The sequence below is a fragment of the Pleurodeles waltl genome, chromosome 5 (assembly GCF_031143425.1).
Source record: "Pleurodeles waltl isolate 20211129_DDA chromosome 5, aPleWal1.hap1.20221129, whole genome shotgun sequence".
Classification (NCBI taxonomy): domain Eukaryota; kingdom Metazoa; phylum Chordata; class Amphibia; order Caudata; family Salamandridae; genus Pleurodeles; species Pleurodeles waltl.
In genome coordinates this window covers 139,244,474-139,316,562 of record NC_090444.1, presented here as the reverse complement: position 1 = coordinate 139,316,562, position 72,089 = coordinate 139,244,474, and positions in this window count along the sequence as shown.

The following is a 72,089-nucleotide window of genomic DNA, read 5'->3' as shown; positions in this document are numbered from 1 at the left end:
GGAAACCTACCAAACCTGTGCATTTCTGAAAACTAGAGACCTAGGGGAATCCAAGATGGGGTGACTTGCGGGGCTCGGACCAGGTTCTGTTACCCAGAATCATTTGCAAACCTCAAAATTTGGCTAAAAAAAACACATGTTCCTCACATTTCTGTGGCAGAAAGTTCTGGAATCTGAGAGGAGCCACAAATTTCCTTCCACCCAGCGTTCCCCCAAGTCTCCCGATAAAAATGATACCTCACTTGTGTGGGTAGGCCTAGCGCCCGCGACAGGAAACGCCCCAAAGCGTAACGTGGACACATCCAAATTTTTGGAAGAAAACAGAGGTGTTTTTTGCGAAGTGCCTACCTGTAGATTTTGGCCTCTAGCTCAGCCGGCACCTAGGGAAACCTACCAAACCTGTGCATTTCTGAAAACTAGAGACCTAGGGGAATCCAAGATGGGGTGACTTGCGGGGCTCGGACCAGGTTCTGTTACCCAGAATCCTTTGCAAACCTCAAAATTTGTCTAAAAAAACACATGTTCCTCACATTTCTGTGGCAGAAAGTTCTGGAATCTGAGAGGAGCCACAAATTTCCTTCCACGCAGCGTTCCCCCAAGTCTCCCGATAAAAATGATTCCTCACTTGTGTGGGTAGGCCTAGCGCCCGCGACAGGAAACGCCCCAAAGCGCAACATGGACACATCCAAATTTTTGGAAGAAAACAGAGGTGTTTTTTGCGAAGTGCCTACCTGTAGATTTTGGCCTCTAGCTCAGCCGGCACCTAGGGAAACCTACCAAACCTGTGCATTTCTGAAAACTAGAGACCTAGGGAAATCCAAGATGGGGTGACTTGCGGGGCTCGGACCAGGTTCTGTTACCCAGAATCCTTTGCAAACCCCAAAATTTGGCTAAAAATACACATGTTACTCACATTTCTGTGGCAGAAAGTTCTGGAATCTGAGAGGAGCCACAAATTTCCTTCCACCCAGCGTTCCCCCACGTCTCCCGATAAAAATGATACCTCACTTGTGTGGGTAGGCCTAGCGCCCGCGACAGGAAACGCCCCAAAGCGCAACGTGGACACATCCAAATTTTTGGAAGAAAACAGAGGTGTTTTTTGCGAAGTGCCTACCTGTAGATTTTGGCCTCTAGCTCAGCCGGCACCTAGGGAAACCTACCAAACCTGTGCATTTCTGAAAACTAGAGACCTAGGGGAATCCAAGATGGGGTGACTTGCGGGGCTCGGACCAGGTTCTGTTACCCAGAATCCTTTGCAAACCCCAAAATTTGGCTAAAAAAAACACATGTTCCTCACATTTCTGTGGCAGAAAGTTCTGGAATCTGAGAGGAGCCACAAATTTCCTTCCACCCAGCGTTCCCCCAAGTCTCCCGATAAAAATGATACCTCACTTGTGTGGGTAGGCCTAGCGCCCGCGACAGGAAACGCCCCAAAGCGCAACATGGACCCATCCAAATTTTTGGAAGAAAACAGAGGTGTTTTTTGCGAAGTGCCTACCTGTAGATTTTGGCCTCTAGCTCAGCCGGCACCTAGGGAAACCTACCAAACCTGTGCATTTCTGAAAACTAGAGACCTAGGGAAATCCAAGATGGGGTGACTTGCGGGGCTCGGACCAGGTTCTGTTACCCAGAATCCTTTACAAACCTCAAAATTTGGCTAAAAAAACACATGTTCCTCACATTTCTGTGGCAGAAAGTTCTGGAATCTGAGAGGAGCCACAAATTTCCTTCCACCCAGGGTTCCCCCAAGTCTCCCGATAAAAATGATACCTCACTTGTGTGGGTAGGCCTAGCGCCCGCGACAGGAAACGCCCCAAAGCGCAACGTGGACACATCCACATTTTTGGAAGAAAACAGAGGTGTTTTTTTGCGAAGTGCCTACCTGTAGATTTTGGCCTCTAGCACAGCCGGCACCTAGGGAAACCCACCAAACCTGTGCATTTCTGAAAACTAGAGACCTAGGGGAATCCAATATGGGGTGACTTGCGGGGCTCGGACCAGGTTCTGTTACCCAGAATCCTTTGCAAACCCCAAAATTTGGCTAAAAATACACATGTTACTCACATTTCTGTGGCAGAAAGTTCTGGAATCTGAGAGGAGCCACAAATTTCCTTCCACCCAGCGTTCCCCCAAGTCTCCCGATAAAAATGATACCTCACTTGTGTGGGTAGGCCTAAGCGCCCGCGACAGGAAACGCCCCAAAGCGCTCCCCCTGCGTGACATTTGCGCCAAAAAACAAATCCCCGGTGCCTAGTGGTTTCTGCCCCCTTGGGGGCAGATTGACCTAAAATCTGCCAATCTGCCCCCAAGGGGGGCGGAAATGGCCTAAATACAATTTGCCCCCCAGGGGAGCGACCCTTGCCTGATGGGTCGCTCCCCATCTCTAAAAAAACAAACAAACAAAAAAAAAAACAACAACAAAAAAATTTCCCCTGGCGCCTAGAGGTTTCTGCCCCCCCCCCCGGGAGCAGATCGCCCTAATAATAGGCCGATCTGCCCCCAGGGGGGGCAGAAATGGCCTAAAATAAATTTCTCTCCCCCCAACCTCCACCCCCCCCGGGAGAGACCCTTGCCTACGGTGTCGCTCCCCCTGCGTGACATTGGCGCCAAAAAACAAATCCCCGGTGCCTAGCGGTTTCTGCCCCCTTGGGGGCAGATTGACCTTTAATCGGCCAATCTGCCCCCAAGGGGGGCGGAAATGGCCTAAATACAATTTGCCCCCTAGGGGAGCGACCCTTGCCTGATGGGTGGCTCCCCATCTCTAAAAAAACAAACAAACAAACAAAAAAAAAAATCCCCTGGCACCTAGAGGTTTCTGCCCCCCCCGGGGGCAGATCAGCCTAATAATAGGCCGATCTGCCCCCAGGGGGGGCAGAAATGGCCTAAAATAAATTTGTCCCCCAACCCCCCCCCCCCTCGGTAGCGACCCTTGCCTACGGGGTCGCTCCCCCTGCGTGACATTGGCGCCAAAAAACAAATCCCCGGTGCCTAGTGGTTTCTGCCCCCTTGGGGGCAGATTGACCTAAACTCTGCCAATCTGCCCCCAGGGGGGCAGAAATGGTCTAAATACAATTTGCCCCCCCTGGGGAGCGACCCTTGCCTGATGGGTTGCTCCCCATCTCTAAAAAAACAAACAAAGAAAAAAACAAACAAACAAAAAAAAAATTCCCCTGGTGCCTAGAGGTTTCTGTCCCCCCCCCGGGGACAGATCGGCCTAATAATAGGCCGATCTGCCCCCGGGGGGGCAGAAATGGCCTAAAATAAATTCCCCCCCCCAACAACCCCCCCCCCACCCGGAAGCGACCCTTGCCTACGGGGTCGCTCCCCCTGCGTGACATTGGCGCCAAAAAACAAATCCCCGGTGCCTAGTGGTTTCTGCCCCCTTGGGGGCAGATTGACCTAAAATCAGCCAATCTGCCCCCAAGGGGGGCAGAAATGGCCTAAATACAATTTGCCCCCCAGGGGAGCGACCCTTGCCTGATGGGTCGCTCCCCATCTCTAAAAAAAGAAACAAACAAAAAAAAAAAAAGAAAAAAAAAAAAATTGCCCTGGCGCCTAGAGGTTTCTGCCCCCCCTGGGGGCATCTGCCCCCAGGGGGGGCAGAAATGGCCTAAAATAAATGTGCCCCCCCCAGGGAGCGACCCTTGCCTAAGGGGTCGCTCCCCTTGCGTGAAATTCACGCAAAGAAAAAGCTCCCTGGTGTCTAGTGGTTTCTGCCCCCCTTGGGGGCAGATTGGCCTCATCAAAATAGGCCAATCTGCCCCCAAGGGGGGCAGAAATGGCCTAAATATAATTTTCCCCCAAGGGGAGCGACCCTTGCCTAAGGGGTCGCTCCCCAACTAAAAAAAAAAATGAAACATAAAAAAAAAAAATAAAAAAAAAAATGGTCCCTGGTGCCTAGAGGTTTCTGCCCCCCCTGGGGGCAGAAAAGGCCTTCCTGAAAAAATGCCCCCCATGGGAGCGACCCTTGCCCAAGGGGTCGCTCCCTTATGTGAAGATTAGTAAAAAAAAAAAAAAATCCCTGGTGTCTAGTGGGGTTTCAAAAGCCGGATTGCAAGCAATCTGGCTTTTGAAACCCTCGGAGAGACTTCAAAGGGAAGGAAATACTTTTCCTTCCCTTTGAAGCCCCTCCGGGCCTCCCAAGTGATTGAAAGAGAAATGCTTTTGCATTTCTTTTTCAATCGCGCTGGAAGCAGAGCTTCCAGCGCGACGAGGGAGGCCCCTGTGACTAATCAGCATGCGCGCGCACGCTGATGTCACGGGGGGGTGGGGGGTTGTCGGGGGTGGAAGGGGAAGGTCTTCCCCTTCCATCCCCGACTTGGGGGGGGAAGGAGGGTGCACGAGGGGCGCGCTAGCGCGCCCCCAAGTTCCCCTGTGCCATGGACGAGATGATCTCGTCCAAGGCACAGGGGAACTGTAGCCTTGGACGAGATCATCTCGTCCAAGGCACAGAAGAGGTTAAAAACTAGTTTGCTAATCACTTCAGATACTGTTCTGAAAGTTTTTGGGTGGTCCATCAAGTGGGGGCTGAGAAAAAAGGGGGTCCCAAAGTGCATTTTCCCCTTGCAATTTCCCATAGGGACTTGGAACATGACTACTGCCCGAATTGCTGGACGGCATTACACCAAATTTGACAGAAAGCTAGTTCTTGGTCCACAAAGCGTGCTTTTTGTGATTCGGTGTAAATCCATTCAGTAGTTTTAGAGATAATAAATGAAAAACAAAATTGTATATTTAGGGATGCGGATCCTCAGTGGAACCAACAGTCCCTGTGCAGAGATCTGATTGGCTGCCAATACTTCAACCAGGAAGTGCTGGCAGCCATTTTGGGACTCAGCCAAGTTGCTAAAAAAAAGCCATAAAAATAAAGAAAAGGGGGCAGGGTCAGAATACCCTGACCCCCGAGCCCTGGTGCTGGGACCCCAGCAGGGGAAAAAACATTTTGTTCATTTTTTGGTGGAAACCGTGGTGGATCCACAGATCCAGCAATACATGAAAAAAACAAGCACAGGTTTCTGCCCTTGTTTTTTATCAGCCTCCGGCTGGGCCAGGTCCACTGGGCATACACTGTATAAAAACAGTGAGGAGGGGGGCACAGGCAGCCCCTCCTCTGGCTCCTTTGAATCCCAGGAACCACCATGTCCCTGAGGCTTTATGTAATTTTTCGAGGGGGTCCGCGCAGACCCCCTCCACATGCTCCTTGGAGACCTGGGAACCACCACCTCCCTGGGGTTTTTCAGAAAAATTGGGGTTTAGGGGGTTGCACAGACTCTCCCCCATCGCTGGTAATAGTCACCACCTCCCCAGGGCTTAAATAATTTATTGGAGGAGGGGCTCAAAGACCCCACTCCATAGCCCTATAGGGCCCCAGGTACCACCACCTCCCCAGGGCCAGAAAGGAAAATTAAGGGGGAGCCACCTACTCAGGGCTGGCCCATGAAAAGTGAAAGGAAAGGGGCTGCATGGCCCCCCACCTGGGTCCACTAATGGCCCTGGGGACCGCCACCCCCCAGGGCTGACTCCAAATCTCCCAAGGTTCCCACCCTTGGAAGATAGTAGTTTGATTTTGATTGGTTGGAGCTTTGACAGCTCCAGCGAAATGAGTCCACTACCAACAGGCAGGAATACCGCTCCCATTTGCTGTAAGCAGACTTTTCAACAGCGGGCAGGAAAACAGATGAACGAATTATCCAGACATGCAGGGGGCAGCAGTTTAACTGCTCCCTGCATGCAGGGAGCAATGCGAGCTGCTGCTGGAGGTGGGGGGCTGGGATGAGGTTGCGGGGCCCTTGAGGCTCTCCCTGTGGTCCCCATCCTGTCTTCTCCTGTTGAGAGCAGAACTCACTGTTCTCACTTTTAACCACTGCCAGTATGTAAAATGGCCTATAAGCCCCACCTATCTGATTTCGCCACATATATGTTAGTGGTATGAAACTTCTTCCTGCCCTTTTCCAGGATGAATAGATATTTTGCCAAAAGGACCCCCTGCACATTTTATACCGATTTTGGAGATGTGTACTTAATGTAGGCTTGGGAGGAGTTTAGAGAGTTCTGCTACGTGGAACTCTGCGACGTGCTGGAAAAACTCAGCAGTGCTACGCCGAGTTCCGCGGATGGCAGAGCTTGGGTAAGGCACGCTGTTCCAACTGATTTTCAGCACAGAAGTGTCTACCGCCATGAAAAATCAGTGCGAACGGCATCATGCAGAGCACCAGAGGGTGCCAACTTCTTTTTGCCGCTCAAATTGATTTTCTACTCAAGCAGCAGCTTCCTCAACGCGAGCGCCAGCTTTCTCATCGTGAGCGGTTGCGGCCTACCGCTCGCGTTTGGAAATCTTGCTCGCTCTCGCCAACTTAGCGATTTCTCGTGCTCAGGCTCACCAGCCCAAAGTTGGTGAATGAGAGAAAAAACTCCACTCTGCGTCACTTTGCGGAGTTTTTCGGAACTTCACCATCAGAGTGTAGTTCTTCACCCACCCCTAACTTAATGCAGGGGAATATAAGCATTTCTCTCTCACCAAACAAAGAAGCACTTACTACACATATTTAAGAGGAAATACCCTTGTGTGGAGGAGATACAACGCTTTGTAGTCTCATCTTCTTCTACACACAAGGATTCATGTTATTACACGTCTCTTTATGAAGATGCTTGAGGAGCAATCGCATTGCCAATATTACAGACATACAAGGTGTGGGGCTTGCCGAGGGGCACAAGTTATAGTTACCCAAGGGCTTGAGTTATAGTTACTTGAACTAACTCTAACTTAACATTTTAAAAAACCCTAGACATTCACTGAAAAAAAAAAGGTTACAGGGATGTTATAGTTAGGAAATAGAAATAAAACATCCACATTGCATTGCAGTGCTAATTACTCCACATATCACAACACTCATGACATCTTTGATAACATCATTGCCAATATTAATGTAATATTTGCAGTAGAATTTTTGAGGAGAAAACTGTGCATGGTGGGGGCATGCATTACACCTACTATAGGACATGAGTTAAAGTTGCATTACCTAACCTTAACTATAACTGCTGGTTTGTGCAAGTAAAATGCACCTAACTACAACATCCCGGTAACCTATATATATGTTAGACTTGGCATCCTTGGCGTGGTCTCCTCTAACTTTATGCCTCTGTTTCCCAGGTTGTTGATGTGTGCTGGACTCTGTTTTTGCTGTTTTTGTTACTCTGGGCACTTTACCACTGCTATCCAGTGCTAACGTTCAAGCGCTCCTATGCAAAGTGTATGTGTAATTGGATTTCCATGATTGGCATATTTGATTTACTGGTAACTCCCTAGTGCAGTGCACTAGAGGTGCCCAGGGCCTGTAAATCAAATGCTACTAGTTGGCCTGCAGCACTGGTTGTGCCACCCACATTAGTAGCTCTGTAAGCATGGCTTAGACCTGCCACTGCAGAGTCTGTGAGTGCAGTTTTAACTGCCAATTCGGCTTGGCAAGTGAACCCACTTGCCAGGCCTAAACCTTCCCTTTTCGTACATGAAAGATACCCCTAAGGTAGGCCCAAGGTAGCCCCATGGGCAGGGTGCCTTGAATGTTTAAGGTAGGACATATACTGATGTGGTGTATATGCCCTGATAGAAAACTACTGCCAAATCAAATTATCACTGTTGCTAGGCCTCTCTCCCTCAAAGGTTAACATGAGGGCTGCCTTTAAATATGCTTAAAGCGTAGTTTCCCTTTGGGAGCAGATACACATGTGGAGTTCGGGGTCTCTGAACTCACAATTTAAAAATACATCTTTTAGTGAAGATGGTTTTGAGATTGTGTGTTTGAAAATGCCACTTTTAGAAAGTAGGCATTTTCTTGTTTAAACCATTCTGTGACTCTGCCAGTTTGTGGATTCCCTGTCTGGGTTAGTTTGACAGTTGAGCTGTTTGCACCTCTCTCTAAACAGTGACGCAAAGGGAGCTGGGCTGTAGCCTGCATATCCTGATGAGCTATCTGTGCTAGGAGGGAGGGGAGCAGTGGTCACACACACCTGAAAGGGCTGTGCCTGCCCTCACACAATGCAGTGTCCAACTCCTGGTGTGTGTCTGGGGCCTGGCCAAGGCACTTTAAAGCAGGCGTACTTCAAAGGCAGAAAGGAGTATAAGAAGAGGACCAAAAACTCTTGAAAATTAGATCACTTCTGGAACCAAGAGGAACCTTTGCCAAGGAGAAGAGCTGACGAGCTAAGGAGAAGTGCTTTCCTGCCTGTGACTGTGCTTTGAGCAGCTATCCTACAGTTGCTGCTTCTGCCTAGAAAGGGTACAAATACTGGACTTTATTGTGCATTCCTGCTTGTGAAGAATCTCCAAAGGCTTGAACTGAGCTTGCCTCCTTTTGTTGAAGTCTCAGGGCCATCAAAGACATCCCCTACCAGCATCTGGACTCTCTACTGAGATTCCTGCCCTGCCAAGTGGTGCCCTATCTAGTTCCATGGCCCTCGAAAGGTGAAGCTGGCAGACAAAAACTGAAAATCCGTGCATAGGCCACCGTGCGGGGAAATTTTCGATGCACCTTCCGTGACACCACTGATAAACGATGCGCGCCGGCTTTGCAGTTGAAATCAACACTCCACCGGCATCGCGGCTGGAAGATCGATACAACGCGGCTGGAGAAACGACGTGCAACATCCACTAATGGAAGCTGATAATGATGCAAACCCCACGCAGCGCAGTCTTGTGATACTGTGTTACCGGATTTTCAACGCAAAATTAATGGGCGCAAAAAAACAATGCAAAGCCTGCCGGGACCCGAGGTGCCTGTCCGGATCAACGCATCACTCTCTTTCGGGAGAGGAGAAACGACACACGCTGACCCGACCGGAGGAGGAACGATGCACGGTCTTGCTTGCAAGTGAGAAATGAATGCATCGCTGGCCTTTTCTAATGCTCACTCGGTCGTGCAGTGTTATTTTGACTCTACCCAGGTACTTTTGCACGCTAACAATGTTCTCACTGTTTTCTAATGGACCATTCAGTCAATCTCTTTTTGTCAAGTCAGGAAAGTAGCTTCGACACTGCCACTCATCACTGTACCCAGATTCATATTCAGAGACATGGAAACAACAACTGCCTTGCTGCTAAGCTTTAGAGGAATCCTCTTGATTTCTTGCCAGCCAAGCAAAACTTGTTGTCCAATAAGTCTTTTTCTTTCTTCAAGACTGCCACGAATAACTACAGCAACTATTATTTGTGGCTGCTAGTATCCTATTCAGACTTATATAAACCATGTATTCTGCACTGCCTGGCACATTTTTGATTTCATACTAGTTGAGCATCAACTTACACTCAGTCTCTTCATAGCAGGATGCCCAATCCCCATTTGAACCACATCTGTTCGTCTGAGCAGACAATATTCTGGGGACTCATGAATGCTTGCACTCTTTGTTTAATGCCAGCTAGGCAACAATTTATCACCCATTCAGTGCCTTCCCCTTTAGAAGAAAGCCAAGTAGAAGCAGCATATGAGCTATGTCTATCGGTCCCTTGATGTTCAGCCATCAAAGTATTACATGACAGCCATTGTCACACAGCATCAGTGTGGCATCCATTATCATTTTCAATGTGAGCAACACTTGCCTTTCTATCTGCTATGTAAAGTTTAACTCTCAAACCATTACCTGCCCACTCAATCCTGTGGCATCCTTTGCTTAACACTCTGAAATATTGTCAGTACACTAAGAGGGAAAGAAATATATTATGGATTGATGCGAGTATTCCAGTGGTGGTGTGCACTTTTATCTGTAGACAAAATAATAATAGTAAACCTGATAAGGTGCAATGACTCCTCACTGGTTAAAAGTTGGAGGTTGTTGGGAGAGTTTGACTGGCATAAACTAGCAATGTGACTTACCTTCCACGACTTTCTTTACATGATACTATTTTCAAAAACAAATGGCAAAATAAAATATATCAAGCACTATCTGACCACTGATCTTCCCATATTGTAATACTTATTTTATATTGGGAGAATTCAGCATAGTCAGTATGTTTTCCATTGCTGTACACTGTTTAAAAGGTTCTTAAATTATGCTATACTCTCTCAACCTGCATCTGAAAATATTGGCCCTCATTATGACATTGGTGGTGACTGTTAAAGTGGCAGTAATACCGCCAATAGCCTGGCAGTAATTACCACCAAATTATGACTATGGCAGTGATACCTCCCATAGACAGCCAATGTACCACACCAACTGCCAGAGCGTTAACACCACTGACCACGGCGGTAGCCATCAACAGGCACGCGGAAGTCAAGGTACTGCCCACCATAATATGACATAGCAAACTTCCAGGATTTCCGGAGTGGTACCAAAGCCATCAAAAGCCTGGTAGAAACACAGTACAGAAAACGAAAGACTCAACATCAGGGACACAAAGTACTCCGCCGCCGCCACCATGGAACCCGAACTCCAAGTCTTCCCGATGGTCTACCACGCCATGGCTATCCTGGAACACCAACACCGAGGAAGATGATGACGGTGAGTACAGCCACCTAGCACACAAGGGAGGGGAGAGGAAAAGAAGAGTGACACACACACGCTCAACACACACCATTCACACACACACCATACACAGAGCCAGCTGTAGAGTAAAATGAATGTTACAGGACCCACGTGAAAATAATGCAAGGACAACAACAATTCTGATGACTGAACACTGTAATTTGCTACCAACAACCACCATAAAGAAACATGAAATGTAAATGCAGTGGTCAATGTCCAGATTGGGCCAATGTCCACTCCAAAGTACCAAAGGGCCACACAGCACAGGGCACAGTCCAAGGCCCAACTTGACTCCTGACATAATCTGGACTCCACTGTTAAGGGGCATCATGTTGGAAATGGGCAGGCACCTCAGGGGCAAGAAGGGGGTGGGGAGGGCACCTCATCTGAAGTGGGTAACGTGCCCAGTGGTTCTGGAGGGGACTCCTTGCCCAACATTCTCTGGAGGGAAGGGAAAGGCCACAGTCTCTGGAGTGGGTAACATGCCCACTGGTTCTGGAGGGGGCTACTTGCCGAACTGTCTCTGGAGGGGAGTGAAAGGCCACAGTCTCTGGAGTGGGTAACATGCCCACTGGATCTGGAGGGGGCTCCTTACCCAACTGTCTCTGGAGGGGAATGAAAGGCCACAGTCTCTGGAGTAGGTAACATTCCCACTGGTTCTGGAGGGGGCTTCTTGTCCAACTGTCTCTAGAGGGGAGTGAAAGGCCACAGTCTCTGGAGTGGGTAACATGCCTATTGGTTCTGGAGGGGCTCCTTGCCCAACAGTCTCTGGACGGTGGGCTTCATGCCCTCAGCTGGTGGAGGGGGCTCCTTGGGTGCGTCTGCTGGTAGAGAGGGCTCCTTGCCCTCTGCTGGTGGAGGGGGCTCCTTGGGTGCCTCTGGTGGTTGAGAGGGCTTCTTGCCCACTGCTGGTGGAGGGGGCTCCTTAGCTTTCTTTGGTAGTGGAGGGGGATTCTTGGCTTTCTTTGGTGGTTGAGGGGGCTCCATGTGTTCCCTCTTGTGACGGGCCCTCTTGGCCTTTGACGTGTGACTGGTGTCCTTGCCCCAAGGTCTAGAAGGTACCTCCACTGACCGCATCCTCTATCCCTTGGATTTCGCCACCCTAGTCTTCCCTTTCTGAGGCGGAGGTGTGCATTTACTAGGAGTGGCTGCTGTCACACTCAGGGGCGCCTTTGTGGCAGTAGCTGATTTTTTGGTGGGAGAAGTGGCAGACTGTTTGACTGAGGTGCTGAGCTGGGTCATTGGGACCCTGCTCTTTTGGGCAGAACGGGGGTGGAGGGGGAGGGAAGCGGGCAAGTTGGGCAAGGAAAAGCTTCTTAGGGACTTTGGGGTGGGATGTGAGAAGAGGGATGGCAGTGGAGGTAGAGGAAGTGGCTGTAGGAGGTGTACGTCTGCTGGACTTGGGTGCAGGTGCATGGACAGTGTGTGTGTGGGGGTGTCTGAGTAGGAGCGTTTGTGTCTCCAAGGAGGGGGGCCAGACAGGGTGGGAGAGTACAAACAGGATGTGTGGATGGATGTTGTGGAGGTGTCTGCAAGTGAGGTGTGTGTGTGAGCTGCATGATGTGGTGATGGTGGTTGTGGCTGTTAATACAGTGCATGCAGCTGTGAGTGCGGTTGTGACTGTGAGGAAGTAGGAGGAGGAGGAGGGGGAGACAGTGGAGGCAGTGGATGTTATTGTGTGTGCAACTGTCTGTTATTTGTGTGAGTTGTGGCTTGAAGTGTGCTGCCTGTGTTTTGGTGTGCCACTCTTGTGTGATGTTTTGTGTGCATGCTTGTCTGTATGTGTGCATGGGATGGGTTGGGTTTGAGCAGACTGGAACTGGGAAGTGGTAGCTGGAGGGGGGACGGTAGGACCAGGGACACTGGCTGCCTTCAGAGAGGAGGCCAGAGCCTGAAACGATCTCTGTAGGGCCACCAACCTACCATAGATACCCTCCAGGTAGGCATTGCATTGCTGCATCTAGATGCCATCTGGATGGCATTCACTATTGTTGACTTCCTTAGAGAGAAATAGATCTCAGGAGGTTAATAGCCTCCTCACTGAGGTCAGGAGGGCTGACTGGGGCAGGGCTGAGGTGCCTGGGGCAAAGGAGATGCCCACCCTCCTGGGTGAGCGGGCACGGGCAACTCGGTGAGGGGCTACTGGGAGGGCGGTGCTGGTACGCGGTTGGCGGCTGTACCTGTACCAATACCTTTGTGCAAGGCTAATGTTTGTTCCTCAATTCTTGCAGGTGATTCTGGCTACCAAAACCTATTGTGGCTCTTGACCCCTCTAAGGAATGCGAGGACAGGGGCTGAGAACAGGTATAATGATAGTCATGTGCGAACAAGGAGAATAAGTGAGAGGACCTTCGGCCTCCTGAAGGCCAGGTTCAGGTGCCTCCATCTGACAGGTGGATCCCTCTGGTACTCCCCTGAGACGGTCTGTCATATAGTTGTTGTATGCTGCATGTTGCACAACTTGGCCATCAGAGGACATGTGCCCTATCTGCAAGGGGAGGAGGGTGAAATGCTCCTGTGGAGGCAGTGGACCCTCAGGACAGTGAGGATGAGGAGGCAGAGGATGAAGATGTGGGCAACAGGACATCAGTCATACAGCAGTACTTCCAATAACACACATGTAAGACAGTGTAACTGAGCATTCCTCAGATTATTTATCTTTTCAGTGTGGTTGTAGCATGATGGCAGTCACTGCCTTACCATCTCAACTGACTGTCACGTATGGCTTCTCTTTTTGCAGATGTTGCTGTGGTTACAACTGTGTACTGATGTGATTACTACAGACAGCTACAGGCCGCTATTTGTATGCAATCACAAAGTTCAGGAAAATTGCACAAGATGAAACTGTTAATATTATTGCACATTTTCGGCACATAAAGCACTATCACTCAAGTTGTGTTCAGGAAAATTGCACAAGATGAAACTGTTAATATTATTGCACATTTTCAGCACATAAAGCACTATCACTCAAGTTGTGTTCAAGGGTGTTTATTGTAGTGAAAAAGCTAGAAGGAATAGTCCAATGGAATAGGGTGATGGTAGAGGTAAGCCCAGGATATTGGTCCAGTCTGTTTGTAGCAGAGGTCCAGTGTCTAAGGGGCCATAAGAGGGGGGGCAATGGCAGTTCAAAGTGGACAAGGTGACAGAGTAGAACACAGGGCCGCAAACACAGAGCTGTGTGCTCAATCGGAGCCTGATCTGATATCTGATATCCGTCGTCCCACTGGGATCCCCCCTCTTGAGCAGGTTCTATATATGCTCCATTTCCTGGCAACTGGCTCTTTCCAAGTGACAGTGGGTTTGGCAACAGGAATATCACAGCCAATGTTCTCAATAGTGTTAGCAAGGGTTTTGTATGCCTTGCTCAAACTGTACCGCCGCGCTCAGACGTGGCGTCTCTTTCTGTCCTCGCGGATGGAACGCACTACCATATTCTGAACGCCGTTCCCCGCGTTTTTTGACTACACATTCTGGGAAGCATATATTTCGCTCCCGGTTGCGCTACACTTACCTGTAGCCCTTTTTTCTTCTTTTTTTGTTGTTTGTGGGTTTGTCTGGTCTTTTTACCTGTCTCTATCCATGTTGTGTCCATCTTGTCTTCTTCGTGTTTTTGTCCCAGCATGCTCTGTTTTTCTTTTATACTACTTCCTTTTTCCTATACTGGTTTATGGGCTCTTCCCAATTCAAGATGGTGCTCTTTCCTTTTCCTGTGATGTCACTTACCTTTTCTCAGTATATAAGTCAGTCAGTCTTGTTCCACCTTGCGTTGCAAACACTTCCTTCTGGTTGTGCTGTTCGCTCCTGTTCTTTGTTCCGGCTTTTTGCCTTGGGAGATTTTTGTCTGTTCTTGTTCTTTGTTCCTGCTTTTTGCCTTGGGAGATTTTTGTCTATTTTCTTTTCCTCTTGTTTAGTCTTGTTTTTTCTTGTTTTTTCTTCAGGAGTTCCTGTTTGAGGATTTTCCCCAGTATTGGGGTTTTTCCCCTCTGGGACTCCTTCTGGAGGGTATGGTCTGCTTTGGCGTAGCCTGTCAAGGGGCACCGTGTTTACTAGAAGGGGTCGCCCTTATCTGGGAGTATCCAGAACCTGTAAAAGACTTGGGGGGTCATTCTGACCCATGACGGAAGCACCGCCAACAGGCTGGCGGTGCTTCCAAGCCCATTCTGACCACGGCGGTAAAGCAGCGGTCAGAAAACCGGGGCCAGCGGTTTCCCGCCGTTTTTGCCCCGGCTGGGCGAATCCGCCAGGGCAGCGCTGCCCTGGGGATTCTGACCCCCTTACCGCCAGCCTGTTTCTGGCGGTTTTCACCGCCAGGAAGAGGCTGGCGGTAAGGGGTGTCCTGGGGCTCCCTAACAGGGCCCCATGAAGCTTTTCACTGTCTGCCTAGCAGACAGTGAAAAGCGCGACGGGTGCAACTGCACCCGTCGCACCGCCGGCTCCATTCGGAGCCGGCTCCTGTGTTGCGGCCCCAATTCCCGCAGGGCCGGCCGGCGCTAACTTGGTTAGCGCCTGCCGGCCCAGGGGGAATGTCGGAATGAGGGAAGCGGTATTTTGGCCGCATGGCGGCCAAATGCCGGTTCCCGCCGCCCGCCAGGGTTAGAATCAGGCCCTTGGTGTATTCGCCAACCCGGTATCCAGAGGTGAGAAGTTCAGCGCAGTACGTAATAGATTGCAACGCCAAAAGATTCCGCATTGCGAGATTGCCATGGAAGATCCACAGGGAGGGGCGTCAGAAAATGCTCAAGCCATGTTGCAGCATGTTGTCCAACAACAAGCCCAAGAGTTACAAAAGTTACGGGCAGAGAACACTGTGCTACAACAGGTTTTGTCTTCCAGGTCAATGGACATACCACCCGTATCTGCCACTAGTCCTCGATATTCTGGAGATCCTCTAAAGATGAAGGAATTTTTGGACGCCCTGAAGGTTTTCTTTGCCTTTCGTCCACTCCAGTTTTCTTCGGATAAAGCTAAGGTGGGCTATCTGATCAGCGCCTTGTCTGGTCCAGCGCTTGCTTGGGCGACTCCTCTGGTTTCTGCAGAAGACCCAGTCCTGGCTAACTATTACGCTTTCCTGACTCTTTTCAAACAAATGTTTGAGAGACCTGGGGTAGAAGCCGCAGCTGAAGAAGCCTTATGTGACATTCAGCAGGGTAATCAGAATGTTCTGCAGTATATAACCCGCTTCAAACAGCTGGCAGCTGAAACCTCCTGGGTGGAACGCACCTTCATAACCCTTTTCCGCCGAGGCCTGCGTGAAGAAATTAAAGATGAGCTTGTACATTCTTCTCCAGCTTGTTCTTTGAAGGAATTAATGGATCAATCTATGAACATCGAATATGGACTTCGAGAGCGCAAGATGGAGAGACGTAGAACGCGATTCGCCATACTAGTCTGGTACCTTTCGTGCTAGCAGTCGGCGAACGGAAGATATTCCATCTGAAGCCCTTCCAACTCCCCCTGAAGAACCCATGCAGATAGATCTGGTTCGTTGGCCATTGACGGAGTCAGAAAGGGAGGAACAACGACGAAAGGTACTTTATCTGTACTGTGGTAAAGCTGGCCACCTGATCCGTAGTTGTCCGGTACGTCCCTCAAGACCTGCGGGAAACGCCAGCTCCCTTCCCCTGTAAGGAGGAAGGAGACGGGAGGAGCTGACGTACCATCAATATGTTCCTCCAAAGAAAGCATGTCCACCCTGTTTATCCTCTCGGTCAAGTTACAAAGTTCACAAGATCAAGAAGAACACCTTCTGGCTCTCCTTGATTGTGGAGCCAGTGGACTCTATTTGGATGAGACCTGGGCTATGAGTAAAGGAATTCCCAGCATTCTTAAAGAGACTCCTGAGCAGGTTCACACAGTGGATGGCTCTCCGTTAACCTCAGGACCTGTGGTGGCCTCAACTCTTACTCTTTGTTTGACATTTGGGGGGCATCAAGAACATGTTGCCTTTGATCTCATAGCCTCACCAAATCACATCATGATTTTGGGAATACCCTGGTTAGCCCGACACAACCCCTATATTAATTGGGAAACAAGAACTATATCCCTAACGTCTTCATTTTGTCAACAGAATTGTTATTCCACTACTTCTTATTGGACTCCCAAAAGGTCCTGTCAGTCAACTAAGGATAACACTAACTCTGTCAATATGATCCAGGGAGTTCCAGATTGTTATCAGGAATATATCAGGATTTTTCAGAAACCTAGTAATCCTATTTTGCCGTCTCATCGCAGTTATGACTGTGCTATTCCTTTAATTCCTGATGAAGTCGTCCCCTTTGGTCGAATGTATTCTCTGACTGACCAAGAAAAGAAGGTGCTAAAGGAATATTTAGACGAGAACTTGCACAACGGTTTGATTGCTCCTTCCACGTCCCCGGCTGGGGCTCCTCTCTTCTGCGTCCCGAAGAAGACCAAGGATCTGCGTCCCTGTGTTGACTTTCGTGAACTCAACAGAATAACGATTAAGGATCAATATCCGCTACCTTTAATCAGAGATATATTGGATGCCATTCAAGGAGCCAAGATGTTTACCAAATTAGACTTACGGGGTGCCTATCATCTCCTTCGGATCAAAGAAGGAGATGAATGGAAGACAGCTTTCCGTACCCCTTTTGGGCACTATGAGTACCGTGTTATGCCTTTTGGACTGACCAACGCCCCTTCTGTTTTTCAATGATTTATGGATTCGTTGTTCTCTGATGTACTCAACCAATATGTAGTAATTTATTTGGATGATATCTTGATATATTCCCGAGATCCTGAGCAACATATAAATCATGTCCTGCAAGTCCTGGAAAGACTCAAGAAAAAACAATTGTTTTGTAAACCTGAGCAGTGTGAGTTCCATAAATCTGAAGTAAAGTATTTGGGGTTCTGTATTAATCAAAACGGAATATCCATGGATCCTGACAAGGTCAGTGCCATATTAGATTGGCCTTCTCCAACGTCCATTAAGGAAACGCAATGTTTCCTTTGTTTATCAAACTTTTATTGTCAGTTTATTCAGAACTTTGCCCACCTACAAAGTTTCATAACACAAACAATTAAGAAAGAGAACCTGAAGAAGGGTTTCGTTTGGACCAAGGATGCTGAACGTGCATTTCAAGAATTGAAGACAGCCTTTACCCAAGCACCCGTGTTGCGTCATCCTGACAATACCAAGAAATTTATTGTTGAGACTGATGCCTCAGACAGAGCCATTGGGGCAGTTCTGCTACAAAAACATGGCAACGATGGACAGGAACATCCTATCTTTTATCTGTCTCATATCCTATCAGAGGCTGAATGCAATTAATCTGTACTAGAACGAGAACCACTCGCGCTCAAAGTAGCTTGTAAAGAATGGAGGCATTTTTTGATGGGTTCCAGAGAGCCTTTTGAAGCCAGGACTGATCATCGTAATCTCCAATGTCTTCGGAGTTTTCAGTGTCGCAATAGTCGTCAGGCTCGATGGGCTTTCTTCTTTAGCCAGTATGATTTCGTGATCACGTACATACCTGGTTCCCAGAATTTAGTGGCAGATGCCTTATCCCGCAGATATCCTGACATAGCCCAGAACTCCTCTCCACCTCTTATTGAGTCTAGCAGAATTATCAGAGCTACTCAATCTTTTCAAGAACGCGTTCAATCCGAGTACCAGTTTCTGTCTGCTTCAGAATGGGATAGAGTGACTCCTTTTTTGCAGAAGAAGGACAACTACTTCTATCATCAACATGCTGTTTTTCTACCTACCAAGAAAGTGCAGACAGAAGCTCTACAAATGTGCCATGATTCTCCTATAGCTGGTCATCGAGGTATCAGGAAGACCCAGGAGCTGCTTCAGCGATCTTTTTGGTGACCATCGCTTAAGACAGACACTGAAACCTATGTGTCAGCATGCCCAGTCTGTGCTCAGACTAAGACACCTCGAACTAAGATGGAAGGTTTATTAAGACCTTTACCGGTTCCTTCCGCTCCTTGGTGTACTCTATCCATGGATTTCATATGCTCTCTACCTACCTCCTCTGGTAACCAAGTAATCATGGTGACCGTAGATTCATTCACCAAGATGGCTCATTTCTCAGCCTTGAAGAAACTACCGACGGCCCCAGAAATGAGTCGCATTTTTCTGAGGGATATTTTTCGCCTCCATGGTCTTCCGCAAGAGGTCATTTCAGACAGAGAGCCTCAATATGCATCACGTTTCTGGAGGGCCTTTTGTGCCTTATTTAACATTGAGATTTCTTTATCCTCTGGTTTCCATCCACAAACTAATGGACAAATTGAAAGAGTGAATCAAGAACTTCAGCAGTATCTGAGATGTTACTGCAATGCCACACAAAGCAATTGGTCGGAGTATCTTGCTCTTGCCGAGTTCTCCTATAACAACACAATACATAGTGCGACCAAGACCACACCCTTTTATTGTACCTATGGATTGCATCCGAGGACTTTCACTACTGTTTCCCGAACATCCTCTTCTGTGCCTGCTGTCACTTCTTTTTCACGACAGATCCGTCAAATCCAGGGACTTCTTCACACAACTCTCCTAGCTTCGAAACAGGCAATGAAACGAAAGGCGGATCGTTATCGACACGTGCACCTTTGTAACAAGTGGGCCACAAGGTGTGGCTTTCTTCCAGATTCCTACCTTCCCGGTTTTCCACCAATAAGTTCAAGCCACGTTTTTATGGACCTTTTCGGATTTCACATGTCCTGAATCCTGTAGTTGTGCGTCTCCGCTTACCTCATACCTGGAGGGTTCATCCTGTTTTCCATGTGTCCCAGTTAAAACTCTTTGTTCCTGATCCATACCATCGCCAGTTCCAGCGTCCGCCTCCTCTTTCTATTAACGGACAGCCTGAGTATGAAGTCCAGGAAATCTGTGACTCCAGAATTTTTCGACCCAAACTACTGTTTTTGGTCCATTGGAAAGGATACCCTCTCAGTGACTGTTCTTGGGAGGATGCTTCCTCCGTCCATGCTCCCCGTTTGGTCCGCCTGTTTTTTTGACAGTCATCCTGACAAACCTGGTGCCTCGGGGAGGGGACCTACTGTAACGCCGCGCTCAGACGCGGCGTCTCTTTCTGTCCTCGCGGATGGAACGCGCTTCCGATATTCGGAGCGCCGTTCCCCGCGTTTTTTGACTACACATTCTGGGAAGCATATATTTCGCTCCCGGTTGCGCTACACTTACCTGTAGCCCTTTTTTCTTCTTTTTTGTTGTTGGTGGGTTTGTCTGGTCTTTTTACCTGTCTCTGTCCATGTTGTGTCCATCTTGTCTTCTTCATGTTTTTGTCCCAGCATGCTCTGTTTTTCTTTTATACTACTTCCTTTTTCCTATACTGGTCTATGGGCTCTTCCCAATTCAAGATGGTTTTCTTTCCTTTTCCTGTGATGTCACTTACCTTTTCTCAATAAATGTCAGTCAGTCGTGTTCCACCTTGCGTTGCAAACACTTCCTTCTGGTTGAGCTCTTCGCTCCTGTTCTTTGTTCCTGCTTTTTGCCTTGGGAGATTTTTGTCTGTTCTTTGTTCCTGCTGTTTGCCCTGGGAGATTTTTGTCTATTTTTGTTTCCTGTTGTTTAGTCCTGTTTTTTTATGTTTTTTCTTCAGGAGTTCCTGTTTGAGTTTTTTTCCCCAGTATTGGTTTTTCTTCCCTCTGGGACTCCTTCTGGAGGGTACGGTCTGCTTTGGCGTAGCCTGTCAAGGGGCACCATGGCTACTAGAAGGGGTCGCCCTTATCTGGGAGTATCCAGAACCTGTAAAAGACTTGGGCGGGGCGGAGGACCGCGGGAGCACCGCCGACAGGCCGGCGGTGCTCCAATGGGGATTCCGACCGTGGCGGTAAAGCCGCGGTCGGACCGGCACCACTGGCGGGCTCCCGCCAGTGTACCGCCGCCCCATTGAATCCTCCAATGGTCCTTCCGACCCCCCCTACCACCATCCAGATCCCGGCGGTCCGACCGCCGGGATGCGGATGGCGGTAGGGGGGGTCGCGGGGCCCCTGGGGGCCCCTGCAGTGCCCATGCCACTGGCATGGGCATTGCAGGGGCCCCCGTAAGAGGGCCCCTACATGTATTTCACTGTCTGCTGTGCAGACAGTGAAATACGCGACGGGTGCAACTGCACCCGTCGCACAGCTTCCACTCCGCCGGCTCGATTCCGAGCCGGCTTCATCGTGGAAGCCTCTTTCCCGCTGGGCTGGCGGGCGGTCTGAAGGCGACCGCCCGCCAGCCCAGCGGGAAAGTCAGAATTACCGCCGCGGTCTTTCGACCGCGGAACGGTAACCTGACGGCGGGACTTTGGCGGGCGGCCTCCGCCGCCCGCCAAGGTCAGAATGAGGGCCTTGGTGTATTCGCCAACCCGGTATCCAGAGGTGAGAAGTCCAGCGCAGTACATAACACAAACACATGTGCAACTGCTTTCCCCCAAGTGGATGATTTGGCCACTGTGAAGGCTGGATTCTATGCAATGGGACATATTCCAAATATTATTGGGGCCATTAAAAGGACACATATAGCATTTGTCCACCCCCCCCAGCACAATGAACAGGCGTTCAGGAATCAGAAGAGTTTCCACTCACTCAATGTGCAAATGGCGTGCCTGACTGACCAGTACATCTCCCACGTCACTGCCAAGTATCCTGGGACAGTGGATGATGCCTTCGTTTTGAGGAATAGCAGCATCCCAAATGTGATGGCACAACTACAGAGGCACAGGGTGTGACTCACAGGTAAGCCAGAGTCCCCACCCAGTGCAAGTCAGTGTATGCTTTCAGGAGTCATCCGCCATACCTTTGTGCACAGTAAATGTTTGTTCTTAAATTCTTGCAGGCGACTCTGGCTACCCAAACCTGTCATGGTTCTTAACCCCTGTAAGGAATGCCAGAACAGGGGCTGAGGATAGGTATAATGATGTTCATGGGCGAACCAGGAGAATAATTGAACGGACCTTCGGCCTCCTGAAGGCCAGGTTCAGATGCCTCCATCTAACAGGTGAGTCCTTCTGCAATCCCCTGAGAAGGTCTGCCAGACAGCTGTTTTATGCTGCAAGTTGAACAACCTGGCCATCAAACGACATGTGCCCTATCTGCAGGAGGAGGAGGGTGAAATGCTCCTGTGGAAGCAGTGGACCCTCAGGACAGTGAGGATGAGGAGGCAGAGGATGAGGATGTGGACAACAGGAAATCAGTCATAAGGCAGTACTTCCAATAACACACTGGTAAGACAGTGGAACTGAGCAATCCTTTGATTATTTATTTTTCAGTGTGGCTGTAGCATGATGGCAGTCACTGCCTTACCATCTCAACTGACTGTCACGTATGGCTTCTCTTTTTGCAGATGTTGGTGTGGTTACAACTGTGTACTGATGTGATTACTACAGACAGCTACAGGCAATTATTTGGATGCAATCACAAAGTTCAGGACAATTGCACAAGATAAAACTGTTAATATTATTGCACATTTTCGGCACATAAAGCACTATCACTCAAGTTGTGTTCAGGAAAATTGCACAAGATGAAACTGTTAATATTATTGCACATTTTCGGCACATAAAGCACTATCACTCAAGTTGTGTTCAAGGGTATTTATTGTAGTGAAAAAGCTAGAAGGAATAGTCCAATGGAATAGGGTGATGGTAGAGGTAAGCCCAGGATATTGGTCCAGTCTGTTTGTAGCAGAGGTCCAGTGTCCAAGGGGCCATAAGAGGGGGGGCAACGGCAGTTCAAAGTGGACAAGGTGACAGAGTAGAACACAAGTGAGAAATTCAGGAAGGTCTCATTTCCTGGCAGTGGTCTTGGTCTTGGCAGGTGTCTCTGGTTTCTGTCTGGGTCACAGAGAATGTTTGCAGTGGATCACCTTCTGCAGGGGAAAGGGTGCTGGTGGCCAGTGGGTCCTGTGGCAGGGCTGCCTGTCCACTAGCTGCAGCAGATGTGGAGGGCTGTTCAGTTGACTGGCCAGTGGAAGGGGACCGCTGGTGTGCTGTGTAGCCCCTCATGATGTTGGCCATATCATCCAGCACCCCTACTATGGAGATCATGGTGGTGTTCAGGGCCTGCAAAACTTTCCTGATCTCTTGATGGTGTTCCTCCTGCAGCCGCTGGTTCTCCTGCATGATGTCTAACATCTGACCCATCTTGTCCTGGGATTGTTGGTAAGCCCCAAGGACATTAGTGAGTGCCTCCTGGCTAGTCGGTTCCCTGGGCCTGCCCTCCCCCTGACGTACAGCTGTCCTCTGTGTGTCCCTGTCCCCCTGTGCCTGTGTCCCCTAAAGGGTGTGCCAACGTCCACTGACCCCAGGACCCTGATTGCCTTGGCTGTGAGGTGTGGATTGGGGTCCCTGTACAGGTGGGCGCACTGCTGATTAACATGTCCTGGAGACAGAGGTGCGGGATGTTGGGTGGATGCTGTGGAGTTGGATACTAAGGGGGGAGGCTTTGTGGTGGAGTGGGTGTGGGCTGGGGTAGCCAACTGATCAGTGTTCCCTGATGGGCCAGGAAGATCATCCAGATCCAGAAGTCCAGACTTACTGTCATCACTGGGGGCATCTTCTGATGGGGGACTGGGTAGTGGCGGCACCTCCTCACCGTTCAGACTGGCTGGGGCACCTGTGGGGATGTAAGCGGTGTATTATGGTACATGTCTGTGACATTTTCTACATCCCAAGCTTCCCTTATGTAGCTGCTGTTGCCCTGTTACGTTTATTTGTGTATGGTAATGTCTTGTGGGATTGTTAGTTCTCCATGCTGTACATGCATTGGTGGTGGGTATACATGCATGGCTGGGAGGGATGTTCATGCAGTGGGTATGGCATTCAGGGTAGTCACTTGTGGTGGTGCACTATGTGGGATGGAGTGGAGTGATGGATGTCAGGGTGAGGGATGGTGGTGGCATGCAGGAATGTGGGGGGATAGGTAGTAAATATTGACTCACCAGTGTCCAGTCCTCTGGCAACTCCAGTCAGTTCCTCGCGATGCAGTATTGCCAAGACTTGTTCCTCCCATGCTGTCATCTGTGGGGGAACAGGTGGGGGTCCACCGACAGTTCTCTGGATGGCGACCTGGTGCCGTGCTGCCATGGAACGTACCTTCCCCCATAGGTCATTCCACCTCTTCCTGATGTCGTCCCTTGTTCTTAGATGCTGTCCCACGGCGTTCACCCTGTCCACGATTCTCTGCCACAGCTCCATCTTCCTGGCAATGGAGGTTTGCTGTACCTGTCCTCTAAACAGCTGTGGCTCTATCCTGACAATTTCCTCCACCATGACCCGCAACTCCTCATCGGTGAAACAGGGGTGCCTTTGTAGGGACATGGGTGTTGTGTGGTGTGTGTGTTGTGCAGTGGGTGTTGAGTAATGTGATGGGGTGTGGGGTGCGTGACGGATGGATGGGCGTTTGTGGTGTGTGTGTAGTTATGTCTCTGATTTGCGTGGCTATTTTTCATGTTCGTAAAGGGTTGTGGGTAATGTGGGTAACTTGGGTGTGTGTTTTATAGTGCTATAGGTGTGGTGTGTGTATCAGTATCAGATGTGTGATTTTAGTTTTGGCCAATGTTGTGGTGTTATATATTTGGGTGGCTATTCTGACCGCACCAGTGTGTACCGCCAGTGGTTTACCACTGTTGAATGTCCACTGTGGTGGGCGTTGTTTTGTTGGCATAACAGTATGGGTGTTCATACCGAAAGTTTACCACTAATCTTTGGTCTGGCGGATATAAGTTTGTGGCAGTATTCTGTCAGTTTAGTGTGTGTGTGTCATAATATGGTGAATGGATGTTTGCCTTTGTGACGGTATGTTGGGGGCCGTCACTGCGGCTGTAAGCAGGATTTACCGCCAATGTCATAATGAGGGCCATTATCTCAAATCAACATTGTATTTGGAAGCATTTTCAATAGGATTTAAATTGAGTGTTTCTTTATAGAATATTTTATGTTTATCTGCTGGAAATGTTCCAGCCTTATTGAATGGTGTAACTAACCAAAGGTCAGATGCATCAGTTCCTGTCACGGTCTGCCGGTGATCCTCATAGGACACTGAACTCCTTAGAGCCCCATTTTAGCCAATGAGGAATAGCACAACGGTGCAGGACCACCTTCCGCCATGACGCCCAACGCCGGCGGAGTTACATCACTTCCACCTGTTTCTACATACAGGGCAGGCGGTTGCCATTTTATGGTGCTGGTCAACATTCTGAAATTGAAAACTGCACCATTGCTGTCAATTGTACATAGATTGCCATTCACATAGTCCAATTACATACAAGTTCAATGTACACTGAGGTGGTGGTTCCATTGTTCAGTTTGTCACTCCCTTCTCACTCTTGTGTCCCTTAGGTACCTACCACTGCAGAAGAATTGGAGGATGGGGCAAGCCCCCGTACAGACCCCTTGTGGACTTGGCTACACTAGAGGACAGGCACATAATACCCACCTATAGACTAGACAGGGCCGCAATCACAGAGCTGTGTGCTCAGTCGGAGCCTGATCTGATATCTGATATCTGTCTTCGCACTGGGATCCCCCCTCTTAAGCAGGTTCTATATGTGCTCCATTTCCTGGCATCTGGCTCTTTCCAAGTGACAGTGGGTTTGGCAGCAGGAATGTCACAGCCAATGCTCCCAATAGTGCTAGCAAGATTTTGTCTGCCTTGCTCAAACACATGTGCAACTACATCGCTTTCCCCCAAGTGGATGATTTGGCCACTGTGAAGACTGGATTCTATGCAATGGGACATATTCCAAATATTATTGGAGCATTGAAGGAACACATATAGCATTTGTCCCTGCCCCCCAGCACAATGAACAGGTGTTCAGGAATCGGAAGAGTTTCCATTCACTCAATGTGCAAATGGTGTGCCTGGCTGACCAGTACATCTCCCACGTCACTGCCAAGTATCCTGGGTCGGTGCATGATGCCTTCGTTTTAAGGAATAGCAGCATCCCAAATGTGATGGCACAACTACAGAGGCACAGGGTGTGACTAACAGGTAAGCCTGAGTCCCCACCCAATGCAAGTCAGTGTATGCCTTCAGGAGTCATCCCCCATACCTTTGTTCACAGCAAATGTTTGTTCTTAAATTCTTGCAGGCGACTCTGGCTACCCAAACCTGTCATGGCTCTTGACCCCTGTAAGGAATGCCAGGACAGGGGCTGAGAATAGGTATAATGATGTTCATGGGCGAACCAGGAGAATAATTAAGCGGACCTTCGGCCCCCTGAAGGCCAGGTTCAGATACCTCCATCTGACAGGTGAATCCTCTTGCTAATCCCCTGAGAAGGTCTGCCAGATAGTTGCTGCATGTTGCACAACCTGGCCATCAAACGACATGTGCCCTATTTGCAGGAGCAGGAGGGTGAAATGCTCCTGTGGAAGCAGTGGACCCTCAGGACAGTGAGGATGAGGAGGCAGAGGATGAGGATGTGGACAACAGGACATCAGTCATATGGCAGTACTTCCAATAACACACAGGTAAGACAGTGGAACTGAGCATTCCTCTGATTATTTATTTTTCAGTGTGGCTGTAGCATGATGGCAGTCACTGCATTACCATCTCAACTGACTATCACCCATGGCTTCTCTTTTTGCAGATGTTGGTGTGGTTACAACTGTGGCCATTATTTATATGCAATCACAAAGTTCAGCACAATTGCACAAGATGAAACTGTTAATATTATTGCACATTTTCACACATAAACCACTATCACTGAAGGTGTGTTCAAGGGTGTTTATTGTAGTGAAAAACCTAGAAGGAATAGTCCAATGGAATAGGGTGGTGGTAGAGGTAAGTCCAGGGCATTGGTCCAGTCTGTTTGTGGCAGAGGTCCAGTGTCCAAGGGGCCATAGGAGGGGGAGCAATGGCAGTTCAAAGTGGACAAGGTGACAGAGTAGAACACAAGGGAGAAATTCGGGAGGATCTCATTTCCTGGCGGTGGTCTTGGCAAATGTCTCTGGCATCTGTCTGAGTCACAGGGAATGTTTGCGGTGGTTCACCTTCTGCAGGGGGAGGGGTGCTGGTAGCCAGTGGGTCCTGTGGCAGGGCTACCTGTCCACTAGCTGCAGCAGATGTGGAGGGCTGTTCAGTTGACTGGCTAGTGGAAGGGGCCCACTGGTGTGCTGTGTAGCCCCTCATGATGTTGGCCATATCACCCAGCACCCCTGCTATGGAGACCATGGTGGTGTTGAGGGCCTGCAAATCTTTCCTGATCTCCTGGTGGTGTTCCTCCTGCAGCCACTGATTCTCCTGCATGATATTTAACAACTGACCCATCTTATCCTGGGATTGTTGGTAAGCCCCCAGGACATAATTGAGTGCCTCCTTGGCTGTTGGTATCCTGGGCCTGACACTCCCCCGGCATACAGCTAGCCTCCGTGTGTCCCTGTCCCCCATGCCTGTGTCCCCTTAACGATGTGCCCACTGCCACTGACTCCAGGACCCTAATTGTCTTGGATGTGAGGTGTGGACTGGGGTCCCTGTACAGTTGGGCACATTGCTAAATAACATGTGCTAGGGACAGAACTGTGGGACATTGGGTGGCTGCTGTGGTTTTGGATACTGAGGGGGGAGGCTCTGTGGTGGAGTGGGTGTGGGCTGGGGTAGCCAACTGATCAGTGGTCCTTGATGGCCCAGGAAGTTCATCCAGATCCAGAAGTCCAGAGTTACTGTCATCACTGGAGGTATCTTCTGATGGTGGGCTGGGTAGTGGTGGCACCTCCTCGCCGCTGAGATTGGCTGGGGCACCTGTGGAGATGTGAGTGGTGTATTATGCTACATGTGTGTGACATTTTCTACATCCCTAGCTTCCCCTATGTCTTTGTTGTTGCCCTGCCGCCTTTGTTTGTACATGGTGATGTCTTGTGGGATTGTTAGTTCTCCATGCTGTACATGCATTGGTGATGGGTGTACATGCAGGGGTGGTAGGGATGTTCATGCAGTGGGTATGGCATTCAGGGCTTGGCATTCAGGTTAGTCAATTGTGGTGTTGCACTGTGAGGAATGGAGTGGAGTGATGGGTGTCAGGGTGAGGGGTGACGGGTGGTGGTGGCATGCAGGTATGTGGGGGGATAGGTAGTAAATATTGACTTACCAGTGTCCAGTCCTCCGGCAACTCCAGTCAGTCCCTCAGGATTCAGTATTGCCAAGACTTGCTCCTCCCATGCTGTTATCTGTGGGGGAGTAGGTGGGGGTCCACCACCAGTTCTCTGGATGGGGAGCTGATGCCATGGAACGTACCTTCCCCCATAGGTCATTCCACCTCTTCCTGATGTCGTCCCTTGTTCTTGGATGCTGTCTCACGGCGTTCACCCTGTCCACGATTCTCCGCCACAGCTCCATCTTCCTGGCAATGGAGGTTTGCTGTACCTGTGCGCCAAACCGTCTACCCTCACTATTTCCTCCACCATGACCCGTAACTCCTCATCAGTGAAACAGGGGTGCCTTTGTAGGGACATAGGTGTTGTGTGGTGTGTGTTGTGCAGTGGGTGTTGAGTAATGTGGTGGGATGTTGGGTGCGTGACAGATGGGTAGGTGTTTGTGGAGTGTGTGTAGTTGTATTTGTAGTTCTGTCTCTGATTTGCATGGCTATCTCTTGGCTATTTTTCGTGTTCGTAAAGGGTTGTGGGTAATGTGGGTGTGTGTTTCATAGTGGTGTGAGGGGGTAGGTGTGGCGTGTGTATCAGTGTCCGGTGTGTGATTTTAGTTTTGGCCAATGTTGTGTTGTTATATATGTGGGTGGCTATTCTGACCACACCGGTGTGTACCGGTTTACATCCGTTGAATGTCCGCCATGGTGATTCGTGGGTCATAATGTGGAGGGTGTTGTTTTGTTGGTGTAACGGTATGGGTGTTCGTACCAACAGTTTACCACTAATCTTTGGTCTGGCGGATATGTGTTTGTGGCAGTATTCTGTCAGTTTAGTGTGTGTGTGTGTCATAATATGGCGAATAAATGTTCGCCTCCATGACGGTATGTTGGTGGCCGTCACTGCGGCGGTAAGCCCGATTTACCGCCTATGTCATAATGAGAGCCATTGTCTCAAACCAACAATGTATTTGAAGCATTTTCAATAGGATTTAAATTGAGTCTTTCTATATAGAATATTTTATGTGTATCTGCTAGAAATGTTCCAGCCTCATTGGATGGTGTAACTAACCAGGTCAGATGCATCAATTCCTCTGACGGCCCCAGGTCAGAGGCCTTGTGATAGTATTCTCTGTGATATCATGTGGTGGAAAAAAGGCATTTTGGTGAATTAATGTCCACGTTCAAGTGTATTAATACTTTTGATGATTATCATAACTCTTTTTGCGAATAAAATGTGCTAAGTACACATGCAAACTTTTACTTGATAATAGCTTAATATGTTTTTACATTAGGCAAGCAATGAAACAAAAGGTTAAATGTGTATGGTCAGATGTACTCCTATGGAAGAGATGAAAGTAGTTTTTGTAGGTGAAAGTGTGTGCGACAAATCTTTTGGGGTTAGTGGAAATCATTTGTCTTGAGGAGAACCATTTCTGAGGGGAATTTATGTCTGGGAAAGGACTGCTTATTCCAATCTGCCCAGAAGTTGGGTGGGTTCATGATATTTATTTTAATTTGTCCAGAAACTTATCATGTAGATGAATTGGATGAACATAGTTTAAGGATAGTGAAACAAAGTTTTGAACAAATGGTTTTACACATTTTAATAGTAATTATTCCTCCAATGGTGGTAGCAATGAATGATGTGAAGATTACACAATTGTCTACAATAGTAGATATACTAGTTTTCGATATAGCAGGTTCTTTTAAGTTGGTGAATATAGAGATGGTAGCAATTAGAACAATGGTCATGTAGAACCATCTTACCTTAGATATTCTTTTGGCAAAACAGGAAGGTGTATGTACATTAATTAAAGTCAAGTGGAACAATCACACAACAGATTATGGTGGAACAATTGTTTACTTTTATTACTAACATAACTAACTTAATGTATGAGATTAGATTATTGTAGGAAAAATGATTATGGGAGAGTGTTGGTGTTAGAAATGGGGTCTTTGGTTGACAGTCAGGTTACCCCCTGTTCAAGCAAGGACCCTCACTCTAGTCAGAGTAAAAGAGAATCACCCTCAGCTAACCCCTGCTTACCCCCTTGGTAGCTTGGCATAGCAGTAGGCTTTACTTCAGAGTGCTAGGTGTAAAGTATTTGTACCAACACACACAGTAACTTAATGAAAACACTACAAAATGACACAAAACAGATTTAGAAAGATAGGAAATATTTACCTAAACAAAACAAGACCAAAACGACAAAAATCCACAATACACAAGTCAAGTTATCAATTAAAAAGCAAAAAGAGTCTTTATGTAGTTTAAAACACACACTAACACTGTTAGCGTGAAAATGTACCTTGGGTGCGTCAAAAATAACCCTGCACAGGCGAGTGTGCGTCAAAAAAGGGCTTGCAATGCTTCGATTTCACTCATGAGCAAGACCTTGCGTTGTTTCTCCTTTCGTCGAGTTGGGGCACGTCATTTCTTCTCTCCGCATGACAGCGATGCGTCGATCCGGTCAGCACTCTCGGGTCCGGGCAGGCCTTGCATTGTTTTTACACACCCAGCAGTGTTTGCGTCAGAAATCCAGCTGCACGATGATCTGAAAACCACACAGCGCGGGTTGCGATCTCCCAGCCTCCGTTAGTGATACTGCACGTCGTTTCTCCAGCTCTGTGCACTGATTCTTCGGTCGTGTTTCCAGGCGAGCATTAATTTTCAGCCACAGAGCCGGCGGCACGTCATTTTTTCAGCCGCAGATCACAGTTGCGTCGATCTTATCCCCGCATAGCGCTCTGTGCGTGGATTTCCTCCTCTTAGGCTGCCAGCTTCTCCTTTGAGGGGCCCAGGAACTGGATGGGCACCACAGGGCAGAGTAGGAGTCTCTCCAGGGACTCCAGGTGCTGGCTGAGAGAAGTCTTTGATGTCCCTGAGACTTCAAACAACAAGAGGCAAGCTCTAAATCAAGCCCTTGGAGATTTCTTCTGAAGATGGAAGGCACACAAATTCCAGTCTTTGCCCTCTAACTCTGGCACAAGCAGCAACTGCAGGATAGCTCCACAAAGCACAGTCACAGGCAGGGCAGCTCTTCTTCCTCAGCTCTTCAGTTCTCCTCCAGGCTGAGGTTCCTCTTGGTTTCCAGAAGTGTTCTAAAGTCTATGGTTTTAAGTGCCCTTTTTATACCTAATTTCTCCATTGAGGAAGGCCTATTTCAAAGCAAAGTCTCTCTTGAATGTCAAATCCTGCCTTGCCCAGGCCAGGCCCCAGACACTCACCAGGGGTTTGGAGACTGCATTGAGTGAGGGCAGGCACAGCCCTTTCAGGTGTAAGTGACCATTCCTCCCCTCCCTCCTAGCACAGATGGCTCATCAGGAAATGCAGACTACACCGTAGCTCCTTTTGTGTCACTGTCTAGTGTGAGAGGCAACCAGCCCAACTGTCAAACTGACCCAGACAGGGAATCCACAAACACGCAGAGTCACAGAAATGGTATAAGCAAGAAAATACTCACTTTCTAAAAGTAGCATTTACAAACACACAATCTTAATATCAACTTTAGTAAAAGATGTACTTTTAAATTGTGAGCTCAGAGACCCCAAACTCCACATGTCCATCCGCTCCCAAAGGGAATCTACACTTTAATCAGATTTAAAGGTAGCCCCCATGAGAGGGACAGGCCTTTCAACAGTGAAAAACGAATTTAGCAATATTTCAATGTCAGGACATATAAAACACTTTACTACGGGGGTCATTCTGACCTCGGCGGTAAAAGGCGCTTACCGCCGGTCAGTAGACCGCCATAACACCGCCGCAGTCGCGGTAAACCGCCACGGTCATTCTGACCCGCAACTGGCAAACCGCCAAAAACCCGACAACAACAAAAGTCCGCCACACCAAAGGGCAGCGGGAAACTGGCGATGACCAAACCTCCACCGTCACGCCAACAGAAATACGCCCATACCATTCTGACCCACAAATCCCCGCAGCGGTCTTTCAACCGCGGTATTCCATTGGCAGTACACACCGCTGCGCTCAAAATACACACACCTTTACAAAACACTACCACATTGGACAATTCCAAATACACACACCTGAGACACATACACACACCACTCCCACACACCCAATACAATATAAAACACACACACCCACATCCCCCACAAACCCTTACGACCACAATTGCGAGTGAAGGACAGAGAGAGAGAGCACAGCATAGAGTAGACCATCACACAGAGGCAAATCACAACATCACCAAACAATTTCCACGCACAAAACACCATACATCACCACACTCACCACACTCTACAACACATACACCACCCCTGACCTCATCCACACCACCCCATGGCACCCCAAAGACACCCCAGGTTGACTGACGCAGAACTTAGGGTCATGGTGGAGGAAATAGTTTGTGTAGAGCCCCAGCTCTTCGGGGCACAAGTGCAGCACACCACCATTGCCAGGAAGATGGAGCTATGGCAAAGAATAGTGGACAGGGTCAACGCTGTGGGACAGCATCCACGCAATCGGGATGACATCAGGAAGCAGTGGAACGACCTACGGGGGAAGGTGCGTTCCATGGTATCAAGGCACAACATCGCGGTGCAGAAGACTGGCGGCGGACTCCCACCTACTCCCCCAGAATTCACAGCATGGGAGGAGGAAGTCTTGCACATCCTGCATCCTGAGGGCCTCGCAGGAGTAGGCGGAGGAATGGACTCTGGTAAGTCAAAGCTTCACAACTTTATTCCCCCTACCCCACCTGCATGCCAAATCATACCCCCACCCTCACCCCCACCCCCATCACACCAACTCCTTGCTAATGGCTCGCCATCACATCCCACCCATCCCAAAACCCAGCCCTGCATGCGTCCCCAAAGCATGGACACCCATCCCCAAAGCATGCCCACTGCACACACCCATCACCCCCACAAGCCACCGTGCCAAAAGCCCCCACAAGGGAATGCCAGCACTGGGGGACACGGACACCCACCCATTACACGAAATGCCACACACAGAAGCAATAACCATACTCTTATACCCCTGCAGGACCCGAACGCCACCACACCGCCACGGAGGGTCCAGAGATGTCCATCCCACCCCCAGAAGAGTGCCCCAGTGATGACAGCAGCTCTGTCTCCCTGGACCCAGATGACCAGCCCGGCCCATCGGGGACCTCAGGACAGTCGGTTCCCCACAGACAGCCACAGGCTACACCAGACCCAACCCCCTCTGGGAACACCAGCACAGCTCCCACCCAGCGGGCCCATGCCTCTGTCTCCAGGACACGTCAATCAGCGGTGTGTCCACCACTACAGGGCACACAGGTTGACCCACCACCCCAACAACAACAGGGACCTGGGGGCAGTGGTAGTGGGCACACCGTCCAGGGGACAGAGGCCCAGGGAAACAGGGGAACTAGGAGGGCTGCTGTGTGACAGGGGGGGGACAGGCCCAGGGAACCGACTCTCCAAGAGGCCCTCTCCTCCATCATGGGAGCATACCACCGCTCCCAGGAGACGATGGCTACGGTACTGGCCAGGTTCCAGGAGATCCAGGTACTGCAGGAGGAACAGTACATGGGGTTCAGAGAGGAACTGAGAAACATTAGTTCCGCAATGGGGACCATCGTCATGGCTCTTAACCAGATAGTCACCACATTGCGGGACCATGTGGCACCACAAAGGGCCCCTGTCACTAGCCTGGACCAGGAACAGCCTACCACCTCCGCCGGCGCTAGTGGACAGGAGGCCCCCACACAACGACAGGCCACCAGAACCCCACCTCCTGCAGAAGAAGAACCACCCCGCAAGCGGTACCTGAGATCTCAGAAGAAGACAAAGTAGGATGCCAAGACCCCCGCCAGCAAAGGATACCCCCTGATGTCATCCCACTGTCCCACATTGTCACCCTGTCCAAACTTAAACTGCCCCTGCTCCATCCTTCCACAGGCATATGGACAATGCACCTGTGAGACTGAAAACTGGACTCTGCCATGGACATTACTCCACCATCACCCATCACCGTTTTTCAATCATGTCCCTAAATTTAGCACTTTAATAAAATCACTTCTTGCACTTAAAAAATCTGGAGTCTGCTTGTATTTTGAACAAATGTATTAGACATAACGGTGCCAAAATGTTCAGTTACATTGTGATGACAACATACCACTGTCACACATCTGTAGTCCATGGGCAAACAAAGCAGAGGTCACGCAGTGGGGCCCACAGCTCTGAAAACGGAAGGGAAAGTCACAACTCAGTTAACAGGAACTGGGGGGAAACACAGACAGTAGAGAGGCAGGAGACTTTAAGTAAATGTAAAATGGCGGGGTTGATTCGTACCTGTGTGCTACTGAAAATACTGTTGTATCACTGTGTCCCTGTTGTCTGTGTCGTCCCCGTCCTCTTCCTCCTCTTCACTCTCCACAGGCTCCACAGCTGCTACAAAACCACCATCTGGACCATCCTCCTGCAGAAAAGGCACCTGGCGTCGCAAAGCCAGGTTGTGAAGCATACAGCAGGCCACGATGATATGGCACACCTTCTTTGGTGAGTACATTAGGGATCCACCTGTCATATGCAGGCACCTAAACCTGGCCTTCAGTAGGCCGAAGGTCCGCTCGATCACCCTCCTAGTCCGCCCATGGGCCTCATTGTACCGTTCCTCTGCCCTGGTCCGGGGATTCCTCACTGGGGTCAGTAGCCACGACAGGTTGGGGTAACCAGAGTCACCAATTAGCCACACACGGTGTCTCTGTAGCTGTTCCATCACACAAGGGATGCTGCTATTTCGCATGATGTACGCGTCATGCACTGACACAGGGAACTTGGCATTTACATGGGAGATGTACTGGTCAGCCAAACAGACCACCTGGACATTCATCGAATGATAACTTTTTCGGTTCCTGTACACCTGCTCACTTTCACTGGGGGGAACCAAAGCCACATGTGTCCCATCAATGGCACCTATGATGTTGGGGATATGTCCAAGGGCATAGAAATCACCCTTCACTGTAGCCAAATCGCCCACCTCAGGGAAAACAATGTAGCTCCGCATGTATTTCATCAGGGCAGACAACACTCTGGACAAAACCTTAGAAAACATAGGCTGAGACATCCCTGATGATATGGCCACTGTTGTTTGGAATGATCCACTTGCCAAAAAATGGAGTACTGACAGCACCTGCACCAGAGTGGGAATCCCTGTGGGTTGGCGAATGGGGGACATCAAGTCTGGCTCCAGCTGGGCACACAGTTCCTGTATAGTGGCTCGGTCAAGTCTGTATGTCAGTATGACATGTCTTTCTTCCATTGTCGACAGGTCCACCAGCGGTCTGTACACAGGAACATTCCTCCATCTCCTCGCAAGTCCCAGCGGACGGTGCCTAGGAAGGACAACATGGAGCACAGAGTCAAGCAACCCATAGGTACGTAACCACAGCTTGCACAGAACACGATTCGCTATGCTTTGAATGGCTTGTATGAGTGGCAATGCAACGCCTAGGCCTGTGTGACGCAGTAGAAATTAAGCCATGTGGGCCCTTGAAATGGCGGCTGCCTGACCTGTGAAGTGTGACAATGGGATGTGAGGTCAATGCGCTGGCGTGGCACACCGTGGCGGTAGGCGGTCGAAGACCGCGGCGCAAAGCAGCATTGGTTAACATTGAACCCTATGGGTCTCAGGAGCCAATGACGATGTGCGCCGGCGGTCGCGGTACGCACCGCCGCGGTACGCACCGCCGCGGGCGTGACCGCCATTTTCTATCTGCTTAATCACTCGAGACCTGATCATCCACAGGAGAGGACCTATACTGCAAGTGCTGCTGTGACCTCGGTCTGGAAGAGACAATGGCTGCTGCGACTGGGGAAAGGGCCCCTGCCTTCACATCTGAGGAATTGGAGAAACTTGTTGATGGGGTCCTCCCCCAGTATGCGCTACTCTACGGTCCTCCAGACCAACAGGTAAGTACACTGGGACCATGCTTTGTGGGCAATGCCTGGGTTGAGTGGGGTGAATGAACGATGGTGCGGAGGGGAGCGTATGAGGCATGCATCAAACGACAGATGGGAGCATGTGCCACATGGCAAGTGTGGGGATGGGGGGACACTCACATCGAGCATGCAGAAAATTCTGATATTGTATTTTCTCTCCCTGTACGTGTCACATAGGTCAGCGCCCATCAGAAAGTCGACATTTGGCGTGCCATCGCCAAGGACGTCCGGACCCTGGGGGTCCACAACAGACGGGGCACCCACTGCCGCAAGAGGTGGGAGGACATCCGCCGCGGGAGCAGAAAGACCGCGGAGGCTCTGCTGGGGATGGCCTCCCAACGTAGGAGGGGTGCCACGCGTCAATTGACCCCCCTTATGTCTCGGATCCTGGCGGTGGCCTACCCAGATTTGGATGGGCATGTGAGGACATCACAGCAGACACAAGGGGGTGAGTACACTCTCATTCTGCTGACTATGCGCGCAGTGGAGGTGTCTGGGTGGGGGAGGAGGGCTGTGGGTATCCCTAGGCCAGGGCGATTTCTGTAGGCTAGGCCCCTCCGTAAGGCATGGCCCTGTGCCCCCGCCCCCTACCTCTGTAGGGTGCCAAGTACAGCTACCCATGGCCCTGTGTCACCTATGTGTGCAGTTGTCGTCCATAGGCTTGTAGGCCATGTCCCACTGATTGAGTAGTGTACCCCAAGTGCGCGGCGTAGTGCAGGGGGCTTCTGTGTCTGTCCTCTCCGCCAACTGTGTTGCCAATGCATGCACTCAACATGTCTTTATTCTCCCCCCCCCCTTTTTTTGTCTGCTCTTCCTGTTCATGTGTGCATTAGCATCATCTGGCGGAGGAGAAGTGGCATTGGAGCACGAGGGAGCTGCCTCTCACATGGCCTAGGAGGGCCCTGCAACGGACTCTGATTTGACCAGTGAGAGGGAGGGCGAGGGGGGCTCCACAACGGGGACACGTGGAGACATCAGCGACACCGACACGTCCTCGGAAGGGAGCTCCCTTGTGGTGGCGGCAACATCCGTGCCCACCGCAACAACAGGTACAGCCGCCACCCAGCGCACCAGCTCCGCCCTCCCAGCAGCCCCTCAGCGTTCGCCCTGTGCCCGCTCGCACACCAAGGCGGGCATCTCCTTCGCCCCAGGCACCTCAGGCCCTGCCCCAGTTACCCCTGCTGCCCTCAGTGAGGAGGTCATCGACCTCCTCCGGACGCTCATTGTTGGGCAGTCTACCCTTTTGAATGCCATCCAGGGGGTGGAAAGGGAGGTGCATCGGAGCAATGCATACCTGGAGGGCATTCATTCGGGTCAGGCTGCCCATCAGCGATCGTTCAACGCTCTGGCCTCAGCACTGACGGCAGCCATTGTCCCTGTCTCCTGCCTCCCTCCTCCAACTCCCTCCACCTAGTCCCACTCCCCTGTTCCTCTGCCTATCCCAGACACACCTACAGACCAGCCTGCACACACCTCAACACCCAAGGGAAGCTCATCCAAACATAAGCACCACACATCACAGAAGCATTCACACAAGCAACATCCACATGCAGACATGCCAACAGCCACTGCCTCCTCTGTGTCCCCCTCCTCCTCGTCTCCCTCCTGCCTCCCTGTGACGTCCCAACTCACACTTGCATGCACCACTTCATCAGCCACTACGACCATACCAGCACACCCACCAGAACACTCCGCACACGTGCAGTCACTACCCCCACTGCCATTTCCAGGGATATTGGAGTCCCCCACCTTCGAGGGCAGCCACTTCGGCCAGCAGCAAAGGGACAGCCAGCCCACCCCCTGGGAAAAAAACAAAAAAAGCCAAGGCCCGGCGCGAGAAAACAGAGACGGCAGCCTCCACAGGCACCACCCTGGCACCGTCAGGGAGTGGGGTGCCACCTGGCACATCTCCAAAGGGAGGCAAGGGCCACAGAGGATCAGGCAAGGATGGCAAGGGCAGCACGGCCGACAAGTCCGGCAGCAGACGAGCTGCCCAGGAGGGCCCCACCAGACCCATTCCGGGGGTGAAGGAGGACACCCACGGGCACGGGCCACCAGCACAGGATGGCCCAGCAAGCGAGAAGTCGGATGGCGAGTGAACACCATCTATTGGCCGGATCTGGTGCCCTGGAGACACATGTGAAGCACCGCTGAACAGAGCCCTTCAAGACAGGCACCGCTGAACAGGGCCCTTCAAGACAGGCACCGCTGAACAGGGCACCGCTGTGTCAAGCACCGCTGAACAGGGCCCTTCAAGACAGGCACCGCTGAACAGGGCACTGCCGTGTCAAGCACCGCTGAACAGGGCCCTTCAAGACAGGCACCGCTGAACAGGGCACCGGCGAGTCAAGCACCGCTGAACAGTGCCCTTCAAGACAGGCACCGCTGAACAGGGCACCGCCGTGTCAAGCACCGCTGAACAGGGCCTTTCAAGACAGGCACCGCTGAACAGGGCCCTTCAAGACAGGCACCGCTGAACAGGGCACCGCCGTGTCAAGCACCGCTGAACAGGGCCCTTCAAGACAGGCACCGCTGAACAGGGCCCTTCAAGACAGGCACCGCTGAACAGGGCACCGCCGTGTCAAGCACCGCTGAACAGGGCCCTTCAAGACAGGCGCCGCTGAACAGGGCCCTTCAAGACAGGCACCGCTGAACAGGGCACCGCCGTGTCAAGCACCGCTGAACAGGGCCCTTCAAGACAGGCACCGCTGAACAGGGCACCACCGTGTCGAGCACCGCTGAACAGGGCCCTTCATGACAGGCACCGCTGAACAGGGCACCGCCGTGTCAAGCACCGCTCCGCTGGGCACCGCCGTCTCAGAACCGCTCCGCTTGGCCCTTCATCTCAAGCACCGCTCCGCTTGGCCCTTCATCTCAAGCACCGCTCCGCTGGGCCCTTCATCTCAAGCACCGCTCCGCTTGGCCCCACCGTCTCTGCACCGCTCCGCTGGGCCCTTCATCTCAAGCACCGCTCCGCTGGGCCCTTCATCTCGAGCATCGCTCCGCTGGGCCCTTCATCTCGAGCACCGCTCCGCTTGGCCCTTCATCTCGAGCACCGCTCCGCTTGGCCCTTCATCTCGAGCACCGCTCCGCTGGGCCCTTCATCTCGAGCACCGCTCCGCTGGGCCCTTCATCTCGAGCACCGCTCCGCTGGGCCCTTCATCTCAAGCACCGCTCCGCTGGGCCCTTCATCTCGAGCACCGCTCCGCTGGGCCCTTCATCTCAAGCACCGCTCCGCTTGGCCCTTCATCTCAAGCACCGCTCCGCTGGGCCCTTCATCTCAAGCACCGCTCCGCTTGGCCCTTCATCTCAAGCACCGCTCCGCTGGGCCCTTCATCTCAAGCACCGCTCCGCTGGGCCCTTCATCTCAAGCACCGCTCCGCTGGGCCCTTCATCTCAAGCACCGCTCCGCTGGGCCCTTCATCTCAAGCACCGCTCCGCTGGGCCCTTCATCTCAAGCACCGCTCCGCTTGGCCCTTCATCTCAAGCACCGCTCCGCTGGGCCCCGCAGTCTCTGCACCGCTCCGCTGGGCCCTTCATCTCAAGCACCGCTCCGCTTGGCCCTTCATCTCAAGCACTGCTCCGCTGGGCCCTTCATCTCAAGCACCGCTCCGCTGTGCCCCGCCGTCTCTGCACCGCTCCGCTGGGCCCTTCTTCTCAAGCACCGCTCCGCTGGGCCCTTCATCTCAAGCACCGCTCCGCTTGGCCCCGCCGTCTCTGCACCGCTCCGCTGGGCCCTTCATCTCAAGCACCGCTAACACATTGGCAGAAGGGGCAGGGCCGGATCAGTGTCGGACAGGGCTGCACGATACACTCTGGGCACCAAGAGTCCTCCAGTACCGCTGGAGTCTGTCATCCACTTGTGAGACTGTGGCTTTGCACTCCCCAGGATGGCACAGTGGGCAAGCCACCCACTGTAGAGACTTGAGAGACTGTGGCTTTGCACTCCCCAGGATGGCACAGTGGGCAAGCCACCCACTGTAGAGACTTGAGAGACTGTGGCTTTGCACTCCCCAGGATGGCACAGTGGGCAAGCCACCCACTGTAGAGACTTGAGAGACTGTGGCTTTGCACTCCCCAGGATTGAACATTGACCGTGGAGGCCCCTCGTGGATCTGACGTCGTGGACTCATGTGGCTGAGGTGGCCCCCTTCCCTTCGCCCTGAGGTGCCTGTAGTTTTCCTATCTGATGCCCCTGCAGTGTTTTCTACAATGGATTCGGGTCTCATGTGTGGGCTTTGCCAATGTGTTGAGGACCATTGGCCCACGTACAATGACAGAAAGCCAATTCTGACGGGACAATATACATATGTGTATATAGTTATGGGATGTTTGTCTTACTTATTTACTTTGCCTTCCAATATATTTGTATTACAATTACTTATTATTTTGTCTTTGCATTCTTCTGGGGGGTTTGGGGGGTGTCACTCTGAGTTGTTGCTCTGCATTGGTGTGTAGGTAGTTGGGGGGGGGAGGGTGTCGCGTATGTGTGTGCCCGTAATCTTTTCTCCTCCCCCCCTCCCGTGTGTCGTAGGTGCAGTACTCACCGTTGTCTTCTGCGCCGGCGTTCGTGCTCCTGGTAGAGGAGCAGGTAGACAATAGCTGGTAGGATGTGTAGTTCTGGTTCCATGCTGTCCAGATTCCTCGTGGAGTGTGTAGAGGTGAGCGTTTTCCCGTTCGTAGTCTGTTTCCGCCGTGTTTTTATCGGCGGGGCTCCCGCCCCGGAAAATGTGGCGGATTGGTGAGTTGTGATAGGGTGGGCGGTACATTGTCTGCCGCCTGTCTGTTGGCGGTGACCGCCGAGCTGCTTGTCTGTACCGCTGTGGCGGTCGGAGTGTTAAAGTGGCGGGCTGTGATGGTGGTTCTTGCCAGAGTCGGAATTCCATTTTTTTGGCCGCCTGCCTGTTTGCGGGTTGGCCGCCGCTTTAACACCGACCGCCAGGGTTGGAATGACCCCCTATGTTATACAAAGCATCTGTAACTAGTGCAGAGTTTTCTAGCAAGCAGTTCTCACGGAGAAAGAATTTCCGCTACGAGCATTGGGTCAACACACTGGAAAATCACAATTTAATTATCTTAGCAGCCATTTTATAATTCGTCTAAGCAATGAAACATGACATGTGGCCGTGTAACTAGGCCCAAGACCTCGCTAAATTAAGGCCTCTGTTTACTAAAGCAAATACATAATACATAACATGACATACTACTACAGTAATCCAAATATAAGCTCAACATTTAACATTTATAAACTGTTAATAAGGACATTTCATGATTATTGATTGTCACTCAAGTAGGCACATTTTCAACTTGTGTATTCATTTTCTATTTTAACTTATTTTGCATGCAGATTCAACATTCAGAATACATAAATATTCATTAGTAAAATTTCAGCCTTAACAGAAACATGGAGTGGTAGCTGATGCTTTGTGTTTGTAATCTGTGCAGACTGCAGTTCATGCATTAAGTCGTGGAGCAACTGACTTATTGCATGTGCAGTAGACAGCGTGGTTTCTTTGAGATGGCTTAAAAGCCCCCTTCTGCTCCTTCGCACATGTGCAGTAAAGGAACATGACACAGTTCCAATGCCCCTAAAACCGACCAGATTTCAAATATTTATTTGATCCCAGGCAATTTGCACCAATCAGACACAATCAAAATAATATTGCAGTCTCATCACAAAAGTATTTTTTCCACCATTGGTGAAAAATAATGCTGCAGAGTTGACTTATTTTGGTACAGTTGTCGAGGTCTGGCCCCAAAAATATTAGCCTCACCGGCATACAAGGGAACGTATTATAAGCCACATTAAAATGAAGTAATGTTGGAGGTATTTCCGCTTTTTGACTTGCCTAGGAACTTAAATTAATGCAACATTATATTTTCCAGTTTTGGTGCCTAGTGCCTCTCATCCTAATTTGTGTAGTAAATACAGATAGGATCTACACGGATGGCACTGCAGGCTTCACCAACACATCCTTGCTTCAGTTATTGAACTTAAGAGCACCCCTCTGTCATGCAAGCATTGTTGGTATTTATTGGAGTAGCACTGGAGGAGTGAATGTGCACTAACACAGCAGATCCACTGTTAGTAACATCCCCTTATTTGTGCAGTAAGCACTACAAACACATGTTCATGGCCTCTCAATCAGATGGGCTTGAGTCTCTGTCTCTGGAGACATAGTTGCCATGTTGTTATATCTGACACTCATCTCGGAGCTGTTATCAGAAAAAGAGGAAGTGGATAAAGAGGGCAAATTATTACTCTTCTCTGTGTTCTTGTACCTTCTTCAAACACCTACCTTTGTACCATACACCGATTTGTTGGCCACATACTCAGCAGCAGACCTATGCTGGTGGTGCCTGAGCCTGTCATGCTGAAGGCCACGTTTTCCACCCGGTACAGGGAGAGATGCAGAATGATTTCAAGTAGACGAGACGATCACAAGAGCATCTTTCTTTTGCTTCTTAATATTGTGCTTCACCTCATTTATGCCACCTCTGCAATCTTCAGACTGTCTGGTTAATTTTCTTTATGCTGTTCTCCGTCTGCTGTGACATTCCATCAGACAAAGCGCGCTGATCGGCTCCTATTACCCACCGGTGATAGAAGATGCAGCTTGTGGCACTGAACTAGTCTGCAGAGAAAAAGGATTGAATGCTGTCTCGGCAGTAATGCCGATGCCTGTGAACTGCCACTCGCAATCTACATAAGGCAAATAATTAACAGTTTGATGCAGAGCTGCACCAACCCTCAGAAAAGTCCGGCTTGCCTTTGTCTGCATGCTTGTTTCTCCATTTTTATATTGAGTTAACTTGCGTCTGGATCACCCAGTCACACTCCAGTTATACAATCCTTCGTGGACCACATGTCCCCTGAAGGTTAGAGAGCCGACTATGATTCGATTCTTTCCGAGTTCACAATACTTTTTGAGTAAGACCAGAAGTCTAGAAAGATCAAAGCCAAGAAGTGAGCAGGTTTAAAATGACTCCTGTCAATCAGAACAAGAGTTTCTGGGTAAGACGTTTGTTCAAAAGTGCTGGTGATCAATTTATGTATGTCACTAAACAACATGGGCAAGTGAGGCAAATATATCTTAAAGCAAAATGCTCATAACTTGTTCCTTTTACTTTGCCAAACCTTTTACTTTGGCATTCAGGTTGGTGGATGATTTGGTTGTTGTGCTTCTATAGGTATAGTGAAAGTATTTTGTTAGTAATTTAGAGGATTTTGTAGGTGGGGCCTCCCATTATGTTTTGTTCCTGCATACAGTAGACAATAGAATGAACACATACAATAGATTAGGCAAACAAGTGCAGAATACAAGAGAGCATCCCAGACAAAGGAAATATGGCAATGATGGGTAAATTGCTAAGACGTCAGGGACCCTTTGTCCTTATAGGGAAATATTGAAGATATTTTGTACTAAATACACACACCAGACAGAGCATGATGGATAAAGATATTGATTATTGTTTGAACCTGGAATAATAATTTGAGAGAAGTGCCCCAAAAACCTATCACTTTAGTACTTTGCTAGACCAAAACAAAGTTTGAATCAGAAAATCAGAGCTTAACCCAGGTAAGAAACCACACAAAAGCTGCAGGGGTTTGCCAAGAAAAATATGGGTAACAATTTAAGCGGTCCTTACCCAATATTAAAGTTAAAAAACAAATGACTAAAAGTCCTAAGCCAATTTTGTAAACCAGAAAAGGTGTAGTGGCACTACAATGGTCAAATCACATTCAGTGGGGTGTGGCTTCCGCCAGAGAAAATGCCTGCTTAAATCACGAGCTCTCCTGCACCATGAAGTAAAACAACAGTAAATCAGTTGGCAAAGGTCCTACATACACTACCAATATCTGACCAGAAATTCAGGAGACTGGCATCCACCAGATATACCCTTTGCAGACCCACCAAAGTAGCGCCATACCAAATTACCAGCACTGTGGATGCACCACAGTGCATGATTCTAAGATGGCATCTTTGGAGTTTTACTACGGTGGTCATAGTCACTTTGTGTTCGACCTCAAGGCTCCTCTATGGCCCATACCTCAGTCACCAACATTAAAGAGAGGACACCTCGAGCTTCACAACGGCACCACTGCCCTGAACCTGACTCACAAGGAAGGTACCAAAGTCTGCCTGACCCCAAGATGGCGTCTATGACAAACATACTGTGGCCTCAGGGCACTTCTCACCACTGGTAAAGTACACCATCTTGCCATTTACGGTTTAATCACCTGCTATACGATGTTCTAAACACCCAAATTGCCTTAGAGGTCACTGAAACACTCATGCTCATCAAGCATTGGTGCTCATTTAAGTTTTGCTTACCAGCTCAGTGCTGGTTGTCACTTTATTTCATCCAAAATAAGAACTTGCATGGTTCTGGGAGCCCGCTGTCATTACCGCTGCTATCAGGCTCTTATCATCGCTACATACATGCTAAAAATGCTGTGACATTTACAGAAGGGCATTTCTACCTGGTAATTCACCCTATTTATGCTACTAAATCCACCTGTGCATCATCGAACCACCTACAAGGCACCATTCTAGAATGGCAGACAATAAAACACACAACCTGAAAGAAATGAAAATGGGACAAAAAGGCATGAATGTTGGTAAAAAACTCCCCAAACAAGAACCATCAACCCTTACCTTACCTGTCAACAGTACAAAGGGGGTCATTACAACATTGGCGGTAAAAGGCGCTTACCGCCGTGCAGAAGACTGCCAATACACCGCTGCGGCGGCGGCATTCCGCCACAGCTATTATGACACACATCTTGGAATCCGCTGAAATTCAGACACCCACACCACACCGCCACACCAAAGGTCAGTGATAAACTGGCAGAAACAAATCCTCCACCTCCACGCCAACAGAAACACACCCAGGCTATTACGACCCACGAATCCACGCGGCGGTCTTTCAACCACGATATTCCATTGGCGGTACACACCGCCGCGCTCAAAATACACACACATCTCCAAAACACCGCCACATTGGACAATTCAAAATACACACACCTGATACACATACACACACCACTCCCACACACCCAACACAATAAAAAACACCCACCCACATCACCCACAAACCCCTACGACCAAAAATTAGACACGAAGGCGACAGAGAGAGAGCACAGAATAGACAACCCCACTACACAGAGGCACACAATACCATCACCCACACAACATCCACGCACAAAACACCACACACCACTACACTCACCACACTCATCACCACATACACCACCCCACACATCAACCACACCACCCCATGGCACGCCAAAGACACCCCCGCTTCTCCGAGGAGGAGCTCTGGGTCATGCTGAAGGAAATCGTATGGGTAGAGCCACAGCTATTTGGCTCACAGGTACAGCACACATCAATAGCCAGGAAGATGGAGTTATGGCGCAGAAAATTGACAGGGTCAACGCCGTGGGACAGCACCCAAGAAATAGGGAGGACATCAGGAAGAGGTGGAACGACCTACGGGGGAAGGTGCGTTCAACGGTCTCCAGGCACAACATCGCGGTACAGCGGACTGGCGGCGGACCCCAACCTCCTCCCCCACAACTAACAACATGAGAGGAGCAAGTCTTGACCATCTTGCATCCTGAGGGCCTCACAGGAGTCGGTGGAGGATGGGACACTGGTAAGTCAAATCTTAACTATCAGATCCCCCACCCTACCTGCATGCTATCACCCCCCCCTTCACACACCCTCCCCTATCACTACAACTTCGCACTAATGTACCCATGACACAAACCACCCATCCCAACAGCAAGCCCTGCATGACACTACTAAGCATGGACACCCCTCACTACAGCATGCCCACTGCACATACCCAGTACACCCCCCCAACCATCACCACACAAACTCACACACAGGAATGCATGCACTGGGGTACACAAACACCCACCCATTGCACACCATTACACACACACATGCAATAATCATGCTCTTATGCCCCTGCAGGAACCCGAAGGACCATCACCACACCAGAGGGTCCAGACAACACCACTCCACCCCCAGAAGAGGCCCACAGTGACGAGAGCAGCTCTGCCCTGCTGGATCCTGATGACCAGCCCGGACCATCGTGGGCCTCGGGACAGTTGGTTCCCCTTGCACAGGCACAGCCCAACACCGACCTTCCACCCTCTGGTAACACCAGCACAGCACCGACTCAGCGGGCACAAACCTCCCTACCCAGGACAGGTCAATCAGCGGTGTATCCACCACTACAGGGCATCCAGGCTAACCCACCACCCCAACAACAACAGGGACCTGGGGCAGTGGTAGTGGGCACACGGTCCAGGGGACGGAGGCACAGGAACACAGAGGAACTGGGAGGGCTGCTGTGCGACAGGAGGCGGACAGGCCAAGGGAACCCACCCTCCACGAGGCCCTCTCCTCCATCATGGGAGCATACCACCACTCCCAGGAGACGATGGTGACGGTTCTGGACAAGTTGCAGGAGACCCTGCGCCTGCAGGACGAACTGTATTTGGGGTTCAGGGAGGAGCTCATGACCATCAGCTCCACCCTTGGCACCATTGTAGGGGTGCTGAAGGACATACAGCAGACCTTGAGGGACACTGTGGCACTCCAAGGGGCCCCTGACACTAGCCAGGACGATGAAATGCCCACCACCTCCGCCGGCGCTAGTGGACAGGACACCCCGCCACAGGACCAACACACCAGCACCCCACCCCCTGCAGACGGACAACCACCACGCAAGTGGTCCCTGAGATCCAGGAACAGGACAGAGCAAGATGGCAAGACCCCACCAGGAAATGACACCACCCTGATTGTCCTCCCACTGTCCCACTTTGTTACCCTGTCCATACTTTAACTGCCCCAGCTCCTCTTCCTATGCCCAGATGGGCAGTGCACCTGTGAGACTAATAGACTGGACTCTGCCATGGACATTCCTCCACCATCACCCATCCTCATTTTACAACCCCCTCCCATTTCTGAGCACTTCAATAAACACCCTTGAAACACAAAACAATCTGGAGTCAGTCTGTGATTTAGTAAAAATGTATTATCAATGACAGTGTCATAATGGGTGTACCATTCTAAAGCTAACATACCTATGTCACACATCACAAGCCCTTGAAGGATGCAAGCAGTTGACACGTAGGTAACCACACCTGTGAAACCGTAATGGAAGGGTACAACTCAGTTACCAAATGTTGACATAAATCGAAATACAGGATAGAGGTAGACATGTGAAAGTTAATGTAATGCTAAAAATGAAAATGTTCTCACCTGTGTCTCACTGGAAATATTGCTGTATGACTGACTCCCTGTTGTCGTTGTCTTCTTCATCAGCTTCATCCTCATCACTGTCCACAGGCTCCACAGGCTCCACAGCTGCTACAACACCGTCATCTGGATCATCCTCCTGCAGAAAAGGCACCTGGCATCACAATGCCAAATTATGGAGCATGGAGCAGGCGATGATGATGTCGCACAACTTCTTCGGTGAGTAGAATAGGGATCCACCTGTCATATGGAGGCACCTGAGCCTGGCCTTCAGGTGGCCGAAGGTGCGTTCGATCACCCTCCTAGTCCGCCCATGGGCCTCATTGTACCGTTCCTCTGCCCTGGTCCTGGGATTCCTCACTGGGGTCAATAGCCACGAAAGGTTGGGGTAACCAGAGTCCCCCAAAAGCCATACACGGTGCCTCTGGAGTTGACCCATCATATCAGGGATGCTGCTATTCCGCAGGATGTAGGCGTCATGCACTGAGCCAGGGAACATAGCATTTACCTGCGAGATGTACTGGTCTGCCAAACATACCATCTGTATATTCATGGAATGATAACTCTTCCTGTTCCTGTACACCTGTTCACTCCTGTGGGGGGGGACCAGAGCTACATGGGTCCCATCAATAGGACCTATGATGTTGGGGATATGTCCAAGGGCATAGAAGTCACCTTTCACTGTGGGCAAATCATCCACCTCAGGGAAAATGATGTATCTCCTTACGTGTTTCAGCAGGGCAGACAACACTCTGGACAGCACGTTGGAAAACATAGGCTGTGACATCCCTGATGCCATGGCCACTGTTGTCTGAAAAGACCCACTTGCAAGGAAATGGAGCACTGACAGCACCTGCACATCAGGGGGGATTCCAGTCGGATGGTGGATTGGTGACATCAGGTCTGGCTCCAACTGGGTACATAGTTCCTGGATTGTGGCACGGTCAAACCGGTAGGTTACGATGACATGTCGCTCTTCCATTGTCAACAGGTCCACCAGCGGTCGGTACACCGGAGGATTCCGCCATCTTCTCATATGTCCCAGCAGTTGGTGCCTACGAAGGACAACAGTGAAGAACCAGTCATTAGTCCTCCAGGTATGTACCCACAGTCACACACAAGACTACACCACTCACATAACCCTTCCTGTATGTGTGTTGAGTGTAGGCCTAGCTATGTGTGACGCAGTATGAAATGAAGCCATGTGGGCACCTGAAATGGCGGCTGCCTGACCTCTAAACTGGGACAATGGGATTGTGGGGTAACTGCGCTGGCGTTACACACCGTCGCGGTAGGCGGTCGTAGACCGCGGCGCAATGCTGCATTGGTTAACATTGGACCCTATGGGTCCCAGGAGCCAATGAACAGGTGCGCCGGCGGTAATGATGCGCACCGCCGCGGACGTCACCGCCATTTTCTATCTGTTCAATCACTACATACCTGACCTTCGACAGGAGAGGACCTACACTGCAAGTGCTGCTGTGACCTCGGTCTGGAAGCGACGATGGCTGCTGCGTCTGGGGAAAGGGCCCCTGCCTTCACTGCACAGGAGTTGGAGAAACTGGTAGACGGGGTCCTCCCCCAGTACACGCTACTCTACGGTCCTCCAGACCAACAGGTTAGTACACAGGGAGCACGTTGTATGGGCTAGGCCTGGGTGGAGAGGGCTGGATGGAAGAGGGAAGGGGGCAGAGTCCATAGAACATTAATGCATGGGAATGAATGGGCCACATGGCCAGAGTAGGGAGGGGGCCACTCACAACGACGGTGCAGTTGGTAATGACTGTTCCTCTTTCCTTGTGCATGTCATGTAGGTCAGTGCCCACCAGAAGAGGGACATTTGGCGTGCCATCGCCAAGGAGGTCCGGACCCTGGGGGCCCACCAGAGACGGGGCACCCAGTGCTGTAAGAGATGGGAGGACATTCGCCGCTGCAGCAAGAAGACGGCGGAGGCTCAGCTGGGGATGGCCTCCCAACGTGGGAGGGGTGTCCGTCGCACCATGACCCCCCTGATGTTCCGGATCCTGGCGGTGGCCTACCCGGAGTTGGATGGGCGCTTGAGGGCATCACAGCAGACACAAGGGGGTGAGTACAACCTCATTCTGCGGACTTTGCGTGCAGTGGAGGTGTCTGGGTTGGGTAGGTGGGCTGTGGGGGTCGAGGTATAGTTGCCCCTGTGGCATCCATGTGCGCCGATGTCCACCATTGCCATGTAGGCCATTTCCCAGAAATTGCATGTGCAGAGGGCAGGAGCACGGCGTAATGGGGGGGGCTGCTCCGTTTGTCTTGTCCGCCAACGGTAGCGGTATGCCATGCACTAAAACCCTCTTTCTTCTGTCTCCCCCCCTTTGTCTGCTCTCCCTGTCCTTTTGTACATCAGCATCAACAGGCGGAGGTACAGTGGCACCGGAGCACGAGGGAGCTGCATCCCACATGGCCATGGAGGGCCACACCACAGACTCTGAATGCACCAGTGGGACGGAGGGCAAGGGGAGCTTCACGTCGGCCACCGGATCACCAAGCAGCGACACGGACTCGTTCGACGATGGGAGCTCCCTTGTGGTGGCGGCACCATCTGTGCCCCCCACCTCTACAGGTACAGCCGCCTCCTCCCCTACCAGCACCACCCTCCCTGCAGTCCCTCAGCGTTCGCCCCGTGCCCGCCCACCCAGGAGGGTGGGCATCACCTTCGCCCCAGGCACCTCAGGCCCTGCCCCAGTCACCCCTGCTGCCCTCAGTGAGGAGGCCATTGACTTGCTCAGGTCACTCACTGTTGGGCAGTCTACCATTGTGAATGCCATCCAGGGTGTAGAACGAGAGTTGCAACACGGTAATGCATTCCTGGAGGGCATTCATTCTGGCCAGGCTGTCCTTCAGCGAACCCTGCAATCTATGGCCTCAGCACTAATGGCAGCAATTGTCCCTGTGTCTAGCCTCCCCCCTCCAACTTCCTCCACCCAGACCCAATCTCCTGTACCCCAGCCCATCCCAAGCACACCTACTGACCAGCATGCAAACAAGTCAACACACACAAGTAGCTCAAGCAAACATAGGCACCACACACACCACAAGCACTCACGCAAGCCTCACCCACATACAGACACAACAACATCCACTGCCTCCACTGTGTCCCCCTCCTCCTCTTCTCCCTCCTCCCTCCCAGTGTCGTCTACACTCTCACCTGCATGCAGTACATCTACAGCCACTAGGACTCGCACCAGTACACCCAGCACCACACCCCGCTCACCTGCACTCACCACCTTCACTGCCATTTACACGTCCCCTGTGTCCTCTCCCAGTGTGTCTGTGACGCCCCCTCCCCAAGTACACAAATGCCGGCAATCACTCACCCAACATCCATCCACCTCACGACAGCCTCCAGTACCTGCACCTGCACCCAAAACAGCTAAAGTGACACCTCCGACAACCACCTCCTCTTCCTCCACTCCCAGACCCCCTCCAGCTACCCATCCCAGTGTTCGTCAGAAACTGTCCCTCTGTAAAGTTGACCTTTTTGCCCCACCCCACCCCCTCCAATTCATCAGTCCCGTCGTAGCGCCTCAGCCAAAAAGCCTCCAATACCAGTGGTGCCTGTTCAAGGTTTTTGGAGTGCACCGGCCACCAGGATAGGCAGTAGGACCCGGAGCCCACCCCCTGTAAAGGCAATAAAATTGGAGAGTGGACGACGGGACCGTGTTAAGACTCCAGGTGGGAAAACAACTGACATGGGTTCCAAGGGGATTGGAAGTCAGCTGTGACTCCACCAAAGGTGGTGAAGGGCCAGAGGAAGTCTGCCCAGCCTGTTGTGAGTGTCACAGCGGAGAAGTGCGCCATCATTTCCGGCGGTCGAGACACAACCGCCAGCACCGTCGTTACTGGTCAGGAGACCACCGCCAGAGTCACAGCCCAGGAGGGCCGCACTATCGTCAATGGTCAGGAGACCACCGCCAGAGTCACAGCCCAGGAGGGCCCAAGTATCGTCACTGGTCAGGAGACCACCGCCAGAGTCACAGCCCAGGAGGGCCCAAGTATCGTCACTGGTCAGGAGACCACCGCCAGAGTCACAGCCCAGGAGGGCCCCACTATCGTCACTGGTCAGGAGACCACCGCCACCACCGGAGTCAGTGCCCTGGAGGACTCCGGCTGCCACAGCCCCGCTGGGCAATGATGAAACGTCATGCCACACACCAATGTCCTTATCAGAACCGCCATGGCAAAGCACCGCTGAACAGGGCAAAGACCGCCATGTCAATGCACCGCTGAACAGGGCAAAGGCCGCCATGGCAAAGCACTGCTGAACTGTCCTGAACCTCCATGGCAAAGCACAACTGAACTGTCCTGAACCGCCATGGCAAAGCACCGCTGAACTGTCCTGAACCGCCACGGCAAAGCACCGCTGAACTGTCCTGAACCGCCATGGCAAAGCACCGCTGAACTGTCCTGAACTGCCATGGCAAAGCACCGCTGAGCTGTCCTGAACCGCCATGGCAAAGCACAGCTGAACAGGGCAAAGACCACCATGGCAAAGCACTGCTGAACAGGGCAATGCACCGGGTAGGAATGAATGGCCCGCCACATCAGGCATCCTTATCCCATGTGCAGCTGGGACAGTGACAGGACACGACCTTTCACGGGGAGACTCATCCAGTCTGGGCACCAGTCCCCCCCAGTACCAGTAGAGACCTGCATCAACTTGAGAGACTGTGGCTTTGCACTCCCCAGGATGGCAGAGTGGGCAACCCACCCACTGTATAGACTTGAGAGACTGTGGCTTTGCACTCCCCAGGATGGCACAGTGGGCAAACCACCCACTGTATAGACTTGAGAGACTGTGGCTTTGCACTCCCCAGGATGGCACAGTGGGCAAACCACCCACTGTAGAGACTTGAGAGACTGTGGCTTTGCACTCCCCAGGAGGGCATGAATGGGCATGGAGCCCCGTCGTGGATCTGGCTTTGCAGTCATCTGGCTGAGGTGCCCCCCCCTTCCCTTCCCCCTGAGGTGCCTGTAGAATTTCTATCTGATGCCCCGGCAGTGTTCTCTCCGATTGTGGTCAGGTATCGTTTGTGGGCCTCGCCCATGTATTTTTGGACTGATGGTGCACGGACATTGTTATGTACATATCTGCACTACTTCTCGTCTTGTATATATTTCTGACTGATTTTCAAATATATATCTGTATATTTTTGTATGACATGTATATTGGCACATTACATTGTTTGACCAATTTTCGCTTTGTGTATTCATTCTTCCGGGGGGATTGTGGGTTGTTACTGTGATTTTTGTGAATGCATTGGTGTGTATGTTGTAACATGCGAGGGTGGGGGTGGGGGTGTTTGGTGTGTGTCCCCCTAACTTTTGCCTCCCCCCTCCCCCATGTCGTAGGTACAGTACTCACCATTGTCTGCGGCGCCTACGTAGCTGTTGGTCGTAGAAGAGCAGAAACACAAGGGCAGGGAGTATTTGGAGTTCCGGCTCCATGGATTCCTCGTTCCTCGTGGGATATGTTAAGGTGAGCGTTTTCCCATAGCAGAAGCTGTTTCCGCAGTGTTTTTATCCACGGTGAATCCGCCCCGGAAAAGGTGGCGGATTGTCGGGTTGTAATAGTGTGGGTGGTACATTGTCTTCCGCCTGTCTGTTGGCGGTGACCGCTGCGCTGCTTGTCTGTACCGCCGTGGGTGGCGAAGTGTTAAAGTGGCTGTCTTTGTTGGCGGTTTCCGCCAGGGTCATAATTCCCTTTTTTTGTCCTCCGGACTGTTTGCGGTATTTCCGCTGCTTTAACACCGTCCGCCAGCGTTGTAATGACCCCCAGACTCCATGCAAAATGATCATTACAAAACAGATGACAAAAGCAGAGTCCTGCATAAGAGCTCTCGAAGACCACAACGTCAACTCAGAAAAACATCACTCTCTACTATATCAAAGAATAACACTCTTGGAGAAAAATTGAATGCACTAGAAGATAGAAACCGAAGGGTAAATCATCGCATATTTGGCCTTCTTGAAGGAATCAAAGACCATGCTCCTTCCTGCAGTGTTTTCCTGGAAAAATAAATCCTTCAAACATTAGGCACTGACTTATCTGAGACTCCAAAATTTCAAGAGCTCACAGAGTCCCCACCTTTAAGCAAAAACTTCTCAAATAGCCTATATCACTTACATTTGTACTACTTTGTTATGCACATACAGAAATGGTAATCAGCCATATGAAGAAAATCCTGAAAATTAATTTGAATGGGTATGCAATCAGCATAGCCCATGACTACTCTGAGGAAACCGCAAAAAAGGAAACCCTTTCTATCAAAGTGCAATGCACTCAGAACTCTCTCTATGCAATTCTCCTTCATAGGTCCTATAAAACTTCATGCAATCCTGAACGGAAAGTAAACTATCTTTGAGGACTCTTAGGAGATAGGCAAATGTATAGCTGGTCTCAAAGATTCAAACATGGTTACCTGATTGTCTTCTTTGGCTCCCTGCAAGATCAAGTTTTCTTATATTTATACCCATGGACTTCCTATTAACTGGCTCATACTTTGTCGGACTTGACAATGAAATCTATAGTAGGTAAAATTTGAAAGTACATACTTTGTCCTAGTAGTTGTAGGTTTTTACCTTTGATACTACTAACCTTACTAGCACCCTCAGTGCTATACTAATTATTCCTATAACTGTAATATAGCACAGGTATCTCACCTGTATTATTGTTTTTTATCCATGAAAATCCGCAATCCCATTTATAAACATCTCTTCACTCAATAAATTGAAACCTATTTCTCACATTTCTAATTATCTACATATTTCAATATTCCTTTAACAGACCATTTCATTCTCAATTATTCTCATAGCATCAGCCTAAATCCTTACCTAGTTATACTTAGTTTGACACCTCTCTAACTTAACTAGTTCTGTGGTTTTTTTGGATTCTGAAATAGATTCTTAGCCCTTCATAGCCCTGCATTAGGGCCAGAGCTTCTTATCATCTCACACTTTGCTTCCACAATCATACCTAACTTTCAGCTCAAAGCTAACATTGCTTACACAACCTAAGTTACTTATAAACTAGTGCAGCCTATTTTCTATAGCATCTTATATCTACATAATCTTATATAGATATAACATCTTATACATCTTATAACATCTTATATCTATGTAATCTTCCCTTACACTGTATAATGAGGTTATGATGACCATAATTATTGCTCTACATCATGTTACAGGTAATAGAGTTTGTGAACCACGTGTTAAGATTATTTATCATAGATAGATAGTATATTTCAGTAACCTTAAACACTGCCCATAATTGGCCAGATTTGAACTAGTTCAAAATGGCATACTCTATAAATGCATCTTTCTATATATGATACATGGCTTTTCAGTTCCACATCAGGTCCAAAACCTATAGTGTGACTCAGAAAGTTCCTATGTAAGCTGTGTGTGGTTTTTACTGTCTTACCACTATATTTGGGGAGGGAAGAGTGGGCAGGAGGCTCCAAATTTTGCATAGTATTATATTTATCTCCCTTTTCATCTCTATTTCTCATCCCATCCTATCCCCTTCATCCCTTTTACTAAATAGGCAACTTAATTTCACTGGCAGGACAGCTCATTACCAAGACATCGACTCCAACCTTATACAGCTTCACACATTGCGAATGACCATATTATATACTTCCTTCACTCTAGATTCAACACACAAACTTCTATAACACACAAATGAATGACATAAAAATTCTATCTCTAAATACAAAGGGATTAAACCATCCTATTAAACCCCAAAACATTTTAAACTACTGTCTTAAGTTGAGAGGTGATCCAATCTTTCTGCAGGAAACAAGGATTGAGTTAAAATGAGCTATACTTTGAGGGAAAGGATGAGTGAACGATGTAACTTGTGCTCTGGCTTTTAACCCCTCTTATTTCTAAAAACTCAGGCCTAACATTATATCCACAGAATTAGATAACATTGGTAGGTTGCTTCTTACTAGGCTACAAAATGATATAGAGATTTATGCAATAAATATGTATGGCTCCCCTGTTGATGACCTGGACTTTTGGATTCAGCTACATAAGAAACTATGTTAACCCCAAATTGTTAGAATTATACTTGGAAGAAACTTCAACCTACCCTGAGATGGCACTATGGATAGAATTTCCAGCTGCATCTTTCAATCAAACAAATTACACAATCAGATGCTAAATATGAATAACTCAGTTAGATTTGTCTTGTGCCTGACTCACCCCACAGGGAATGACTTCACCTTTCGTTCTCACTCTCATAGTTCTTTTTCATGAATAGTGTACATTCTAATAGACGAGCCACATGAAAGTAAAACTACCAACCCTACGATCGAACCAATTATCATCTCACACCATGCCTGCATTTTGGCTGCATAAAAACTTTCCCACTCCACAATATTCTTACAGAGCACTCCAAAATGACAGAACTTATTCGACTAGATATTATTAAATACCTGCCCATAATGCCATATCAAGGCCTAACCCCCAAATTCTATGGGATACTCTAAAAGCCACGATTCAATGCACTATGATTAAACTAATTTCACATACAAAGAAGGAAGACAACCCCAAAAGTCTCAAAACAGACCCCAGATAAACAATCTTTGCAATCTATTGAATTGCTTGAATATGAATTTAACAAAATCATTAGAAACAAAGCTCACCTGCTGTTTCAAAAAATATAAATGTTTGTGGTCTCAACAATGCTGGGAAGCTTCTTCTCCATCACAAATAAACACAGTATATCTTCCTCAAAAGAGAAGGATATTCTGTGCGCCTTCCAGGAGTTTTATATAAATTTCAACTCGACCAGCAACTTGTCAACATATAAAAGTTATTTGGGAAAACTCCCAATTTCTTGCCAGAAGATTGAAAAAGCCATCACTTCAATGAAACTAGGTAGAGCTCCGGTCCCTGACGACCTCCCTGCTAGTTTCTATCATACCTGAGTACAAACCCTATGAACCCACTAAAAACCGTCGGGCAAAATTAAGAAAAGTGGCGCTGCACCCAGTGCAGCGCCACTTTTCTTGCACCCCTTAGCGCACCTCCACCGCCACTATGTGTGCGTCATATTTAAAATACAGTGCACCACGGTGCAGGGTAGGGGACAAACGCTATTAGTGTATTGTTTAGGGTTAGCGCCAACATTTTGGCGCTAACCCTGAACAGTACACAGGGGTCCATTGTAACCAATGCTGTGCCCTCTTTTAACACTTGCTCTGTAAAAAATGTTGCTATAAATGGTGCAAAGAAACCTTTTAGAATTCTTTGCACCATTTCTTCACCCCCCCCTAATGGTGGAACTCCCCCCTTGCATACATTATGCCTCGCTCAGGCATAATGTGGGGCAAGGGGTTCCAAATTGGTCTAATGCATGCATTAGGCCACTTTGTAAATATGGCACTGTGATTTCGGCCTCGTTGGGACACATTGACAGAAAAAAATGACACTAATGTGATGAAAGCAGGTGCTAGGCCCTCTTGATCTGGGCCTCTGTTTGACCATTTTGCAAAAGTGGGATCAGTTAACAGCACTTCATCTGGGGTAAGTATTAGAGTTATCCCGAAGGATGGTAAGGATTCCTAACACCCAGAAAACCTACTATCCCATATCCTTAATTAACTCTGACTGTAACGTATACATGAAAATTCTTGCCCATAGACTTGAACGGGTCCTCCACTCACTTATCCACCCTTCGCACATCAGGTTGAGCCTGTTTGTCTAATATCAGACATTTTTGCCACACTATAGATAAAGCAAAAGTCATTAATAAACCTGCCAGTGCCATAGCATTAGATGCAGAAAACACATTTGACAAGATGTCCTAGCCTTTCTGCGGGTCACATTAGATGCTTTCAACTTGGTAACAAAGTACAACAAAATGGCATTCTCCTTGTGTATAAATGCATCCACATTAGTGGTCAACTTTCTAAAAAAAACTCAGTCTTCAACATTGTACAAGGCAGAGCTGTCTCCCTTCTACCTTATCATTTTTACTCATAACAGAGCCACTTCTTATCAGCCTAAGAAATAAATAACACCATTGCAGGAATCCCTTTTGCAGCTGGCCCACAAATCATTGCAGCATGCACAGATGTCTTAATGTTCACTGAACAAGCCACAACCGCAATCCCTCCTACACTTAATACAATAAAGATCTATGCACAGGTTTCTGCTTACACATTTAAAGAAAAACAGAGTAGTTCTGCTTAATGCCGATTGCACAAAAACTATAGTGGGTGATACGGGGCTCCAAAGCGAACATAAATGGATAAAATCCCTTTGCAAATGGTTTAAAAAAGATCTATCCCACGCTATCAAATACAACAAATCCATTACCCTATCAAACATCAAGGACCTTCGGGAAAACCAGTCAATAAAATGTTTTTATTACATGGTGGGGAACCATTAAAACTATTAAAATTACGATTTCCCCATTAGTAAACTTTCTCATAAGCATGTCCCTAATTTCCCTTACCAACAACTTCTTTAACAAAAACAATGCTCTTGTGAATACCTTCCTATGGTTAGCAAAAAAGCTGAGACTTGCACCAAAACAAACTTTCTAAACAACTAGCAGATGTAAATTTGAATGATAAATATACCAAACAGCCTACCTAGCTAAACAAGGCATCCGCTGGCTTAACCTCCCTTTCCTGAAACAACCTTCATGGCTAGCAATCAAGCATAAACTCGCATATCCCCTATTCCTCAGTACTCTACTATCTGCAAAGAAAATCGTCACAGAATAGTTCTTACTTACGGCTGTGGTTCAGGCAATCCACTAACTAGACTCTGATGAAGCAGAAAAAGAAAGGCTAACAAATATTCATATATCATGTATCAAAATTGTATAAGGTAGTGTGATTTTAGCAAAGAAAAATTATGTATGTGGGAAAATGTGCCCACAAGGTAGTTCGCCATTATTATAAACGAGCTTAATTAATCATGAAGAATTGACAATGTAGTAATCCGTCATAATTGCAAATGTATTCTACGATTTTCTTGTTGAAACTGTTATATGCTTAGCTTAAATTTAGTAGAGGCTTTGGCCTAGTTTGTCTGGTCTCAAATTTAACTGTGTGGTTTTCACTTGTACTAACAAAAACATATTTTAGCTTTAAGGTTGTATTTTTCCAGTAGAAATGACTAATACACTTATCTCAAGGTTTCATGCTAGGCTAGTTTCATCCCCTTTGAAGCAAGGTCAGTTCCTGCAGGTGCAGACAATAAAGACACTGATATAGAATTAATTGGCAAACTTTGTTGCTACTTGTGTTCCAAGGCTCCAAGGACACCTTATGCATAAATGAGTACTAAGAGAAAGACACTATTCATTGGTCAAAAGGAAGCCACCCTATGAACCCTCCAATGGAAGACCCTGAAGAATTTGGAACGTTTCTTACTTAAACCCACCGGACAAAGAGAAGTCAGCTATTTTCTTTGATGCCATTTTGAAGCCAGATTCAAGACGCCATTTTAAATGACACTTTGATGCTTTTTCTCTGTCGCAGAGAAGGAGACTTTAAAGAATTCTCACCCTAGAGACTTTGAACTTTAATTTTGCCCCGTCTTGTCCATGCAGGAACTTTTGCCCCATTCTCCTTGCTGCCGCAAGGAAACTTGCTTCAACTTTGCCCTTGGAAATCTGCCACATGCTGATCGAACTGGTACCTGAAGGACGAAGACTTTTCCTTGAATGCTGATTGTATTTGGTAAATATGAAAGGATAATTGTATTATGCATTGTGTTTTCCTTTTTAGGTACCAACTGCTTATTTTGATAGAACTCAAGGTAGAAGTTTTCTAGATTTGTGTTGACTAAATTCGTTTTGCATGAAGCCCCACATGCCAATGCTAATTAGAGGTTAGTTGAGGTATTCACTTGATGCACCATGCTAAATTGAAATCTTGTTATGCTGACCGATGTATGCAATTAGTCAAATTCAGTTGCTTATATTAGTGATTTGCATTGCTATAACCGAGTGCATTATAATCCAGATACTGTGTAGATTGCGTTTCTTCTGTCGCTATGGACAGCTAGTAATGTTCGTATACATATATCATTTGATTTTGAGACTTACTTATATTGTGCTAGCTTTGTTAATATACGGAAATAAACTCATTAACCTTTAATAAACTGGTGTGGTTATTCATGACTGAAAGGTCATGTTGCGTCAAATACTGATTGTTATTGATTCCTAATGTGTTGTTTGATCTATAATAGAGTATTGGGTATTGATTATAATGGTTATTGATTATTGATTCGAGTGATCTGACTATTCTTGGATGAGGAGAACCCAACTCGGTTAAAAGGTTCACCGACCTCCGGCGTGTCCAAGTATAAGTAATTTATAAAGACTGGACGCGCTATCAACTCTAAACCAAATATAAAGATGAAACACTTTACTTTGCCTCCCTATAGCACAATAATAGCCTCAAATTGAACGGGATAACCCTGCTATTCAAAGAATGTGTGAAAAAAGGGGTCATGTAATTAAAGGCCTTTGTCTTCCCTTTCGCACTCTACCTTTCTCAGCAATCAAGAATACAAACTTTCTAAATGATTTTGACTTCTACAAAGTCTTAACAATTAAAGTTTTTTTTTGTAATCAAAACATAAAGGCGGTCATTCTGACTGCGGCGGTCGGCGGTCGCCGCCCGCCAAGCGGTTCCCGCCGAAAGACCGCTCCGCAGTCAAAAGACCGCAGCGGCCATTCCGGCTTTCCCGCTGGGCCAGCGGGCGACCGCCAGAAGACCGCCGGCCGGCCCAGCGGGACAGCCCCTTCAACAATGAAGCCGGCTCGGAATGGAGCCGGCGGAGTTGAAGGGGTGCGACGGGTGCAGTGGCACCCGTCGCGATTTTCACTGTCTGCTACGCAGACAGTGAAAATCTTTGTGGGGCCCTGTTAGGGGGCCCCTGCACTGCCCATGCCAGTGGCATGTGCAGTGCAGGGGCCCCCAGGGGCCCCACGGCACCCGTTCCCGCCATCCTGGTTCTGGCGGTGGACACCGCCAGAAACAGGCTGGCGGGAAGGTGGTCGGAATCCCCATGGCGGTGCTGCAAGCAGCGCCGCAATGGCGGATTCCCTGGGCCAGCGGGAAACCGGCGGGAAACCGCCGGCTCCCCTTTTCTGACCGCGGCTTTACCGCCGCGGTCAGAATCGCCAAGGAAGCACCGCCAGCCTGTTGGCGGTGCTTCCGCCGCCCTCCGCCATGGCGGTCATGTACCGCCAAGGTCAGAATGACCCCCAAAATGCCACATGATCCAGACCTCGTTCCGACTTTAACTAAAATAGCCATGAGTGGACATGCTGCTTCAAAAATGTACTTCATATTATCATCCAAATCCTCTACACTCTTACTCCCCTTACAAGACAAATGGATCCAGTGCTGAGTGACAATGCAGAAGATCCTCCTAGAGGAACTGACTGTATTTGATGACTGGTTTGATGAAAAACAAGATTGCACCCTCATTGGCACAGTGGGCATGTTTAAGAAAAGTGGCACTGCACACAGTGCAGCACCACTTTTCATTCACCCTTTATCACCCCCCTATCGCCACCATATGTGTGCCGTATTTAAAATACCGCACACCCTGGCACAGGGTAGGGGGCTATGGCCTCATTTTTTATGACGCTATTGATGTACTCTGAAAATATTGGCGCTACTCCTCCAGAGTGCATAGGGGCCCATTATATAAAATGGTATGCCCCCTTTTAACGCCTGCTTTGAGCAGGCGTTAAAAGTGCTGAAAAAAAATAGTGCAAGGAAATCTCTTAGATTTCCTTTTGCCATTTTTTCACCCCCACCCTAACAGGAGGACACCCCCTTGGATATATTTTGCCTGGAGCAGGCATAATGTGGTGCAATGGTTTACAAAGTGGTGCAATGCAAGCATTACTTCGTAAATATGGCGTGGGGATTTTGGCCATCTAACGAAACTTTAGTGTAAAACAAATGACACTAATGTGTCAATAGATGTCACTAGGGGCTCTTAAATATGCCCCAGAGTGTATTATAGACAACCCATATGTTACATTAGATCTCAGCAAAAGTTTTAAATTGGGCTGAAGTGTGCTGGTGTTGAAAGAAAACACGGGTGGCCTTAACCACATTTTATTAAATTGCAAATTTAGGACTTTGTGTAACAAAATGAGTGTAGACTTAAATCCAATTTCTATATATACAGTAGTCTCCGGACCTAGCATCTATTGCATATAATGTCTACCCATCTTCAGTTACCGAATCCCTCCAAAGGGATGATTCATCTCTTTTAGATACTCTCATAATAATTCGTCTTATATTTATCCTATTAGAATTGAAAGATTTGAGAAAGTTGTCTACAGTATTGTATTGGTACATCTCTGAGCATATCTCTAGGGCTTCATACAATGAAACACAAGAAAAATATGGAATACATGATAAATAATTTCCTCTCAAAAACCTCCATAATACACATAAATTCCCTGTAGTTTAGTGGGATTTTAATTAAGGGTAACTTCATCCATTTTCACCCATATTCCCCTTACAGTTTTCCCTGTTCTATACATTTATTCTCTCTCTTGACCTTTCTTTCCTTTTTAGAGTTTATTTTACTGGCTCCTTTTAACACACAAGGGGAGGGGCTAAGGTATAGCCACTGTACACCCTCCCTTGTCAGGAACACTCAAGAGGAAGCCTCACACACATATTTGTGTCATGGTTCATCATCTGCAGCCTCTACTCACCCTGCAAGGACAGTGCCACTTGGGTGGACTCAACCTCCTGACAGACCCTGACAAGAGGGAGTTCTTATAGAAAAAAATACTACTGGACAAAAACTAGATGCAGATTGATTACAAAAATACCATGAGGTACCCTGGTATATCAGCTTTAATAGTGGAGACCTCAGGTATATCTAAAAACCGATTTGAGACGGTATTTACCTCAAGGTATTTTTAATCAATCTGGATGATGAAGCATGACACAAATATGTGTGTGAGGCTTCCTCTTCCATACGAATGATCATCCCTTGTGTTCTGACAGTAGTCCTGTGATGTCTGCACTTCGGACACAGACTTGTTTACCCAAATAGGAAAACAGTTGACTGACTTTGCTCAGTAGCTACCATACCTGTTATGATTGAGAGGATTTTACTGGCTTGCCTCCTCTAATAGTTTTCTAAGTCTGATATGGGATCAATGCTAAGTAAGTGCTCTAATGTATCAATATAGTGCATTATTGTTATCTATATTGGCCATCAAAATAAATGGTCTACATCTGTATGACTGCTTCTCTTGCCAGTATTGTGTAACATTGCTTCTCATGCCTAGAACTTTATATTTCAAAAACTCAATAAAAAGGTTGAAATTAAAACAAAATTCAGATTAAGGGAACCAAAGATTTTAATTTAAATGTTTTGAATGCCAAAAAACACCACGGAATTTCACAAATCTGTTGTTGCATTTGACTGTACTCTTGACACAACTTCACACAGATTGTGATGGAGTTGGGTGGAGTAAGTCTAGCAGGTTGCATAATCAAGAGTTTTACCTTGTGTGAAAGTACAAACCTTCAGTGTGAAGAGGCAAAATGCTAGTTCTTCCCAGCATTACATACCTATAGGTAACTATAACTCATGCCCTCGCCATGTACAGTTTTTTCGTAAACGTTTTTGCTATAAATATTACATTTATATTATCAATGTCGTCATCAAATAATTTGTGTGGTAATTAGCAGTGCATTGCGAGGGCATGAGTTATAGTTACTTTAGAGAACTATAACAGGTGAATTTCCATGGTTTTGTATGTTTAAAATGTGAGCCTCACTATAAAGCCCCTGTAACCTTTGTTTTTTTACATGAATTTCTTTGTTTTTTTAGTTCTGTTTCCCAACTGATACTTTCCTGTAAACGTTGTTTTCTCAGTGAATTTCTATGGTTTTCTTAATGAGAAGTAATTTTCATTACTATATGTTAATCCAACCACTGCCGTGCAACCACCCCCCAACCACCTAACCCCATGCTGTGCATGGCCCTTTGGTTGTGCTTGGCAGGAGTTGGCTGCAGACTGTCTCTCTGGGCGTGAGAATATGTGTGACAGGGAGTATCTGGGGGTGAGAGTTGCTTTGAGTGTCTGGGTATGAGAGTGGATACACAAGTGTTTTAGTGGCTGTGTCGGTTTGTGCGTTGGTGTGTGAGTGGGTGCATGAGGATTTCAGTGGGTGTGCAAGTAGGTGTGAGAGTGTCTTAGTGGGTCTGTGAGTGTGTGCTTAAGTGTCTGACTGGGACTTTGAGTTGGTGCATGAGGGCCTGAGTGGGTCTGTGACTTGGTGCGTTAGTGTCTGAGTAGGTACGTGAGTGGGTCCCTACGGGTCTGAGTGGGTGTGTGAGTGGGAGAAAGATTGAAAAAGAGAAAATAAGAAAGAGAGAGAGAGATAAGTGGGAGAGCAATAGAATGTTTTTTCGGCTTCGATGACTCATGCACTTAAAATGAGATATTTCTGGACAAATTGAAATGAAAATGTATGTGTCAATTAAAACCAGTGAGATCAACTTTATTACGAACCTTAAACTTTTTAATTTTAAAAATAAAATAAAGTTGGGAAATCGCCACAGACACACATAGACTAGAACCCTCAACTGTCAGTGTAAGCGTTTGTGACATTAACCATTCCATCACATGTTTCCAGACATACCTATGACATTCACCCCACTATGTGAGGTAAGAAACGTGGATGTTCCATCACTAGGAAGGCTTAACAGTCAAAACACTAGTAAATAAAAAAACACAGTGCCAAGCAATACTATAATTAGGTACCTATAACATTGTACCAAGCATCTTGCTAGTTTGACACTTTGAAGTCATTGAATGGAGGGATCACTGCAATGACAATCTCTCTCTCTCTCTCTTCCAAGCGAGCAAGAGTGACAGGGCCACGGGGGACCTCAAGGCCCTGCGGTCCTAGCCGCCTCCCCATGTTCTGCAGGAGCCGGCATTGCTTCCAAAAGGAGGGAGCTGCTTGAAATGGCAGCTCCCAGTTTCTGCGAGAAATGTTTTCATCTGTCTTCCCCACACACATATTTCCATGCAGGAAAGACAGATAAAAACTCCACTTTCTGACAGTGGGAGCTGTTTGACAGTTCCCGCTGTCAGAAAGCAAACATCTATGTCCTGGGGTTGGGCCCCCTGTGACATAGCAGGAGCTGGCCCTGGGGGGGGTGACGGTTCCCAGGGCTATCTGTGGCTCCTGGAGAGGGGCCCCACAGCCCAACTCCAATGAGGACTGCCCCGGGGAGGTTGTGGTGCCTGGGGCTCAGGGGTCTAAAAAGGACCCCTTCACTTTTTTTATTGTATCCTCGTGGAGGTGGCGGTTCCTGAGACAGTTGGGGGGACCAATTGGACCCCCTTGCATTAACTTGAATTAGTACCCGGGGAGGTGGCGGTCACGAGGGCGGGAGGCCCGAAACAGACTTTCTTCAGTTTTTTTATTGTAACCCCAGGAAGGTGGTGGTCCCCAGGACAGAGGGAGTGACTGGGCAGCCCCCGCATTAATTTGAATTAGTTCCCTGGGGAGGTGGAGGTCTACAGGGTGGGGGGACCCCCTCATAATTTCATTATAGCCTTGGGGTGGTGGTGGTCCCAGGGGTGGGAAGGGGCCAAGTGCCCACCCTGCATTAATTTAAATTAGTGCCCCCGGGAGGTGGCAGTCCCCAGGGCATGTGTCTGAAACTGACCCCTCTGATTATTTCATTAAACCCCTGGGGAGGTGGCGGTCCCTGGGGCAGCCGGGAGGGCCAGACGGCCCTCCACATTAATTTACATTAGTGCCCCGGGGAGGTGGCGGTTCCTACGGTGGGGCTACGAACCTGACCCCTCTGATTATTTCATTATAGCCCCGGGAAGGTGGCGGTCCCCGAGGATGGGGATGTCGCCCAGCCCCTGCATTATATTTCAGTAAAGCCCTGGGAGGTGGCAGTTCCCCGGGCAGTAATAAGCCCTGGAGGGGAGGCCCCTTGCGCCACTGTCCTTAATTTTTTATATGCCCTCTGAACCTGCCCCACCTGGTGGAGGCACCATGAGCCCCTAGCCTTGGTCTAGGGCCCCCCCAGGGACACTGCCAGGACTAAAAAGCATTTTTTTATCTCATAAAAATCCGCAGATGGATCAGCAGATTTCCTGTTCTTTTTCTTCTTTTTTCCCCCTGGTATGCCAGGTCCCAGGGGCATTGAGGGCTGAAAAAGGAGGGGGACCACAGGCTCCCCCCTAAGGCGTATGATAGCCCTCTGGACTGCCAACTCCGTGTGGCAAATCATGGTAAATAAATGCAGGAGCCTGTGCAGCCCTTCCACAGCCCCGGGGACTGTCACCTCCCCAGGGCAATTCATTTAAAATTAAGGTGGGCTGTGCTCCCCACTGCTAAATTGAATGTTGAAGGGGGACCTCCACCCCCTGCTATGTCCTGGGGTGCCCACCCCCGGGACATAGCTGTTTGCTTTTGCTTGGTGTGAGCAGACCACTTCCACCAAGCAAAAGCAAACACTCTGGTTCCAGCGAGTGAGATCTGTCAAAGTGCCCCCAACCGCTGGAAGCGGAGGTTTTATCTCATTCCCTGCCTGCAGAGATGCAGGGAGGAAAAGAGATGAAACAATTGCTCTTGCACACAGGAAGCTTCTTATATATATATATATATATATATATATATATATATATATATACACACATACACTAAAAAACCAAAAGCTACTGGGGCACCATAAATAGGATCAGATTTTAAACACATAAAACCACAGAACTAGCACCCCCATTGTGGCCATTTTTCTCATCAATGATTTTATTGCAAATGTTGCAATGATATTATCGAAGATGTCATGGCTGATGTAATATGTGGGGTAAGTAGCATACCCCACATATTACATTTATAGTTACTCTAGGGCACAAGTTATAGTTTTGTGAGCTAACTATGAATGCCGAATTTCTATGGTTATATGTGTGTACATTCTGGCCGTACGCAACCTTGGGTTGAAGTTTGACAATCGATTATCCTTTAGCTCTCGGGTGGACTATCTGGTAGGCACATGCTTTAGCCTTCTGAGATCTTTAAAGATGTTTTTGTTCCTGCTCCGAGAAGATTGCCAGATGGTGGTAATCCATGACCTGATAACCTCGTGACTAGACTATGCCAACACCTCTGTACTATGGTCTCCCAGCATATTAATTTAGGGTGCATATTTATACTTGGCTTGCGCCGTTTTAGCACTAAAACGTTTGGTGCAAAAATGGCACATAGCTAACTCCATATTTATATTTTGATGCTAGACCCGTCTAGCACCAAAATATAGGAGTTAGAGTCATATTGTGGATGCGGCAAACCACCTTGCGCTAATTAAATGCAAGGTAGGCGTTCCCATCCACAATATCACGCTAACCCCCTACCGCCTTATTCATAATCTGCCATAAAAACGACACGCACGGAGCAGGCGGACCAAAATAATTGCGCTAAGCCTGCTTAGCGCCTTTATTTAACACCTGGGTCTGACCAGGCTTTAGGGGACCTGTGGACCCAATTCCATGGCTAAACACTATGGAATGGCCCAAAGATCCCACCCAAGCTCCAGGAAGACCCCCACCCACAGCAGAGGGATGCCATAGGAGGGGGGACGACCCCATTCTGGGTAAGTAGAGGTAAGTTGAATTTTTATTTTCTGTGCCATTGGGGGCCCCTTACATGGGGCCCCCTGCCTGGCACTGGGTATTATGGCCTTGCCCAGGGAACACTGTTCCCCTGGGCTGGCCATTGGCGGGGTAGGCATGACTTCTGCCTTACTAAGACAGGAGTCATGTTTGGGTGGTAGTGCATCAGAAAATGACGCTTGGCTGGTTAGCGGCATATTTATTGCCGCTAATCAGCCTATCATAATTTTTGGCTCACTAGCATCTTTTCCCCTCCCACCATCCCCCCGGTTAGCATCTTTTCTTTAGACACTAGTCTGTCCTTTGCGCCATCATGCACCATTCCTTAAATATGGCACTCGACTGGCACTATGGACTGGTGCTAGCAGGCAATATGGATTTTAATGCAAAACTGTGTTAGCAGTTTTGCGGCAAAGTCCATAAATATGGGCCTAAGAGACTCCAATTGGTGCAGAACACTGCAGCTCAACTCCTATCAAATCTTCAGAAAATCAATCATATTTATCAGCACCTTAAAGAGCTGCACTGGCTGCCAGTCTGTGAGATAGTTCAATTCTAGGGGCTTGTGCTGGCCCCCAGAACCTTCTATCAGTCAGGTTATCGTTACCTGGCCAACAGTCTCACACATTACCTTCCAGCAAGAACTCTGCACTCTTCAGATGCTTTGTTAGCAGTGGTGTCTAAAACTTAAAAGGAGAAATGGGACAGCTCCTTCTTTTCGGAGCTTGCCAGCTCTGGCTCGAATGCTCTTCCCTTCTATTTGCAGGCCAATGTTGCTCGAATATGAATTTACCTTGAAACAACAAAAGACAAGAGGCATTTGATGAAACAGGAACAGTTAGTTTAATTAAACACTACAACCAGGAGAAGAGTTACAGAAATGGGTTCTGAGAACGGTCTCAAAGTAAATTGATCTAAGCAGTGTTTTATACATTCTCTGAGCACCATAAAACAATTGCAGCATTCCTTTTTAGGAGAGGAATGTGGGCTGTTGTCTTCGAGTCATAAATAAGGTCCTAATAACAAGTGCAGGTGGGCCTCGGCCTTGCCTAGACACAATGAGGGCCAGTGGGTACTTCTCTAGATGTCTGGCCTGACGGGCGCATGATCGCTGTGTCACTGTGCATGATGTGTTCTGATTTGCTGAGTGTTTCTAACTTCATGTGGCATCTATCATTATGGTGTTTTGGAAATGCGCACGTCCCTCCCACCATGTCTGTTTTATCGGGCCAATCTCCTGGGACAATTGTGGTGCTGCTGCACCTATCTATGGGATTGATTTGAGTTTCCTGTATGTCTGCTGGCTACGAGCCACTCCCCCCCCAGTGTCCTCTTCAGTCAGTAACCTCAGGCCTAGGTCTCAGATCCTGCCTGCCCATTTATTTTGGAGTCGGAGTTGATGGAGAGTTCATGACAGTGAATTCACTAATAGTTTTTATATGTGAACATATCCTTGTACACATCAACATCGACTTTTTCAATATTGACATTCCTCCCTCTAGTTGAATTTTTAACTACACCACCTAACCTATACTTCATGACAGTCACATTATTGGGGGTTACCTTCCTAGATACTTGCATTCTACCCAATTTGAGGACTGCGTTTTTACAGCAGGATGCCCCAACTTGCAGGAAACCACACAAAAACAATAGCAATATGAAAATGGGCAACTATGACCTGCACAGACTGTTTGTGAACCACTCCTGCTCAGAGCCAACTCCCTCTTCCTGCATGTTTCTATGTAAATGGTGCAATGATTGGATGGCAAGAGTCAGAGTCTCATTGTCCATTTTATTGCCTGGTATAAACGTGCAGCAGGGTACCCTCCTTCCATTGCGGTCATTAAGTCCAACAGATATCAATGTTGCATCACCCTGATGGCTCTCAGTTTTTCATTGATCGAATTAAGGCCAAGCTCAGTGCTGTTCATCATCTTGAGCATTTCCCACCAGTTATTTTGTAACCAGCTGGTGTTCGCTTTTGTTTGCATGGTGAAGAAAGGTATGGACCTTCCTGCTGATACTTGTGCACTCAAGAACAGTCTGAATTTTTCTGGAATGTCCTTGTACTGAGTCCAGACAAAATAATCAGCAGTTCTTTTTTCTCAAGCTAGATGCAACAGAGTTGTCTTCATTCTTGGTGGGTGTTGTTACAATTCTGGCAGATCTTCGGGAATGACCAGGGTCGCAGTGTGTATGGTGATGAGGGAGCAGAGGCCACAGCATCCGGGGACGAGCTGAGTGTAGGCAAACTTGCTGCATTGTCAGTAAGTGTCTATCAGCATGGAGCTGCCTGATTTCATGTCCAGACTGTGCAGGATTGTACTACAGTTTTTCGTTGTCCCCAGCAGAATTGTTCCTTTGCCTCTGAAACACAAGGATTGCAGCGTGAGTTAGAGTACAATTAGGGATTGCCCCTTTCCCTCTATCCACAGATATCTACCTATCTCAGTATCTCAGATTTCTTGACATGGGGTATCTTTGCTGTTTTCAACCCTCCCCTACAAGACTAATTTCTCTTCATATCATCGAGGTGGAGGGCCCTATATTGGAACTTCATGTCTGGGGTCGACTTGTTATTAAAGAAGACAGCTCCAGATATGTTCAATGCCACCCTGGGACCACAGATGGAAACGGGATTGGACATGTTTGTACATTCGTTTGGCGGTTTTGCTACCTCCAAGAATCTTTTTTTCTGGAAAGCCCTGGGGCCAAACAATATTCTCCCCTATGGTGCCCTTGCTGAGCATGGTATCTAGCTCAGTTTGAATATCTCTAGGTTCGGTGAGAACGTACAGTGCTATGGGATTGGTCTAATAGCATGTCAGGTTTACCACTACTCATTGGGGTTCTACTCTTTTGGGTTGCATCTTGGCTCTAATCCTACATAGGTATAGGTGGAGAAGGCATTAGACAAGTAAAGCCTGTCTGGGCCTACTGCATACGGTATCAGCCAAAAGACGTAACCTGACCTGGCTGATGTCTTGGAACCGACGTCAGTCATGTCCTGATACCATGTGTTGTGAAAGAGGGTGCAGTGTAGTGCATGTGGAATCATGGTGTTGTGTTTGGTGAAATTATAGGAGAGGTCCCTAAGCAAGCTTGGTGCCAATTTCTGGGTGGACTCCATTAGACTAGGCAATTCTTTAGCTATGAATGGATGCGGCAGCACCCATAATAAACAGAAGATATACACATGGGCAACAAACATAACTGTTTCAACATTGCAGGCCCTGGGATGAATCCAGGGGAGACGTCTGTAGTCCTCTGGTGATGAGGGTTGATTAGTTTTGACAGTTCAAAACGTTTTCAGTGTGGGGTGCAGTCCATGATCCTACAGAGATTATTGATGTGTTACAGTTGGAGACAAAAGTTCATGATGCAGTTGGGATGATGTTGGGATTGTGGATGTGGTTGTTGAAAAAGTGATGGTCGGCTGTAAAGGTGGTGCATGTTGCGGCTCAATGCAGACCTGTTGGATAAGAGGTAGGTTTGGTTTGTTATTGTAGAAAACATTGCATCACCAATAATTTCTTAGAGGTTCCTGTGCTTTTCTTTGGAGGGGTGTTTCTTCCATATTTCATTCACACTTTGTAATGAGGCACTGGAATGTGGCCCTACTCGGGGAATCTATTTTGGAAAAAGTGGGTTACTGTTCATGGACGCATTCATTTTATGGGTTGTTGGGCTTCCCCTCTCTCCATGCCTGACTGGGTGTATGGCGGTAAGGCATTTTTTACTTTGTGATCCTTTGATCATGTGGGTAATGTTAGTTATTATCTAGTGCTCTGTGGGCATCGCCAGCCCTCTAGTATCCTAGTGTGTGCATGGGGGTGCCACTGGTGTGGGGGGTGTCTTCCAACCTACATGTGCGCAGAGCAATTTATGAAGAGGAGGCATGGCACAACTGAATATTGTTTGATGATCGCAGTGTGCCCTGAGGTCACATGTATACCCCTCTAATCCCAGCATGTGGTGTGTAACGTTCCCTCCCTATTGGTGCCAGGTGTCTTCACTATGTTCTTTTTATAGAGACTTCTTTTGGGCTAGCTTTGGGCTTCTTTTTATTGATCTTTGGGTGCTTCCCTAGATATTTGCATAATCTGTTATCTTAATTGTTGTGAACCGGAGATGGTCAGAGAGTTGCCCTGTGGTCCTTATTCAGAGCTGTGATGGATCTTTTTTGGACTCCTTTTTCCCAGGCATGCCACTTTTTCTCAGACCACATCCTTAAAACTTTGAGGGAAAGAAGAAGGCAAAATATTGTTGCATGGAGAGACCTGTGCAAGGCCAAGAACGCGTACAATTTTGCCCAAATGATGATAATGGCCTGGGACGGCTGATTGTTCTGGTGAACCCCCACTGACTCAGCACCATGTGGTGCTTCACAATCTGTCAGATTTCGTGCATGTGCTATGCAGGTTCTGAGGTCTCCACTATCCCAAGCGTACTAGAAACCTGACTTCCGACACTGGAGCACAGCTTCATTTTGGAACTAAAAGGGGGCTTCCATTTGGCTGGAGGTGCCCGTTTTCTGGGGGCGCTGTTGGGACCACATGATACAAAAGAATTTTGTTCCCAGGCTGGGTGCCCAACAATGGGGACCTTTTGACTTGGTGATTGGAACCAGTCCTGATTGACTTGTGGGTGTTGGAGCCTGGGTGTTTGCTTTTAAGCACTGGTAGGGGATCTGCCCTGCCCCCTCTTGTCAGACCACGGTCTGGGGTATGGACAGCCAACCTTGTCCTGGGTGATCAGCAGTAGAGTGGGGCTTAGGCTCCCGCAGGTATCCTGAATGGCAGACTCTGGTGATGATACCCAATTGACAAAACACATACAGCAGCCCTGAGCTTCCCAAACGCAAGTAAAGATTTGTATCCCTAATGTTGTCTCATTGGTCCTTTTGAGTTCTGGGTACAGCGATTTTTGAGGTGTGCTTGAAATGGATGCTTTGCATTGGGGGTTTTAACTTACTGTATATTTGTGTTCTGCCTTTCTGTGAAGGCATTTTTACCCCAAATAGTTACTCCTCCCTGCTGTGGCCCCGGTCCTATTGAGCTGGGTTCCCTCTCTGTGGTTGCTATTGCTACATGTTTTCCCAACTACCTGACCCCTGTGGTGGTGTGGCAGTGGACTGACTTCCATGCAAAGTGTAAAGTGCATTCGGTTTTCCCTGGGCTTGGTTTTGTGGATAGAGATTTTGGAGGGACTGGCCTGGCTCATCGACCTCTGTTTGTTATGTGACTTTAGCCGGCATCTGCCGGTCATGTGGCCCATTCTGTGGTAATAGTGACATTCTCCCTGGTTTCTACTGTTGTAATTAAGTTGAAACCCTCTTGGGTTTTGCGGTGGAGCTCCCTTCAGAACTGGTGCCATTTTCATGTCCGCAGCCAATTCCCCACCCTCCCCCTGAGGGCAGTCTCTTTCAACAGACTCTTAGCAGTGTCTCTCTGGGCTTGCTCCTGTCTTTCCCTGTCCTTCTCTTCTTTCTTTTTGTGACAGTGTAATATGTGAGCTTGTATCTCCAGCCAGGGTCTTGTGTCAAGCCCCACTACTCTGTCCAATCCATTTTGTATTTCGGTGGGCAGCCCATTTT